We start from the raw sequence: 72,089 nt of genomic DNA, 5'->3' as shown, positions 1-72,089 counted from the left end.
AATGATCAGTGGAGGGTAAGTGGCACTCTACCAGGGGTTGTAGACTAAAGGCACCTGCTTTATATCTTCAATCGTAGATGCTTCTTATCTTTCAATCAAGACCCCTGTTGAGCAGGGTCTCTAGGGAGTTATGTTTCTTACCCCCTCCCATCCCCCAATCACATCCAGAATTGTTTCCTACTGTGAGGCATGTCATTGCCTGTCCAGCATTTGTTTTCCCTCCTTTGGGTAACACAATGCTGATTTTCTTTGGGTAGCCACCCTTCTATTCTCAGCCATGTGGTTTTGGCGGCCTTGATCCCTTCCCTAGCCCAAGGGCTGGGCCCTGATTGGCTTAAACCAATTAGAATGCCCGAACCCTGGTCAAAATGATCGGTTTGGAATTGGGCACTGAAGACAATCATAGTCCAGGAGATCCTGCTGGGGTGTACATGAAACAGAATCTTCCTCTTCTTTCCTCGATTGTGGGGTAAGAATAAGTGAGCTGTGGAACGTTTATAGCCATGTTGCTACCATAAGGCAAGATCATGGGGCTCATGGTAGCCACCAGGGAAACGATTTAAATTGCTGAAAGAAACCTAACCTCTTCCCCCCGCCCCAGCTTTAGTGTGGTTTTCATTGGCAACTGAAGATCTCCTGATCCACCCACATTTTATTTTGTTAACATCTTAATCTTAATCGTTTACTATAGAATGTATACTATGCCTTGCATTGTGGTTATTTATGTACATTTCTGCACTAAGTTCAGGGGTGAATGTCGGTAGGAAAAATAATCTAGAGGACTTTCTTTTTTATTCCCTCTTGGGATGTGGTAATATTTTTACATGTAGTCGGTCCTCAGTAGGGATAATTGTTGAATGCATGAATGAATATACAGCTATAACAATATAGCTGCATTTAAACACAGCGTTAAATCTCAGTATTGGCAAGGAACTATTATTTGTAATTTATTTTCAAATGCCCAAACAACTAATGAGTGAGTTGAGTATTATTTAATTAATTAATTTCCATTTTTAACCAAAGACAAGTAAAGGGAAGGTAAAGGATTCTGAACCACTGCTCTGATCCTGGATCACAGAAAATTGTGTCGACTCAGAGTGGAAATTGGAAACTAACCCATCTGTTACTTTTAGTCATGTTTTTCTTCCTAAGGAAATACTGTGTGGTGAGGTTACAAGCACCAGTGGATGGCAGCTTCGTTGTTAGATACATGGGTAACAGGTGCCCTGAGACTTGTTTAATTCACTGGGAAAGCCAAGAATAACAGCCAAGCAGCCACAGAACAGCAGGTGGATGTCTTGAAGGGCATGGGAATTGTGAACTCCGGAGCACCTTACAGGTATTTATTGCCCTCCACTACTTTTTTGTTTAGTTCAGCTTATGTGCTCATGAGAATGATTTGGTATCTGTGTAAGAAACTAAAGAAGTGCTGCTAAAACAATAAACTGCTTTTAGAAAGATTCAATTAGAGCAATATAAGGCTGGAGTTGGTGTGCTCTCATGTCAACTCATAAGTGGTACAATTATGGATTTGGGCCGAACAATACCAGCCTCAAGTGGTAAGGGGAGTAGTGACTTATTTATTTGGACAGCATGTATATTGGGGGGGGGGGGGACAGTGCCAGGGCAAGAACCTCTTCATAAATATGCTTAGGGTGGCTCTGGCTTAAAGGAAAGAACAATAGCAGCCCTAGTTGGTGTTATGTGGAGGTTACGTGGAGGTTATGTGTTTCCCCCATAAAGGGAAAGGCCCTGGTCGCAACCACAGTAGGTGCAGCTGATGTGACTGCAGCAGAGCTCAAGTGTTGTCTGGGACCAGCTGCTGCTTTGTGAAGACTGAGCTAAAGTTTCTCACTGTATCAGAGCTCAGCTTCCCTTTGATTGCAGAGCACCTGGTCCTTCCTTGTTATTTTTCAGCATGGTCATTAGTTGATGTTTGTTTAATACCATGAGACTGGTTGGTATGATTCCCAAATCTTTTCTAAAGAGAGAACCTAATCCCTTAAGAAAATGTGTACCATCTCTTCAAATAGATTGCAGTCATGGGCATGGGGCCATGAGTGACATCTTTGGAAGTACAGGGTAGTTGACTTCCAGGTTATATCCCCCTTGGCTGTGAGCTTGGCTTTGTCACTTAGTAGGTCTGTAACCCTGGACAAGTTACTTTTTTCCTCCACATCTCAGTTCCTCATCTGAAAAATGGGATAAGACTAGCACCTCCTTTATAGAGTTGAACAGATTAAGAGATCTGCTTGTGACCTAATTAGCACAGTACCAACTGGCAGGTAGCAAGAGCACAGAACATCTTAGCTCTTACTGTGCAAATTTCATGTTCACCACATTGAATTTGTAAAAGTACAGAACCAAGAAAAAGATAAATCAATGCGCATATTTATGGGTGGAAGGCTCTTTGCAGTGAAATTGAATTTCTAACTTCACCTATCAACTGACCTAGGACTCTCAGCCACTCTCAAGACAAAAAATCATCAACAAATCCAAATCATTAAATTTCTAACCGGTGGGTTGGCACATAGATTTCTACTCTGAAAAAATAACAGAAGTTTACCAAGACTTCACACTTCAGCCCTTTAGAGACACAACTGCAGTAAAACCCTCTCTTATATGACCTAGAGGACCCATTCAGGAGGTTATTTTATTTTCTGCTAATCTTTCTCACTCTGTTGCTTTTCATATAAATAAGTGAAACTTTTTTCTTAATTAAAAAAATCTGAGGTCAGCTAGGAATGTCCTTGTTACTCTTTTGTGGAGTATAAAATAGACCATCTGGGGAAATGAATCATACTAATTTCTGGTTAGCTGGCTCGTGCTAGGGAAGATACAATAAAAATACTGACTTTCAAGTAATTCCCCCACACCCTTCTTGCTCTCCTCCTCTCCACATTACTGCCAGAGCTCGTAGTTACTAGCTCACTATCAGCCCTCTCTGCCAGTTTATCAGCTCTAGGAACATACGGTCTGTCTCTCTTGTCTCCACATTTTATCCTCAGGGACTAGTATGGTGCCTGATTCATAATATTATATTCATTAAATATTTGGTAAATTGATAAATGATTATTTAAATGTTATTTAGAAAAATAAAACATGGTGAATGCCAACATCAGATGACTTGGAGATAGTGAGTCAACTATTACTAGAGAATTTGCAACTACTACCCAAAGAACCTATTTGTGAGCTTTTTAGCTAGTTTAAATGTGGTTGAATGAAAATTAATGAATTATATTTTGGGGTACCAAATGATATCAATTTTTAATTAGAATTCATACAGAGCTAGAGCTGGAATTGAACTAAACATACACAAAATCTCCCCCTTCAGAAATGCTATCAGAAGAATGGTTCAGCCCGGCGAGCGTGGCTCAGCGGTTGAGCATTAACCTAGGATCCAGGAGATAGTGGTTCAATTCCCAGTCAGGGCACATGCCCAGGTTGGGGGCTCAGTCCCCAGCAGGGGACGTGCAGGAGATCAGCTGATCAATGACTTTCATCATTGATGTTTCTATCTCTCTCTCCCTCTCCCTTCCTTTCTCTGTGAAATCAATAAAAACATTTTTTAAAAAAAGAGTGGTTCAAGTAAATGGAAGTAGATGGTCATGTTAATCCAACTTGGTAATGGTCTTTACATTGCTCTTCATTAGTTTTGTGAAGGATAATTTTTTTATCTTATTATACATGTAATACATACCCATTGATCATGAAATATGAGAAATACAAATACTCTTCTCTGCAAAAAAGGAAAGAAATACTTTTACTTATTTTCAACCAGAGGTAACTTTAATAAAATTAAGAATATATCATCCCAGTCATATATATACATGTATATACTAAGTTTTTTTTACTGATATTAATATTGCTTTTTATCTTTTCTTTATTATAGAAATAAAAATCTACATTAAAACCTAACTATATAAGTATTAAGAAAGAAAATGAAAGTTTCATGTAATCTTATGCCCTAGAGCCATTCTACTCAAAATGTACCCATAGACCTGTGATGGTCTGTGTCAGACTGTTACTGATCTGTTATGAGATCTGTAAAGAGATAATAAACAAACTTTAATAGCAATTTGACATTTTAATTGTATTTTACAAAATTTTTGGTCCCCAAAGGATTAGAAATAATAACAATAATAATAATAAATCATAAAAACTCTGGTTCTTTACTACAGATAAATTAGAAAGCACTGTACTTGAGAAAGTTTGGTTTATATTAGTTCAGATCATTTTTTATACATATGCTACTATATCTATGTCTCTATGTATTATCTACCTATCTATACACAAGCAGACACACATTTATTCACAACGGCTATATATGTAGCTATATATATATAGAATACACAAAGATATACAGATATGTATACCAAAACTGGAATTTTAACAAAAATAATATTCCATTAATAAAACACACCTATGAAGTATATGTTCTCTTGTTTAATCCTCAAAAAAGCGGCAGGAATTTGCTACAATGATTATTCCTATTTCATAAACAGATGTCTGTTCTATAAACTCAGTAAATTTTCAGCAGAAGCTACCCTAAGAAATTTCAGATTGAAATTTCAGATTCAAATTTAGAACCTCTAAAAAGATCAAAAAATACTTTGAAATAATTCAGAATTAGAGCTGGGATTCCAGGGAGTATACTCTAAGAGTCAACAAAATCTCAGTCCTTTGAGTTGGTCAAGTAGCTCACTTGGTTAGAGTGTTGTCCCAATACGTCAAGGTTTTTGGTTTGATCCCTGGTCAGGGCACATACAAGAAGCAACCAATAAATGCATAAATAAGTGGAACAACAGATCTATGTTTCTTTCTCTCTCTCCCACTCTGTCCCTTCCCCTCTCTCTTTCAAATCAATTTTTTAAAAAAATCACTGCTTTATTTTACAGGTGAAGACACTGAGATCTATGGCATATAATGTGTAGGTTGTGTAAATTGACATTGCGTAAACTTGCCAACTTATGTGTTGACATTGTTAGATCTGTCACTAGATTCCAAGTCTCCAGATTTATTTTCCTATATTCTATGAAGGAACTCACAGTGGAATATCTGTTAATTGTAGATAGTGCTTCATGGCTCCCTCCTCCTTGTAAAAGAAGGTGTTGATTCCAAAGATGGAAGCCAGGGATAAAGTCAAAGGTAGGTTATTTTAGGGCAATCACAAGAGATTATCTATGTTGACTGTTCTATTTTGACCAGAACCACTGAGTAAAAATTCTCAGGAAATCTGAATTAAGTCTTCATGACCAAATAAGAAATACAGACATAGAAGGACCTTTTGCCTATAATATATTTGGCACTTTGTTTTGCTTTATGTGAACACATCCCTAAATTCTGCATTTGAACCAATATATGGATCATTGATTTTGCTCACTATAGGCTTATTCTGTAGAAGAAAAAAAGGCTTTACCTGTAAAAAGTTGACATGCATGCTTCTCTCAGAAGTTGCATGTTCATGACAAATTATACTTTTTTCTCTATTTTCACCCTCCTCTGAAAGAATACCTAATATCAACTTTATATATTTGTTGACAATTCTGGTAGAAGAATGTGACATGTGTTCTCACCAAAGAAGTCATTGCTTTATTTTTAATATGCACTAAGAACAGTTTTTGTTTTTGTTTTGTTTTTTCGTGTATACTGACTGCTCTATGTGACAGTGACTCATAATGTTGACACCAAGCCAGTTTATCTCAATTCGGAGGAGTTTTTTGTCAACCACACCTGTATCGTCTGTAGCCATGGGAAATACTTCATGCTACCATAGGGTCCGCTATCTGATATAGATAATTAATGCCACACTTCAAAGAAGTGAGGATTTCAGTGGGAACCCTTCACATCTGGTATTCTAATTGCTGATTTTTGCAGTCTAAATCCTGATAATTGATTGCCAAATCTCTATCATCACATACTAGACCCAACACAAAGAAAAGAAAGTATGATGGGGGAAAGAGGGGGCATCTGTAGTACTTTCAACAATAAAGATAAATTTTAAAAAATAAAAGAAAAAGTGTGTTTTTTTAAGTCACTTTGCATTCAAAAAGACATAGTATACTAATTCTATTTTTTTTTAAAAAAAAAGCAATGTAGACTTAGTTATATAAAAAGTAAGAAGTGTATATAAACTAAGTGACAAAAGGAAATGATCTATGAAAGAAAGGATTATAAGGTTTTTGTTTTAAACTTTTTCTGCAATAACTATTGCTCATTTAAAAGTAAGTTTTTAGGTATAGAGTACCATACCTGATTTCAGTTATTTAAATGATAAAATTGTAATGAGAAGACTTTTTATTAAAGAATAAAATTATTGTGCTTCATGATTGCCAAGCATGTGGTAATTATAACAGGAAAAGAGTAAAATACACTTGAGCTTTGTATCCAACAAAGCTGGGTTTAAAATCCTGGATGGATATCATTGGTAGAGTTGTTGGATAAAATAAAGGATACCAAGTTAAATTTGAATTTCAAATCTCAATGCACAATTTTTAATATAAGTATGTTCCAAATATTTTATGGAGCACACTTAGGTATTATTTGTTGTACATATGAAATTTAAATTTAACAAGTATTTTTACTTATAAAATCTGGCAACCCAATAATTGAGTAGGTTAATCTCTGTCTGAATTTTAGTTTTGTCATATGTCAGATGAAAGTTATGTTATTGGTTGCTCTGAGAACTACAAGAGAAAACATCAGAGAGATTTTCCATGAAATTAATGAAGTTTATGCTCCACCTCCCTGGCATGGGCTACATGCACAGTCCTATACTTAATTTTATATTCATAATCTTCTTAGAGTATCCTCCCATTATATAAACCTTGGAGCTCTCAAAATTTCCATCTCCCTTGGTAAACATACTAGTATTTACTTAGCAGCTTGCACTGAGAGGGCATTCAATAGGAGTAAGTTCCTTTTTCTAATAATAGGCATGTCATAAAATCGAGTCCTCTGCCGTATTGTAAGTAGGGTAGGTGACAGCCAAATGACTGTACCCGAATCTGCCTTCTGTACCTCTCTAAGTTTCAAAGTCCCATTCTCTAGAATGCAGGACAAGTCTCCCCTATGTCCCCAGATGCCTGATCCCTTCTCCTTCTCTATGTATTGAGAATGGGGGAACATGGAAATTTCCAGAAATCCAGGGATTTGGGGCTCCTATTTGATTAAAAGCTCCAGAAGGTTTGTAAATAATGAGTAGTGAGCCTGATTGCTTGGTACACGTGGGCTAACTCTGATGAATTTGTAATAAAGGCTGCCCAGGGCTCTAGGCAGAAAACTCCATCCCCATTAGTTTAGCTCCTGTATAAATTGCTGGACTCCAGCTCTCCTGGAATCAAGCACACATACCCAAACCTGGCACTCAAACTCGGTAATTACAAGGTCACATTCAATATAATAAAGACACCCCCCCCGTCACACACACCCCCTTCAACATTATCACTCATTTCACCTCCAAAAGCCTGATTCCCACTAACAGTTTCTCAGCACTCAATACCTGCTTTATGAGGAGCCGTGGAAAAAATTCCTTACATATTATAGGATCAGGAACAATTGTACTTTCTTTCAAGAGGGTTCGATTTTGGCCAGCAACATGGTTAGTCTCATGCCTGATTGTGCTTCTGAGCTGTTTGTCTGGATTGTTAAGACAATCTGTTTCAAAATTGCCACACACGTAGCACATCTAGAAGGACCCTGGGACCAGCATTGTGGGCACCAATCTATCTTTTTCATTGTCTTAGTTCCACCAAATTGGTCTCCTTTTCTTCCATTGTTATGTATATATTCCTGGAAACTACCTCAGGTTCTCTTTTCAAAGGAGAAGGGTTACATAAATGCATAAATAAATAAACACTTATTTCGTAGCACTGAGGAGACATTGTGGTTAAACCTTTGGTCAGGGCTTATTTGAATCAAGGGCATTGAGGATCTGACTGACTTAATTTCCCCCTCCCCCCAGCATTCTGTGGGGGTGCAAATGGTAAGTGACATAGTATTTGCTAAAATTTCAATATGAGAAGAATACTATTTGCAGCTGTATAAGAGGTAAACAAGAAAGTAAAATTAGACTTGATTCAGTTTGGCACTGTAGAACCAGATGGAATTTGAGTGTTGTTTAAAGGGATAAAGTCTGATTTATGAGCTATGAAATAGGTCAAAAAATGTTTTCTTTTCAGTTCTCGCCGCCCACCAGCCTAGAAACGGGGTGTGCAAGGATAGAGCGGATGGCTCCTTACAAGTGCCCACAGGAATATAATTATATGGATTCCAAGAGAATAGTAACCCTTCTCTGTGGGCAGCCAGATAAGTCAACAGAGGCTCAGGAGAGAGTCTTCTCTTGGTTTGGAAAATAACTTAGACCAAGAAATGAATCAGTAAAGAGAAGACTGGAGAGAGTTATTTACCTTTCCCTCAGCAAAGAGAATGAGTTGTCAGTACCTAGTTGGGAAAAACCTGGATCCTTTGCATTTGTACGTGCATTTCTACCCCTCCCTTCCTCCGGTCAGTAACTCTGGATATCTCTACAGAAGAAAACTTACAAGGCACACTTGCTATCAATTTTATTTAATAATGATGCCTTAGTACTTAAAAACAAATTTCCTACTATTTTTAATGCAAAATAAATAAGGATGTGCACACTAGTCTCGGGGCAATGAACTAAGAATAAAACTTGCAGAAAAGAAAAGTAGGTTAGCATCTTTGAACCCGAACATGTAAGCTCTCTGAGCATTATATTCTTCTACTGCATGCAAAGGATCGTTTTTTAATGGACTAATATTTGAAACTGCATTGAGAGGAAAGGAAATTCAGAAGAAAACATTCCTTAAACCAGCAGACTATTCATCTTCAAAGGATGTTTGCTCAAAAAGGTGACAAAAATCAACATGAGTTTTGGTAGCCAAGACCTTTTTTCAGATTTTCACAGCAGGTACTTTCAGGCCCTGGGTGAAGTTTGATAGAGGGACCCAGGCTGCAGCCCTGCACCCAGGTGTTTGTGTAAACTCTGCATCGGTGCCGGGGCCCAGCTTGCTCTGCTATGGAGTGGCCTCGAAGGTGCGCCTTCCCTGCTCTTCCAGGGTTATTTAGAAAATAGAAATGAGCATTGCCATATACCTTGCCAGAACTGACATGCCACTGTATTTTTCATTACAGAGACCAAAAAGAGACATAATATGAAAGCACGGAAACTTACTATATTTTTCTAGTAGTTGTAAGAAAAAGAAGGAAAATAGAAAGGTCCATTTCATAGCTCATTAACTTTAGAGTCATTATTACTAGGTTGAGGCTGAAGATTAAGGGTCTAAAAGTGGCATCTGACTGCGTGAAGTCTGAATAGCAAGGTAATTTTATGAATTAATATCTGTGACCTCACAGTCTGCTTTCAGTTCATGTGTTCTTGGACCCCTTCCTTCAATTTTCAAGCCAAAACTGAGGCTTGAAAATTGCTGTTAGAGTATCACAATCTCCATTTTAAGGAAAGCAGGAATGCTCCAGAACTTTCTTCTTCATGTAGACGAATAAAGCATGCTTTCGTTTTAATTATTCAGACTCATTAGTGTAATGCAGGTGCTCTGCTGAGATAAAATATACCACCTTTTAAGACAAAATATATTTATCAGCACACAAATATTTATCAATATATTTTGTTGTAATTAGATCTTCACAACTCTATAATGTAGAAAGGCCTGGATTGTTATGTTACCATAGATATGAGGAAATTGAGTTAATTTAAGTGACTTGCCTTGGTTACATCAGTTGAAAGACTCAAGCCCTGCTGGGTGTTCCACCTTCAGGTACTAAACTCTTTCATCTGTAAGATGCAACCCCCTCTTCATTGAAAAACAGAACAGTCAGGAAACAGTGTACATGCTAGGTTCTGCCGCTTTGCCCATTCTAAATCTTCACCACAGCTTACATTTTCTCAAGTAACTAAACAAAAGTCTGTGAGAGCTGTTGAAAAGTGTTCACATTGGATATATATCTTCTGAGAGGATCCTTCACCATTTGTTACCCTGCATTGGTTTAACTTTCTACATTTTCCTCATGTTTTACTTTAACATCAGAAGCCCACAGGGATGGTCAGAGGATTAGCATAATAAATTATTTAAACATATCTTAAGGACTATTAAAGAAGCCTCCTTGTTTTATGATAATTATCAGAGTTCTGGGAAGTTGTCTCAGTGTTGGTGGTGTCAGAGCCAGTGTTTGCAGGCTGGAGTTATCAGAATTCCTGAAACTTGCAGATCAGAGCATTCTGGGAGGGAGTCTTACTCTAATCTTGACTGGTCCTAAGGATACTAGAATCTTTTCCTATAGAAAGTGGTTTTAGGAAAATGAGACAAATCATATTAAAATTACCCTTAGTTCACACCCATTTTTATGAACTCTTTGGCATAAGGAGCATATTTAATACCACTTTAAAAACCATAGATGTGAATAAGTGAAGTAAAACCACATTTGAAAATAGGATTCCAGGCTTTACTATTGTAGTAATTACTTTTCATTGAGAATACAGTCAGTTTTCATTTCTATAAACTGCTCTCCATAGCAAGAGACCTGGACTAAGACAAGATTGGTCATTGTACCATTAGAATTTGAAAGTATATTTTCTTCATTTTCATAAAAGATAAAGCCTGCCACCTAGAATAAAACCTTATCTTTCTTATAAGTTAAGACCATAGTGTCCTAAACCATAAGGTTTGGACATTTAATTTCATGCTTTCAGGTTGACTGACTAATATGAAAGACATGATTACTAAACAGTGTGAAGTCAATGACATTCTGTAAATAATTTCTATTCTCTCATGTCTCAATATCTTCAAATAAAAAAATGTCATTTTGGATTTTGGCCAATGGAGCTAAAATGTGCTTCAGGGCAAGGAAATTTACTTAATGAACAAGTAAAATCATGAAATGTCTTACTTAAAATTTTTTTTGTTTAGAGAGATTAATGATGAACTCTTCTATTTAGTATATCCACAAATGAAATGAGATTTGTAGTCTAAATTTTCACACCTTCAAAAATACTAATTTCCTTTTGCTTTCTGTTTGAGGCTGTAGGCATTATGGTGCCATGGATTTTAAAATCATTTTATCTTTGTAATTTGATGTTTAATCTGATCTCAAAAGACTGGTTGTTAAGGATGCACACGACTCTTTACATTGATATTCAAAATAAGAATTATAATGGGAATAGAGTAGTTGTGAAGAACATAAAAATAAAATACAGATTTTTCTCTTATAGAGCAAAATAAAACAAAAGTCTTATTCTTAACCACCCCATCCTGAAAAAGTATATAATTCCACCATTTGTTCTCCTCAAAAGAAAGATTTGGGCTGGAGAGAGAGAGCTTAAACTAGTCTCATTTGCGTGTTCAGCTCTCCAAGTAGGTAATTGCAGAAAGAAAAGACAATTCTTTGATCTCAGTGAGGTGCTAATTTGTAAGATTTTTGAGCTGTTTGGGCCTTAGGAAGCAGGGATCAGTACGTAAACAATGGCATTTATCTGGCAGCCTATTACTGACACATTACTATCTTAGTACTTATTCATTTACTCTAGTGTTTGAAGACAGAGCTATGTGTCAATAAAGGAATTAGACCAGACACCTCAGTCCATCAGGTTTATCTCAGTTTGCTGACAGGAACAGTAGGTGACATTAAGCAACAGAAAACACTTCAAAGTTTCCTAGTCTTGGTTTTGCAACTAAGACAAACAACGTTTACTGCTTTAGCAGCAACAAACAATGAGCGTAAGACTGCAGAGGGAAGATGAAAGAGCATGCCAAGTTATCAAACGCAAAGCCTGTCCATACCCCACTTCTAGTTGGTCTCTGAATTTCACTAGATGGATTTTTGAAAAAGAGAGATTTCAATGATAAGTGGTGTTCTTTCAGCTTCTTAAAAGGAAACCCTTTTGAGAAGGATGGTAGGAAATTAGGGATGAGAAAATGTTCTTGATTACTCTTTTATTTTTACCATCTACTCGTAATTAAATATTTCAATATTAATTTATTCATTTCAACACCTTTTCAATAAACAATCAAGGTAGTCTACTATATGCTAAGACCTGGATAAAGATAATGCCATTATTATTATAGGTGCCTGGAGATTTGAACAGTAACGTGAGGCGATAGTATATTTTTAGCATCAAGTAAATTGAAGAAAACTTGAAAAATACTGTATAGCATCATGAAATAAAAATATATCTCAAATTTTTTCCTCTGGACTTCTAAATTTGGAATTATTTACCAGAGTGTTTTATACACCATTTTGTTAATTTATCAAAATATAGGTTGATTTGTTTAATCAGCAAATATTTATTAAACACTCCCGATATCAGTCCTTGTTCTAGCCTGGGATAAAGCAGAGGGCAAGACAGATTACATCTTTGCTCTGTGTTGGGAGATAAATAATATCAAATATTATATAATGTGGCCAGAACAAAGTGGTGAAAAGAGTAAATGGAAGGAGATGGGAAGAAAATTGGTGATCTCCATAGTCTATAGTGGGCGGTCATGACAGGTAACTGAAATGATACGTGACATCGAGGAGAAAGAGCATTCTAGGCAGCGGGAACATCAAATAGGACGAACAATGGACATGCTGGAAAAACAGCAAGATGACAGTGAGATAGTCGAGTACAGTGAATGCGGGAGAGAGACATTGGAGAGGTAGGCAGAGGCCAGGGCATATTGAAGAAGGGAAGAAATCACAGGAGATGAAGTCAGAGAGTAATGGAGATTTGAGTCCATGGGTGCTGTCCAGTCCTGGCGAGAATTGTAGAAGATGCGCTACTTAGCATGGATCCTAATTTTACTCAACCCTTATGCAGAATTTAACATAGCTAACTTCTCCTTCCTTCTGGAAACCCTTTCCTCGCTTGGCTTTCAGACACCACATTCTCCTGGCTTACACCTGCCTACACTGGCTGCACCTTTCTCAGTCTCCTTTGCCAGCTCCTCCTCACCTTCTAGTTTCCATTGGACTCACTCTATATACACTCACTCTGATGATCTCACTCACTCATGGCTTCAAGTAATATCTGCACATGAATGACCACCCAAGTTCTATCTCTAGCTTGTACCTCTTCTTTGCATTCTGAACTTAAACATCCAAGTACCTAATTGACATCTGTGCTTGGCTGTCTAATACTATATAAGTCAAGCGCATCCCGTGCAAAACTAAGTTGCTCACATGGCTCCCCCACACACACATTTTCCCCCTCAGAATTCCTGGCCTTAGATCATGGCAACTCAACTCTGGCCTGCAAGTTGATCAGACTAAAATCTTTGATGTCATCCTTGACTCTTCTCGGACCTACTTCCCAGAACCTGAGCACACCCTGGCTCACCTAATTCCAACATTGTCCCTAACATAGTGCAATAGAACACTAACTGGACTCTTCGCCTCAGCCCTTGTCCCCCTTCAGATGATCTTCATCGCAGTAGCCTGTGTCCCTCTTAGATCCTAAGTCAGGACATGTCTCTTCACTGCTCAGCACATCACTAAGTCTGCAAAGTCCTCCATAACCTGGCCTCTGTCATCCCTCTGACTCCTATGATTTCTCTCCTCTTTCCCACTCTGCTTCCCTGCTGTTCCTCTGCACTTGCTCTGTTTTCTTCTTAGAGTGCTCTTCCCCACAGACTCAACCTGCCTGATGCCTCACCTCCTTCGGGTCCTTACTCAAAAGGCACCTGCTCAGTGGACCCCTTCCCGACCACCGTATTTAAAGTTGCAACCCCTACTACCAACCTCCTTTTTCACCTCCCTGGGTTGTTGTTTTTTGTTTGTTTGTTTTTTTTTGGTCTTAGCATTTATCGCTGTCCAATATGCTACATAATTTACTTTTTCTCTCTTTTTTGGTTTGTATTTTATCTGTTTACCCTCATTATCATGCAAGTTATGTTTGGCAGGAATTTTTGCCCATCTTGTTTTCTACCATAGTCCCAGCAATGTGAATAGTGCCAGGAAAATAGTGAGTAGATAATAATATATGTCAACTTACTTAATAAGTGGGAAGCTATGGAAAACCTTAAGCAGGGAGTGGCACAATATGACTTGTGTTTCAAGATGATCATTTTCTCCACTCTGTAGAGAACAGGTTGGAGAGATGCAATTGGAGTTGAAAATGGAAAGAGAGTCACTAGTTAGGAAGCAAGAGTAGTAGCTCTGGTAAGAGACAATGATGGCTTAGGCTAAGGGTAAAGCAGTGACGATGCAGAGAAGCGGATGTGTTCAAGGTTGGTGGGTGGGACTGACTTGACAATATTTAAATTTATTTTTATAACCAGAATACGTCTGACTATTTCTGTCTTGAACACAGGTATATAGACTTTCAACTCTGATGTTAACAAATGCTGAGGGATGAGGTGGTGTGAGGAAGGTTGAGGGAATGATAGAGGGTGGCACTTGGATTTTTGGCTGGAAAAACCAGGTGAATGAAGGTGTCATTTACTGAGACAAGGGGATCAGGGTGGAGGAAAATTTCAGGAATTGACTTATTTGAGATATCTCTTAGCAAAGGGTATATGATAAGAAAAAAATTGGTTATATAAATATATCCTGTAGTGGAGGGATCAACAATAAAGATAAAAATTCAGAAGAGATCCCATGTAGATGGTTTTTAAAACCATTGGGCTAAGTAGGTTTATGCAAGAAAAATATATAGTTAGAAGGGAAGTGAGGACCCAGGGACATGCCTATATTTAAAAATTGAGCAGAGGAGTTAAATATAGCAGAAGAGATTGAGAAGGAACGTTCCAGAAGCATGGCATTTATGGTGAGAAAAGACTTTTGAGATTATCTAGATTTTAGACCACGAGTGAGCAATCTCCAGGAATAAAGCAAACCTGGCCTGATCCTGGTTTTTGTAAGGCCCATGGACTAAAGATGATTTTTACAAATGAACATCTGCAACTGATTTGATAAGGAACACTAACTTTGAACTTCAATTTAGCAAAATGCTCCCCCCAAAAAGGGAATTCAATTTTCCTCAATAGTATGACTGTATACTATATATATATATTCCCAATTATTATTATATTTTGAATTTTATCAGTAAAACTACTTTTGAAGATTTTTCTCTTTTGTTATCCTTGATTATTTTACCTCTTATCCCACAAAGCTTAAAAGATTGAAATACTTACATTTATTTGGTCCTCATAGAAAAAATTTGCTGAGCCCTACTTATGACTAATTCTTTTATGTTGATGAAAAATAAGCTGAGACATTCAGATTTTAAGTTATTTTTCAGGGTTACCCAAAGGGAGAGTAAAACTCAAATTCATGCTTGAATTTCTGGCTGCATTCCTGTATTAATGTACTATTCAATTCCTCTGTTGTATACACAACAAACTAACAAAAAGTAGGAAAGAAACTTGATTACATCATGGAAATATCTTTTCAATAAAAAGTGAAATAAATGAGACAAATTACCAATAGCTTAATACATTCAATTATGAAGATAGTGTTAATTTAAAGAAAATCATTCTACCCGTTTAATAAAATTGAAGTGAGAGAAAGCCATATATCTGACCACGTTTTAAGTTCTTTAAAATAGTGTGAAGGATTGTGGGAATTACCCAAGTAATGTATGTATTTTTAATTTTTAATTTTTTTATTTATCTTTATTGAAAATATTACAGATGTCCCCTTTTTTTCCCCATCGTGTATTTCAAATAATGGCATAAAATCCTAAATGTTGAGGTTTGTATTTTTTTGCTTGTTCCCAAACCAGAGACTTAAGAATAGGTGCTAGGATTAAATGGGGGATCATTTTGGGCTTGGGAATTAGCAGTTCGTGTCCTACAAACTCTAAATGTCCTACATACTCTAAATGTCTTCTGTTGTCCTACATACTCTAAATGTCTTCATCCCTCATGTACTGAAATCTTAGACATTTAGTAACATCGCATTTCTCATACATTTACCATCACTTTTTAAAATTATGGTAAAATACACATAACATAAAGTTTACCATCTTAACCATTTCTAAGTGTACAGTTCAGTAGTGTTAAGTATATTCACATTCTTGAGGAACCAATCTTTGGAAATTTTTTATCTCGTAAAACCAAAACTCTCTACCTGTTACCCGACAACCCCCCGATTTTCACTTCCCTAAGCTCCTGGCAACCACCATTTTATTTTCTATTTCTATGAATTTGACTATTCTAGATACTTCATGTAAGTGAATCAGATAGTATTTGTCTTTTTGTAACTGGCTTATTTCATTAGCATAATGGCCTCCAGGTTTATCTGTGGTGTAGCACGTGTCAGAATTTCCTTCATTTTTAAGGCTGAATAATATTCCATTGTATATATGTAGCACATTTAGTTTACCCATTCATTTGTTAATAGGCACTTGGGTTGCTTCTACCTCTTGGCTATCAGGAACGATGCTGCTGTGAACCCTGGGTGTACAACCATTGCTTTTATAACCTGAGTGGCAACTCCTCAACTCTGACTGCTTTCCTCCTTACAAAGGAACTTTTAAACTATTTTTCTTGAGATAAGTGACACATGAGAGGAATCTTGGAACAAATGAAATGGTACCTCTCCATCAGAAAACCTGGGAAAGTCTATGAAACCCTCCTAGAAAATGACTCCTCTCATCTTTTTACTAAGGTTGAGGGGTCCATCCCTGAACCAATCATTCTGAGCATATATTATTGAAGAAAGTGGGGCAAGAGAAAGTATGGGACTAGGAAACAAGTGTTGAGGTTCATTGGACATGTTTACATCCAGGCCTGCAGGAGGGGATTGCTGAGGATGCCACTAGTAAATATTTCCTGCATAGAGCAGTTGGCCAGAGGCAGGGCACAGTCCTGAGCACACGGCAGGTGGATAAAAGGTGGACTAAAGAGCATGGAGGGGAACAAAGGCTTAAACCTTTATAAGTACAATAAACTTTATAAGCAAAACTTATAAAGCTTTGTAAGCCTAGACTTCTGAACTCATACTAAGTCAAGGGGCTTTGTAATTAGGCAGATGTGAATTTCAGTCTTGGTTCAGCTACTAAACAATGACATGACTGACAACCATTGAGCTTCTCTGAACCTCCAGTTCCTCACCTCTCAAACAGTAATAATAATATGTATCTTGCAGGGTTATTTTGAGCATTATAATACCGATCATGTAGTGCCCACCCAACAAATGGAAGCTGTTTTTCTGCTATGATTGTTAATGATAGAAGCTGAAGGCCTAGCTAAGGAAACTTTTTCTTCACATGGATACACAAAAATTATCAATGTGAAAGAACAATTTTAGAATTTTAGTAAAAATCAAAGTCTAGCTTAACACACATATACGTGGAATCACAGATTTGACAAACTGTGTGCATCATAAATGTCCTTTCTTAAGGAACTTTGGATGCTAAACATAGGTACTCCTGAAAAAATACACATATTCCAGGTTGATGAGTAATTTTGTATTTATAAAGCTGGTGTTTAGACATGAGTGCCATTTGGAGAAATCGTACTTTTCATTCTGTCTGTGCCTGGATTAATGTTACACATCAGAGTCTAAGAATCCCCTAAATAAATACCACATGCCTCTGACTGTTGACTTTCTGATTCTGTAGCCAGTCCTTTTAATGAATTTCAATGCACAACCCAGTCAGCATCTTATTCCCTTAAAGGCACACAGTCCAGTGATGGACAAAGAAGTTCCTCAAAGTGTTGAGTATCTTAGTTAGGCATATACATGGTCTGTTCATTCCTAATTTCTCCCACTCAGAAATTCTTATCACTCAGAGAATATTTTTAAGAAAAATGTAAACACAGCTGTGGGATGCGATTTCCCTGGACCGACTGACCTGTCTCCTCTCCTATGTCTCCTTGCCACCGATGCTGCTGATCCTTTGGAGAACCAGAATGAGCAAGAATGACCCTCCTCACCTTCATCTAGAATGGAAAGTCTTTTTATGGGGACACTGGATTATACGCTTCAAATCCCATTAATTATTTTCATCTGCATCATAAGGGGGTGCTGGAAGGCTGCTGAGATCATCAATAAACAATGGTCTTTGATAACATTTGAATGCTCTCTGAGACACTGGAAGGCACAGGATGGGACTCTGCCTTCAGTGTTTATTTAACAGACACGTGTTGAACACTGGTGTGTGCTCTGTCACTTTGGTGGGACACAATGATGAAAAACTTAAAGTTCCATGCCAATGTACCACTGGAGAGAGAAGAGGTACACAGTAATAGCTTAATTTTACATTGTGCACTTACTAGGGACACTTACACCTACTAATTTATAATCTTCACAATAATCCTGTGAGGTTGGTACTATTAGTCTTCTCTTTTCCTATTATATTGGGACAGCAAGAATTAGTCCTTCCCCAGGGTCACAAAGTAGCCAGGAATTAAACCTCAGGAAGGTTGACCCCTGAGACGATAGTGAACCTCTTGCACTTGTGTACGCACACACACACACACACACACACACACACACACACACACACACAGGCACACACAACACTGATGTAAAAGGTGACGGGTATTATAGAACATGGGTCCATATAATGAAATGGGGATCCAGAAAAGGCATCAAGAAGGCTAATATTTATATGGAGCTCTGAGAATTGGATAATATTTGGATGTGAGAAGAGGAAATTGTGGAAACTGAGAAAGGCTGGTGATTGGGGTCTGTGCTCTCTGCTGTTGGAGTAAAGTATGCATAAGAGATTGATGATGAAGAAGAAACAAGCAGGTCCTAGAAGACTGTAAAATACAAGATTCAATAAATATTGCTTTATTAGGTTGTCAATAAGCATCCAGTGAAAAAAATCTGAAGAGAAAACATGTTCTTAGTGGTTCTTTAGGAAGATGAGCTGTAGATATTGGCAAATGGGATTGGTGGTGAAAGAGATTGATGGCAAGGAGATGTTAGGATGCTATTGGTATAGTCTCAGCAAAGAGTAATAAAATTCAGGCAAGAACCTTGTCAGTAGAAACAAAGAAAAGGGATGGATTTGGAAAAATTGCAGATACAGAATCAACAAGACTGAACAAAGGAGTAGATTTCAGAGGAAGATGGCGGTTCTTAAAGAATTTTGAAATGAGCCTTGATACAGAAAACAGACAGCTGTCAGAGGGGAGGGGGGTTGGGGGGCTGGGTGAAAAAGGTGAAGGGATTAAGCAAAAAAACCCCACAAAACCTCATAGACACAGACAACAGTGTGGTGATTACTGAGGGAAAGGGGAGTGGGAGGAGGTAGAAGAGAATATAGAAGGATAAATGGTGACGGAAGGAGACTTGACTTTGGATGGTGAACACACAATATACAGATGATGTGTTATTGCACTGTACACTTGAAACCTGTAAAATCTTATTAACCAATGTCACCCCAATAAATTTAATAACAATTTAAAAAATGAGCCTCGAAAGGTGCTCTTGCTTTGTATTTGGTAGAAAACAGAGAGGAAATAATCTTGGTGAGGAAAATAGGCAAACATTTAATTCCTGTCTCGAGCTATTCTGAGAATTCCCAGGCTTCAAAATTGTACCCTGGCACTGACTTCCATTTCTGCCATATAGGTCTTGACCTTCCCCCAAATATAAAACTATGAATATATAGTGGGCAACCATTAAATTTGTAAAGACTTCCAAATAAAGGACTGTGAATTATTGGAAATTAAGCTTTCATGTTTTCAACGTCATTGGAAACATTTTCCAACAGTGAATTGATGTTGGTGCTCCCCTCTTTTTCTATTTTATTAAAATCAGAAAAGTCTTTCAAAATGACTACTGATTCAAAAACTTTAAAGGATTAAAAATCTCAAGTATTTTTTTCTCAGATTAACACTGTTCTACTGTTAGAAGGTAAAAGAAATCATGTAATTACGCATGAGATTTATCCAACACAGATCGCCATTATGAAATCATCTTTGTATATATAAAACTTCTCATAATTGGGAAAACACTTACACGGTAGCCACCTGGTTAGTGTCCAGAATATACATGCATATAAAAGCTATTTTATGTATTTTACATTTTTCAAATAACATCTATTACTTGTGGTTAGTGATCTTTCATTGCCTTTAATTTGTGGACACTTTCTAACCACCACTTGTGGGTCTTCAGGGAGCAAACTCCTTCACAGAAACATTTATTTGCCACCACGAAGACCATGAGGATACAGAAACAATTCAATATTTATTCTGTGTTTAACAGCACCCTTTGAGAGTTGGAGGAAGGCTTTCAAAATGTTAAACCAAAGGAGAAAATAATCCCCCAATCCAACAAACCCCCTGGAGTTCTGCGGAGAATGCAACAGTGGGGCTGTTTCTAATATGTACAGTCTGGGAGGTACTTCATAGTATATTTGACAAAATAACAGCACTGGAAATATGTAATACAAGAAAAGTAAAGCAAAGCTTTAAAGTGAAATATAAAGACCATTGGGGTCTCTTCTTATGTGCTATAGAGTTATTTACCTGATCTTTCTGTGTCCCTGCCAGGCGAAGTTACTGACAGGCCTGGCCAAGCTCGCTCTTTCATTTCCTAATCCCAGAACACAAGCACATACTCCACCATTCTGAATGCTAGTCTTGCCATATATAAATGGAAGAAAATGATGCCTGACTGACTTACATATACCCCAGGGCACTGGGATGGTCAGAACCCAAATGAAATCGTGTCTGCGAAAGTGCTTTCTCATCTGTAACACATTGCACATAAGCAAGATATTATCTTGAAATAGAGACACTAATACTCTTCCTTTTTCTACTTTGTAAGGATGATGCTGTAAAGAGAAATAAAGTAACATATATTAGGGACCGAGGGCTCGGAAAGAAAGATATGTAAATGAAAGACATTATTCTCTCTTATTACCTTACCATTAATTATATTAACTGCGTAATAATAATTCAGGAAACACAGTAGCTTAGGCTCTGAATCTATGGGAAGAACATTTCCAAGAGCTGAAGTGCTGGATTGACTTTCTTTTGAATCAAATAGATCACTAAAATCTGGGAAAGACACCTTAGCAAATTGAAGTCAACCTGAATTATGGCTAGAATGGCTCAGTCCATAAAGCAGGGCTTTTAACTGTACGGGGTGGGCAAAAGCAAGTACCCTGGGCCATCGTGGCATTGTTTTGAGTTAATAAAGCTATTGTACTAATCATAGCCTGCATGTCTTTTTCCATACAAACAACTGGAAACCTACTTTCACCCACCCCTGTATATCCCTTGGGTATCCTCACGCCTTGAAAAACTGAAGATGTCTTTTTTTCTTTCAATGAAAGGCCAGAACTCAGCCCTCCATCCCTGAATGTGTTAAAGACATGCTTCTTGAAACCATAGCGCTTTGCTGAACCTGAAGGACATTCAAACATTTAACAATGGGGAAAAGTTCGTTCTTAGGATGTGCCATTTAGAATTTTCTACCATACTCTGTCCCAACAGAAACACATTCAATGCCAAGTAAGAGACTCAGGACAAAGCAATTTTAACAATTACATTTTTTATCTTTTTATTTGTTCCTTCTTCAGTTAAAGGAAAATAGCTGGGTTATGTGCTGTCAAATAGGACACCACTGCTGATTTTTCAGATCAAGCAAAGCACAATGTTGTGGTCAGAAATATTGTTTGTTTCTTTTTTACCTTCTAAGTTGAGTTACCTTGAAAAAACATTTGGCATAATGTAGATGTTCAAAGACTCCTGGGATTCTTAAGGAAAATAAAATTGGCTCAAAACAAAAATAATGTATTTTTTCTAACACATAGGGTCTATGTAAGCCATCCTGTTGCCTGAGTCTTTATGATGGTACCAGGAGGCGCACAGGGAGTTCATTGTACATATTTTAGAGTTATAAAAGCGTGTCACAAAAACATTTTGGTCTAACAATGCAATATTTATTGTGTCTTACATGTATAAAGTCTTTCTAATTTTCTAAAATATTAACAAAAGTAAATAAAACTTTGGATGCTTGCTTGTGATATCACTAAGTTTGCCCAGAGATCAGAAATTAATAGTGGGACAATATTTTAGAATAGTAATTCTGTCATTCCCCCATCAAGGCAGCTGCTAGTCTATTTGAAACTCACAAAAGAATTCAGACAACAAAGTCATAAAATTCTGACTTTGGAATCCAAAAGCCTAGCCACAGCCATGGCCGTAAGGCAAAACCTGGAAAGAACAAAGAGGTGTAGTGAAGACTCATGTGCTCTGGCCCCCTGATTGCTCCACAGACGACAGTATCTTGAGCTGGGGAAGAGAGGCAGGGGAGAAGCCAGGTGGCTCCGAAGGGGCCGCGTGCTCTGCCTCTGTCTCACAGTTCAGTACCTAGGGGCGGGCTCAACAGAAAGGCATGGGAGACCTGAGAGCAGAAAAGGCTGTGTCTTCTTTACCAAGAGAGCCTAGAGGTGACTGTGGGCTGCATCTGGGAAGAATGGCTGCACTCCCCTAGAGTTCCCTGCATCTAGGCTTGGGATGGAAGTAGTAGAATGATTCCCTTGTACCCAAGAGCAGCAAGGAATTATGAAGGGTCTTAGAGACAGACTCAGAAAATACATGTGGCCTCAGGTGAAAGAGAAGTAGCAGAAAATCCCAGTGTCAATGAGAGTGACGCTAAATTCTCAAGAGAGCTGCTGGGTGTAAATATACTTTTCTATTAGAAACGGGATAGGGTAACTCCTTGCTCTCCTCAAAATCCTTTGGTGCTATGTAAATCTACTCTACATACAAGCTAGTGAGTAGAAATGGACTGAGATGAAGTTTCCATCAGCAGGCAGTAAAAGAGCTTGCAATGTTCACAGAGAGGAAAATAAAGATAATTTTTATTCCTGCTCCTTACTCCAAATTTACACAAAGCAAATTAGATTTCTCACAGTGAACTAGGGAATGTGTGAGCCCTTTTCTGGAAATTCTCCCCAGGTGCCCTTCCCAAGTCTTAGCTCTCGTTGGGTTTGGTTCTGTGTAGCTCTCTGCCAGGTCACTTTCCCTCTCCTGTTGTCCAGAGGCCTATTTAGCTCAAGCGAGAGCATACTCAACACTGAACTCCATTCCCTCCATGATGGATTCCCTTTGATCACATCTACTCAGGTACAACTAACAATTTTTTTTCCCTCCCATTTATTTTATTTTAATTTTTTTCAATTACAGTTCACTCAGTTTGACAGTTTGACGCTTTTTCCAAGGCACCATATAACCTTCACCAAATAGAGGAACCAAATACAAGCATGGAAACTGTCATCAAACGATTATTTAAATAGTTTGCACCCCCTGCCCTCAGTCCTTTCTCTCCGTGGGTTGGCTGGGTTTGTGACCAAGCATGAGTAGTTAGTTACCTTCAACATACTAACATGTCTTTAAGGTTATGTGGCAAACTTTCTATAGGCCTTTTTCTTGATTAACATAATATTCGTTTTTAAACTGCTCATTCCAGCTGTCTGCCTTGAAGGGTTCTTTGGCTTAGGAGAATTCTAAGAGTAAAAATAAAGTCCTACTCTTATAGGATGAGTGAGGTACAGTGTTTCCTTGAGCTACCAAATTGTACTAGTTAACCAAAAATGACCTCTTCAGTTTTTAAGCGGTCAATTGAAACCACACCCTGTAAAGGCTTCCCCACTCTATAGCTTGCCTGAACTTTGAGAGTGGCATCTGTAATTAGAGTGCTGCACTGAGATGGCTTGCTGGTATGTTGTCATTCTGTGCACGCTGAATACATTTCCATAAAAGTGTTTCAGTTAATTCTCTTTCGGGATCCATCGTGGGGGGTCTGCAATTCACTGCTCTTGTATTTCTTCCATGACCACTGAGTCCCTGTGAACACAAGCACGTTGCTGAATTTTTTGAGAAACACGAGAGGTCTGCCCATGGCTTTTTCCAGTGTGTGTGTGTATGTGTGCATGTGTGTGTGTGTGTGTGTGTGTGTGTGCAAGAAAGAGAGAGAAAGAGACTGCAAGGACATATAGGGGGAGATGGAGTCTTAAAAAAAACAAAAAGGAAATCTAAATGTTATTTTAAGCATCAAAGCTGAGCTCCAAATATAGCTTTTCCTCAACCAAGCATGGCAGAACATTTAAAAATGCAGCTCAGAAAAAAAAAAAAATTAATGTCCTTATTTTAAAACTTTCCCACCCACTACTATTTCACCTTGCCCTTGCTCTTGGTCACAGTGGCCACTACTTTTTAGCACAGGGGTTGAAAAACTCTTTCTAAAGGGCCAGACAAATAGTAAATAGTTTAGGCTCTGTGGGCCAGAAGGACTCTGCTGCAAACACTCAACTCTGCATTTGAAGCTTGAAACCAGCCAAAGACAATATGTAAGTAAATGGGCATGGCTGGATTCCAATAAAACTTTATTTATGGGCATTAAAATGTGGCTCACAGGCTGTAGTTTGCCAACCCCTTTTTTATCACCATCTGATATAGGAAATCCTAGTCACTTTCTTGGCTCTGGAAAAACAACTACTGTCTGCTGTATAGCTTCAACTTGACTACTCCCTCTGGCCACAGCCAAACATCCTGCAGAGGAGGAGTTTTCATTCATCTCTCAAATTCTCCCATTCCTTAAGCCAGCAGCTTCTATGATGCAGCAGAAAAGGTCTAAGCTACTTACAACCTATGCACGTGTCCCTTGAGTGTCCCAGACACCAAATTTGATTTTTACCACACGGCTCCAGCGTAATTCATCCAGGCCAATTTGCTTGGCCATCTAAAAATAACTTCTGCTGCCTGTCTCTGTGAGTAAACTCAGTAGTGGAAATAGGCAGGCCTTTGCTCTCAGGAGACAAGCCCAGAGGGCACTTTGGCCTTTGGGGCTCTTGCTGCAGAGATGCCAAACCACAGCTGTGAAGGGGATGTGACGGGAGGAGTCTACAGCAGCCCAGGAAACAGCCCAGCTAGAGAGGGATGCCAAGAAGTACGACAGCTGAGGAACAGGCCAGGCCTCGGAGGATCAAGAGCAGCTGGCACAAGGACCCTCCTTTAACTTGCTAGCATCATGTGAGGCTTCATGGCTCTGTGATTTTCCCTGAACTCACTTTCCTTTCCCCGGCGGTCACTTCGACTGTCTACTCTTCCAGCATTCGCCAGTTCTGGCTAAGGAAATGGGGTGCTCTAGGTTCTGAACCATCCCGTCCGCTCTTTGGTACTGGAGAAGGGAGTGTTTCTATTGTGGAGACAAGGGAGCCTTTCATACACTTGACTCCTATATGTATCTCTAACCTGCTTTTGCATCACTCTGATTTGTAATACGTATATATTTTATGGCTGTCTTATTTAGATCTTTAAAACGAAACAGTGCTTTATAATCCTTGTATGATATAGTAGCCTGCACATTGTGGATCCTTTATTAATTAGTAGCTTTCAGTGATGAAATGGGGAGGAAAGCATTTCAGAAGATGCTTACGCAAGGCAGGCTTGTCATTGCTTTCACTCACTCATCTGCCCTCCTGCAGATAATAACCCCTCACCTCTGCTCTCTTTGTGTCATTCTTCTGGTGCGCTCTTTGTTGCCGGATGTGAGGATGACCTGGCCGCAACAATCATCACCCCTGACCTCCAGCGTCAACCGGATGGATCTGCCTGTTAGGGTTTGTCATATTTTCCCTTTCCCTTTCCCCTTTGGATTCCTCTTGTAAAGTACTCGTGAATTGTGTTCTTAGGGCATTGTAGAACAGGTGCACACTGTGCTTTCTGAAGATAATATTTAATCTTTGCTAACAGAAAAACATAATAAGCTGGGTATTACAATAATAATCAATGTGGTCTAAGTGTAGTAACTTAAACAGGTCTCTGAGGTTAGTTTTGTTTACTGATTAAACAGCTCAAGCGTGGCTCCTGGGCAATGCTGTCATGAAATTTTAAGGGTACAATTTTGGCAAGGCTTGGCTGTGGTCTAGGTCCTATGATTCTACTAGCTCTGCAATGTCTATGAAATTGTGGCTTACTAAGGTAAAGGGAAATAAAGGGACTGTTGACTGGGCTGGATTGAGGAGATAAATTGTACAGTTGGCAATCACATGATGGAGAACTACCAGCACCTACGAGGTACTTGGTCTTTTTGGGAAAATGGAAGAAGGGTAGAGAAACTGAACTCTTTAATTGGCTTTAAAATTTGTTTTTTTGTAAAATGGTAGGGACACTATGGAAAGCAGTAAGGTATTTCCTAAAAAAAAAAAAAAGAGGTAGAATTACCGTATGAGCAATTCATTTCAGTTTTATACCCAAATGAAATTAAATCAGAGACTTAAACAGGTATTTGTACACCTATGTTTGTGGCAGATTTATTCACAATAGCCAAAAGGTAGAAGCAATCCAAGTGTCCATCAATGGAAGAATGAATGAACAAAACGGGGGGGGGGGGGGTGTATGTGTGTATACACATATATAATGAAATATTACAGAGCCTTAGAAAGAAAGGACATTGTGACACCTGCTACAACGTGGAGGAACCTTGACATTACCCTAAGTGAAAGAAGCCAGCTAACGAAAGGACATATACTGTATGGTGCCACTTATATGAGGTACCCAGAGTAGTCAAATTCGTAGAATTCACAGAGACTGAAAGTAGAATGGTGGTTGCCTGGGGCTGAGGGAAAGAAGTGGGCAGTTGTTATTTGATGGGTATAAACTTTTAGTTTGGGAAGATGGAAGAAGTTCTGAAGATTGATGATGGTGATGGTTGCACAGCAGTGTGAGTGTATTTAATGGCACTAAACTATGCACTTAAAATGTGTAGTGTAAGTGATACATTTATGTTATGTGCAGATTGCTACAATTGTTTAAAAGGGGGAAATGTCTATTTCTGCCTGCCTTCTTCTGCCTACAGTAGCTCTCCTGTTCTTCATGTGTGAACACAGCCTCTGTCACTGGCCCACATTGTATGGCAGCCCAGATGCGATGCATGTGTACAATGGAGGGTCATGTTTCAGATTGTGGGGTGTTTTCTTTTTGTTTTTTGTTTTTTTATAGTAACCCCATAGCAAGCCCTTTGCTTCCGGACAGCCTTATTCCTGACGGAATTTACTTCCTTGAAATGGAAAGTTTCTCCACAGCACAAGTGTCACAGTTTGCATTTGATCCCTGAAATGTTGTAGGTCACAGTTTAACAAACAAATGATGGTGGAGTTCAATAAAATTATCCATGGACTAAAGGTCTGCTAAGTAGTGTACTCTCACCTCTGCCATCAGCGTTTCTTATGGGCCTCGGTTTCCTTCTCCATGAAAGGGGCCAAGCATTGAGTGAGGCTCAGTGTGGAAGTGAATTTATCCAAATTGGACTGTAAAGACACAAAGCAATTCCTTGGAAAGAGGGTGACATTCCCTTTACTCATAATTTGCCTTGAGGCTTACCTAGCACAAAGGAGACCAATCCTCCCGTTACCGTAACTTGCAAATGGGTGCACCACTTAATGTGGTTGTAGGCACCAGCCTGGGTCCCAGTTTTACCCCTAACTGTATGATTTTGGGCCATGTTATATAACCTCAGTTTTCTTATCTGTAAAGTAGGACAAAAATGGTATTTACTTCATAGGGCTGCGGTGAGGATTAAATGAGTTCATATTTATAAATCACACAGAGCAGAGCTTGGCATCTAGTGTGGCCTGTGTGAATATTCGTTGTTATTATTAGCTACCGCGTGCATGGATAACTCTCCCAGGCCTGATGTGATGTAGAGGGCACTTGTAAGAGTCTAAGAGTCGGACAACTGGTTTTCCAGTTCAAGTTCAGCCATTTATTCACTGTGTGCCCTTGAGCAAGTCACTTCAAACTTTGAGCTTTAGTTTCATCACTATTAGGATCAGTAATATAGAAAACTCTTTTTCAGTCTCTTAACATGTAACTATGTGCATGTAAGGTGTAAATTTAAGCTGTAATGTTTCTGTTGGAATTATTGTTACAGGTTCCAATTTTGCTCCCTTTACCTTCAAATCTGAATTAAGACAGAGAGAAAACTTTCCTATTTAAAAAATAATGGTTATTTTACATGATAGAAGTGATACATGTTCAATGTAGAAAGTATGGAGAATAAAGAAATTTATTTTAAGCAGTTGGGGTGGGGTGAAGAAAATTATTTTAAGAATCTACCATTCTACCCCTTTGAGAAAGCCTTTATTAACATTATACTTTTTCTCACTTACTATAAGTACATAGCTTTTTATCTTTTCTGGGGCAAGGTCTCAGCTAGAGAGACCTATGTATAGAATAAGTTAAACAAGCATGAATTTTGTATAAGAAAATATATTTTTTTAAAATGTTCAAACTATTGCTATATGAAGAAAATAATAATTTGGGTAAGTTTACAATGTTATTTGAGAAATTTCAAATTGGCATAATTCCCAATAAGCCATAATATCAAAAATGGCTTTAACAATGTATTTGATTTCACTAATGCTGTGTAAATCTAGGCAAGGAAGATAATGAATTATAAACTTCAACAATGTTTGAATGAATGACCTTAATAACTATAAACAATATAGGAACTTCCTCAAAGTTAGGCTATTTCTCTCTATGAGAGCAATCAGTCAAAACCAATATTTAGTTCTGGAAAACGAATCAGTTTGTGTTGTGAATGGTTGACCACAGCTGGGTAGTGACCCTGGATATGGACATGCCTTCAAGGAGTATGGCTCAATTTTTTCCATTGGCTATTTAAGTTGCTATTGGGGGGAGAAGGTCTTGGACAAAGCAGGAAGGCCTTTTCCATTTACATATTGCCTTTTCTTGGAAAAATTGACAATTCATGCTCTTTGTCCTGTATTGTCCCTCAATCTTCATTTTTCTCTTCCTTAATTGCCACACCCTGTTCTCTGAAAGTCACAGTTTCATATTATGCATGTTGATATTCACAATATGGAAGCATTAAGCATTTTTGTGAGTCAATTTTTGGTAATTATTTTTACTAGAAATTGAAAACATTTCTTTCAAATTTAACAAGAAATTATGATTTGATTCTGAGTAAGCTGTAATGTACTTCATCCCCTGCCTTATGTAATAAATTGTTTTGACTGGAGATGGTAGACGAAACACCCTCTTGACCTCCCACTATCCTTAGAAACAGAACGGCAGTATTGCAGAGATTGGAAGCACTGGGGAACCTATTTAAGGTCAGAGATGTACCTAGCACTAAATACTTTTCCCCAAACATCTACATTTTCTGGCCAGCAACAGACTGAGGAGGACTGTGAAGTAGAGGCTCTTCTAGTTTGAATGCTACATGTGCGGTTGAGGCCATGGGATATTGACAGATATCTCTGAGAACCTTAAAAATTGGCACATGAAAAACAAAGAAACCTGCTTTGCTCGCCCCAAACCATCTCCTAGAAGCCCTTGCTCAGTTCAGTTGGAGCACTTAGGTCAAACAAACACAGAATTAAGAAAACATTCAAAGAACTGGTGGGTGGCAGACTGTTGGAAGGATTGGAAAGGGCTCAGTATTTGCTTTATTTCCTCAGAGCTCATTACTTGGTCTGAGCAGGTTAGCCAGGAGGGAAGATAAACACTATTTAGTTAATAAGTCTTGTAAGAACCCCGCAGAATGTCTTTTCTGATTTACCATTGTATGGCTGGAAAATATCCTCTTTGCTTGTATTTTTCCCCCCAACCAACTTTGAAGTTGATGGGTAATTTTGAATGCAAATGAATGGCAAAAGTTTGTTTTTTCACATTTTTCTCAGGCTAATGTTAAATGTGTGTGAGACACGTTATGGGAAAAGGGAATATTAGTTGGGCTTCGTCTCTTAATGCAATTTTAGATCAAATGGAAATGTTTCCTGACTCAATATTTGCAGCTGAAAACTTATTTTTTATTTCCAGTTTGGAGAGTTACAAAGCAGGAAGGAGTGTGTCTGTATTTTTTGGTGCTGCAGTGCCCCAGATTGACCCTCATGATTCATTCACCAGCTTTTTGGTTCCTACCAAATAAATCCCTTTAAGAGCTGGTTAAATACCATGCTTGGATAAACTGATTCTCTCCACATGGCTGAGCAATGGGGCATCCTTGGTTTTTATACCTTAATAACAAATGCAAATGTTCTGATTCAATTAACCTTAAAATACGTATGTGGGAGTGGGGAAAAAGAAAGGAGGGATGGAGGAGGGAGATACTGTAGGGTTTTCATTTAAAATTAATAAACAAATTTTAAAAATAACCATGCTGTGAGAATAAACAATGACCCACAAGTAGCAAGTCTAAAATTATGTTATATTTCAAAAAGGGAATTACTATATCCATTGTCTGTGAGGCGTTATAATATGCACATTGGAAGCTTTTGTCTGAGTCATTTGCACTCCCTGGTCCCCAGGTGGTTGACTGTGGACATTGGTAAAAAGGACGGTAGAGGTTAGAGCTGACAGAGTGAAATTTATGTCTATATGAAAATGTCTCACCAATACTAAGCCTTTTTCTTTGTGAGCCAGTAAAATTTTAAAATAAGAGCTTTAGCCTAAGAATTCTGTTTTCTCCATCACTATTGGTCAGTCACTACTAAGTTCACTCTCTCTATGCTAGGACAACACCACTAGTAATTTGTAGCTGACTCTAAAGAAATCTTTATGTGTCAGTAAAAGTTTTGTGAGCATGTTTTATCAATTAGATGACTGGTATTAAAACTCTATTTCTATGAGAAGTATTGAACTTTGGGATATTAGACAAAAGTATAGAAAAAATATATGGCTGTTTCTTGTTGAATTTTCCCCCCATTTCAGTGTACTTTTCAACTACACAAAATTACTAACTGCAGAGTTGTGACAGACATTACAATGAAGGAACAAGGTTTCACAATGGGTAGAGATAGTTCTGGGAAATGATAATCGATCATTTTGTTGCTTATTTGGGGACATAAAATAACATTTTAAAGAAAGGCTTACTCATGTTAATGGAAAATATCATGGTGCCCATGTTTTTGCCTAATGGTGTACTATCCCAAACAAATAATAACCAAGAAGCAAAACTAATTTAACAACACACAGAACACTTACATGAGAGAGCAAAGCTATAGGACCCAGTAAATCAAATGAACTTTACTCTTGGAGCACCAGATAGTTAACAACAGGCACGCCTTAAAAACATTGTTGCCAACACTTTGGTACTTAAGAAGAACTTGAAGTTGAAAATATACTAGAGAACCTGCAAAAAATGTAGTAGGGGACCTAATACAATGAAATGAACAGCACCCAGGCAGGTAGAGAGAGAGTAATATAGGACAGAGAAAACGCAAGAAGGGAGCTACAGGAAAAGCAGAATGAAAGAAGTTAGATCAGAACAGACACTTTCTTTTGGTCACACCTGAGTAGTCTTCATATTTTCTTAGAAGGATAGAATAGATTAGAAATTCATATCATGAATCCACAACATAGTACCTTTTGTCCTATAGAGACGTTAGGTAATTACACAGTAAATTATGTAAGCAGCACACCATGGATGCTCACGTAGAATCTGTGCCCAAACCTTCAGGAATAGCCACAGTTTCAAGTAGAAACATATCTGTACAAGCTCCTGGCTTTTCCATGAATCTCATTAGTTAAAGAGCCGCATACTGTTTTACATGCACAAATTATCGTTTCAGTTTTCATTGTAGTTTTACTGTTCATTTTGTTAGGCCATGGGATTTTTGTGAAGGAAAGAATGGGTGATAAACATGAAGCCACCTTGAGGAGCAGGTGCTGGCCACTGCACTGAGCCTTGCGTGCTTGCTGTGCAGGGCCTGCTCTCCCGATTACCCCCCAGCAAAACCGAATGGCCGTGTCATGAAGCCTCATGCTGCTCTTGAGCAGTAAATTACCTCCATGTTCCGTTCCAAGGTTCCAAAGGCTCCTCGGGGTTTTTATATGACAGTGAGAGGTCAGTTCTCAAAAACATCATTGCGCTGTTTATATAGAGCTCTGATTTAAAGCACTCAGATTTTATTGCCTATAGATTGCAGTTTTGGCAATAGTCTCTAAACTTTAAAAATTTTCATATTATCAATTCTAATAATTTATCCTCATAGGTATGCTCAATATATAACTCTAAGAATTTTGTGATATTATTGAAAATAATATGGAAAAATCAGAAAGAAAGAACCTAAATGTCCCCCATGTTTAAATAAATTATGCTACATTGGCTTAATGGAATATGTACATTTCATAAATGAAATTTTTAATAAAACTTATTTTATCAGCCTGAAAAATGTTCATGAATGATATAGTTACCTGTGAGTGCTGGGCTTATTAGAGATCATTATTTGTTGCCTATGTGATTTTCCATATTATCTGTTATAAAAATCTATTACTATGTAGTTAAAAGGTAAACAAAGTACAATATATAATTTTGAAAATGTAGGAAAAATAAGTTACGTCAAGTACCTGGCACATAGTAAGGGCACGATAAAATTTTAGTTACTACTTTTCTAATACCTGTCCCATGATTTTTTGTGTTATTGGTATTTTATTTTGCTTCATCCTAGCTGAGACTTCCCCCAAACCACAGCAAGACTAAAAAATTTTTAACAGCCCCACCAATACTTAACCGATGTCATTCAGATTTCGTAGGTATAATCTTGTGTGTTAAAGGAACTCAAGCAGAAACTTCAGCGGATACTCTAAAAATTTAATTATCCATACAACCAGATTCTTATTTTTTTAAGAACAGTGTGGAGCCCAGCTCTCGTTTTCCAGACTCCTCAGTGTGGCCAGTTTTCTGCCACCACCCGCTGCTGCCCTTTAACATTGGCTCCAACTGTCACTGAGGCCTGACAACTCGGCCACCTACTTCATTTGGGCTTTTCTAACGGCTCTCTGACAAAGGAAAGAAAAAGGGCAATAAATATCTACTTAGAGAAGTTAAGAGAGCCCGGCAGGGCATGGCTCAGTGGTTGAGCGTCGACCGAGGATCCAGGCGATCGGGGTTCGATTCCTGATCAGGGCACATGCTCGGGTTGCGGGCTCGATCAATGGCTCTCTCATCATTGATGTTTTTCTCTCTCTCCCTCTCCTTTCCTCTCTCTGAAATCAATAAAGATATATTAAAAAAAAAAAAAAAAGAAGTTAAGAGAAAGGACATACACACACAAAAAAAGGAAAGGGGAGGAAGAAACTACAAATGGAATAATGTAAATATTATTACGTTTAAGCCTCACTACTGTCTCCATTTCACAGAAGCTGAGGACTTTTGCTCCATTTTACAGAGGCTGAAGAAACTGATCACTTTATCAGCTAATAAACGATGAAGCTGGATTAAACTCAGAGGGTTGATGTCTGGCCTGTGGAATCAACCGTCAGAGTCTACAGCCTTTTACCTGCCTGGCCCTGCCGTTATCTACAGCCTGAATTTAATCCACTTCTCTATTAGCCTGTGTGCCTGCCCTGGTTGAAATTGCTTAGCACCTAACTCAAGAAGAGTTTACTCCAAGTGGTAGAACTAATATAAACAGGGAATTACATTATTACAACTCCATGTGGTGTTATAATTACATCAGAATGCAGCCCAGTCACTGGCGCATCGTATGCGCCACACTGTCGCCATATTTGCAGATGTTCAGTCTTACTTTTATTAAGCATGACAATACCCAGAAGGATCCATTTTGTCTGATTATCCTCAAATGGAGAAGAATATTAAAAGGCAGGATAATTAAAAATATATGCCCAAACAAAGGATGTGTCTACAATTCCTTTTCTTGTGCTTTGAAATAGTTCAAATTTCTCAGCTGGCTCTCGTGCACAGAGCACTAAAAGGATGTCTTAAATTTAGACATATGTCTTCATTCTGTTTAATGTGCCAGAACAAAAACATAGCTCGAGACCACCATGAATTGAAGCCTAAGTGCTGGAACGCTAGAGAGCACTCGTATTTCCACAGGGCCAAATGTCATCACAGGGGTTGTGATTGCACTTTCCCCTATGAGAACATACCCTTCTATTTTTAAGACTTGCCTCTTCTAATTCTATGCCTGTATCCCTCCTTGAGTCCACATAAAGGTTTTCTTTTATTTGATGCAAATTCAGATAATTCAAATCATACTCCCAGTGGCAGTGATGCTTTTACTGATCGCAAGGAATAAAAAAATCCCATCACTTTCACATAAGGCGGAGGCCCTAATAAATATGTTTTATAGTTTTTAAAGGGTGAAATATTTTAGGTAAATTTATTAGAATATATCCAGGTTTGACTCTATTTGAAAACCCTTTAAGGAAAGTAGACACATAGGTTTGTATCAGACAGACAAGAGGTTTCCAATACATGGCTTGCCAAATGATTCTAGTGGATTGGTGTTTAGGGTTTTGATGAAAACAATATGGCAACAAAAATATTAGAAAAAGGAGACCACCCTTCAGTCTTATCAACTTGAGGTTGTACCAATCATCTGGTCCCTGAATGCTGGACCATAACATTCTCAAACCTTAAGAAGGTTTCTTTTAGGGGTACACTCAAACTGGAATGTCTTCAGAGGAGAAGAAACTTGAAATTATGTGATATGAGCAATTGTTGAAGCAATTAAATGAATATACCTACTTCAAAAATTAAAAAAAAAAAAAAGGTGGGGGAGAAGGGCATGCTATTTATCTTAACACATTTGAAAGAATGTCATGTAAACAAAAGATTAACTTTTGGACTGCTCCAAATTGGTGGATGATATAAAATTAATTTCCATGTAAGGGATGTCTCTCTTATGATGAAAGATGCCCAAAGGTAAAATGACCTACTGAGGTGGAAATCCTGTATCCCAGGTGAGCAGAATCCAAGACCACAAACCACTCCCTGAGTAGCAAGGTCATAGAGGAAATTAAAAGAATGAAAAGCTTATTCCCAAGATGCTAGGGATCTAAAGCTTAACACAACATTGTGGAATAGTGAGGTAAACTTGATTTGATAGGAATAGGAAGGAAATAAAAAGAAAATGAAGAAAATCTAGAAATCATCTTACTGGTCCAGCTGAGAATTCCAGAGAAAAACTGGGCAACAGCAAAAAGAAATACCACTGGGCTCAAAACAGGCCTAAAGCGAGGTGAAAGCCATCCCAAAGAGAAATTTATTTGGTGAGAGCAAAGGGAACTGACAGCTCTGAGAGCCATGCACAATTTAGAAAGAGCTTCCAATCAAATCCATGCACTCACAAATTTGCCATAAAAGCAACTGAGATGGTCCAGTTGAGCAGATGCTAAAATAAGGCCCTGACTTTCAACAGTGGATTTTTCCAGATAGTTTTCTGTCCTTAAGTGAAAATGAATGGCGATATTGTGAGGTCAGGAAATCCCAGCATGAGGCTGCAAAACTCCTTGTCCGAGATAGGCTCTCGTCATCGTCGGCTGCTTGGTGGTGTTCACTAATGGCTCAAGAAGAGCAGGTAGCCAAGACTCTCCCTGTGATGTGTCCACCCAGAGACCAAATGCAACTTTCTTAAAAACAATTTTTCTCTTAAAAGATCTTTTCTTTTCCCTTGTGGCAGGGTTGTAGAATTGAAACGCCTTAGGAACACACATGCCTCTGATTATCTAAAGAGCTTTCTATAACTCTTAATTATCATGTCCACCAAAAGTCCAATTTGATCATTCAGTTGGGTAATAAGATAACATGTTCTTTCCAAACACGAATACTATTTTCAGAACTCGGCTCTTAACCAAATTGGGGACGCCTGTATTCATGTATATGTTCTTCTGTATTTATTATTCCAATTCACATTTTAATATGAACGTCCACAAAAATGTGTGCTAACTTTGCAAGGATGACTAACTCATTACATTAGGGGTTTTCAGAGATCCCGGGTGTCTCATTGAGGTTGAACTTAGCTGTCTGGTCTGTCCAAAGTGGAGCCTCAATCCCTTGGCATTAACACAGACCTCTTATACTTCTTTTAAAGCAGCATTTCAGATTTAAATGTTGACATCAAAATCATTGAACTTCTATATTATAAGAAAGTGATAATGAAATGTAAAGAAAACCTTAAACTGTCATCTCTGAAAAGAAGCAGCATGTTGTTAAATATGCTGAAATTCTTCACTGGTTGGCTAGATTAAAATTGACAGCAACGTTGGTTGTTTCACTTCTTTGATTTAAAACAGTGAAATAGTGACAGAGATGTCAACTAATACTGGATTGTGCTTCAAAGTTATATTCAGCTGGTGTAGAGAGGTGTGTGCTAAATTTGAAGAGAGTTCAAAGAATGGTAGTGACGATGATGAAGGTTGGAAAATAAGACTGGTGATAAAGAAAGAATTGGGGGAGAATTAACTTGGGGAAACAAAAAGAATGAGAACAAGCTTAGATATTTAAAAATATTCTTAAATTGCTATATGATTACTATAGGACATTTGAGGTATCCTGAAAAGTGTAAGTGTAAAAAAAGTCACAAATCATCTAAATCAAGAGAGGTTTTTTGTTTTTTTGTTTGTTTGTTCATTTTTTGGTGTTGCTATAAAAACAAAAAGATTTAAGCCTCATATATATACATGTTTATTTTTAAATTAGAGTTTACATTCAATATTATTTTGTATTAGTTTCAGGTGTACAGCATAGTGGTTAGACAATCATATCCTTTACAAAGTGTTTCCCTCAATACTTTCAGTGCCCACCTGGCACCACATATAATTATTACAATATTATTGACTATATTCCCTGTGCTATACTTTACCATGACTATTTTGTAACTACCAACTTGTACGTCTTAATCCCTTCACCTTCTTTACCCAGTCCCCAACCCCTCTCCCCCCTTGCATTCATCATTGTATTCTCTGTCTGTGAGTCTGTTGCAATTTTGTTTGTTCATTTATTTTGTTCTTTAGATTCCACATGTAAGTGAAATCATATGGTCTTTGTTTTTCTCTGACTGACTTATTGTATGTTGCATAATACCCTCTAGGTCCATTCATGATGTTGCAAATAGTAAAATTTCATTCTTTTTTATGGCCGAGTAATATTCCATTGTTTATACGTACCATCACTTTTTTTTATCCACTTGTCTATTGATAAGCACTCGGGTTGCTTTCATATTTTTGCTATTGTAAATAATGCTGCAGTGATGATAGGGGAGCATATATTCTTTTGAATCAGTGTTTTGAATTTCTTTAGATATATACCCAGAAGTGGAATCACTGGGTCATAAGGTAGTTACGTCTTTAGCTGTTTGAGGACCCTCCATACTGTTTTCCATACCAATCTGCATCCTCACAAACAGTGTACAAGGGTTCCCTTTTCACGAGCACTTGTTTGTAGATTTATTGATGGTAGCCATTCTGACACATGTGAACTAATATCTCATTGTGGTTTTAATTTGCATTTCTCTGACAATTAGTGACTAGAGATATTGAGCATCTTTTCATATGTCTGTTGGTCATGTGTATGCCCTCTTTGGAGAAGTGTCAATTCAGGTCCTCTGCCCATTCTTAATTGAATTATTGCTCTTGTTTTTTGGTTTTGTTTTGTGTGTTTTTTGTTGTTGTTTTGGTGTTGAGTAGTATGAGTTCTTTATAAATTTTGAATATTAACTTCTTATCAGTAAATCAAGGAAGTTTTTAAACAAGGGTCCCCAGGGTGTGTGTAGTATGATGCGAAAGGACAAAAAACACCCGAGTTGACTAGCAGGATACAGATTAGTTATAAAGACAAAAACAATTTTGTTATAATGAATGGTTTTTGTTTGCTTGCTTTTGGTTTTTGACATTGAGGGCTAAAATTTATAAAATTATTTTGAAAAGAAGGTGATAAATTAAAGTGTTTTATCAGCCTCAGGATTGAAGAAAGACCTGAATAATTTCAAAAGTGACCCATTTGAAATCCTCATTATTAGCAATCTGGTTCTAGTTTGATTACCTATATATCTATAAAAAGACCATGTGCCTGAGTTAGTTTGGATTCTTTTCACCACATCTTGCTATTTCAATCGGGTTTGGGGGATGGGATGGATAAGCTTACAATTCCAATTTTTTTGAGGTGTGATCCAAAAGTTCCTTGGCTTAAGTGCTTCTAGTAAAGTTTTAAGGGAATTTACAGAGGTTTTCCCTTTGAATGCTTTGCAACTGTTTTCACTTTAACACGTGACTCTATTAAATATAACACAGTATTCTAGCCCTCAGCAGATCTGTCTGATGCCAAGTAAAGAGGGCAGTAATGTGTTAATAATTAGACTGCCAAACACATGTGTTTTCTAGAAAGTCCTTTTATAAATATAGTCATTTTCAAATGCTATACTTTATATCTAAGTTCAAAAGAGGTGATATGTAGTCCTTAAAATGCTTAGTCTATTGTCCTACAGGACAAATTTTGTGAATTGTATACATTCCTATAATTTCAAAATATATATCAATTTTAGACTTTTTTTTCATCAATAGCAGTGGTTTAAAATGAGGGGAATGGCACAGATCATTACATTAACCTATACCTAAGATATGTTTGGATACTGTTTAGGTATATGGTGCTTACTTCTTTTGGAAATTATTTTATAACCAATAAGTAGAAAGAAAAATACAAAATGTTAGGTGGTCCAGTTAAAACTAAGTATAGTGATCTGATGGTTAAAAAATGTGTTTTTATTTGTATAAGGTTAAAATATGTATGGGTCATCATGTATAATATAGATTTCTCAGGCAATTTTTTAAAAATGTGAGTCTAATTTAGAGTCCTGTGACAGAGAGGAGGGATCAAGATGGACTAATAGGTCCTGTGTCTTCGGGGGCCTTGAAATCAGGGAAGCAGGACAGGAAGAGAAAATGCGACCCCACTAACTAGCAGGTTTGGAGTGATGGAATGGGTATATGATCAATATATGCTGAGGACTCAGTGCTTTGGGGTACTACGTCATATTTTAAGAGGACATTGACCAGGAAAATTTACCTGTTTGTTAAGCCTCACCTGAAGATATTTTTCCCACTGATTTTTAGAGAAAGTGGAAGGTGGGGGGCAGAGAGAGAGAGAGAGAGAGAGAGAGAGACTGACTGGTTGCCTCCCTTGATTGCTTTACGGGAAGGAATCAAACCCAAGACCCTTCCCGTGCTTGAGGCCCATGTTCTAACCACTGAGGACACCAGCCAGGGCAACTAGGAAAAATATGTTTTTGGAGTGGAACAGTAATATTGAAGTTATTTTGAGAAGAAACTTACTCTACTTAACCTAGAAAAAAAAGAGGAATTAGAATGACTGTATAAATATTCATCAGATGCCTTCCCACCAGGGTTTCGCTTCTAGAGAATTATGATGCCCTTTTTTTTTTTCTTTCTTTTTTCCTGAAGGGTAGACAGAATTTGATGGCAAAGTTTCTATCATGTGACTCTTATTTGGCAAACCACAGCTGATTGGATAATGGGTCAGCAGCTTCAAATTTATCAGGCTAGGAATAAAATATGTTCTCCAGATTGAAGTGCTGGTAACTCATTTCCAACTGCAGGGACCAAATTTACTCTCATTTTATCTCCAGTTGGCTTCCCTGACAGGCAGGGATGCATTGGGGGAGCCCTGTGCCCCAGTAGAGCTGTTCAGTTCTAGGACACCCTACCTTTCTCCTGTGTATTAGAACAGGGATTCTGTTTGCTTCCATTTGTTTAGGGTTTATTATCTTCTAAAGCGGTTGTTTACGAACCTGGGTGAACATCAGAAAAGCCTAGAGGGCTTGTTAAAACACGGATACCTGGGCCCCACATTCAGAGGTTTTACTGAATAAGTGGATGTGGGGTAGAGCTGGAAAATTTTCATTTCCAGGTGAGACTGATGCTGCTGCTCCAGAGAAATACATTTGAGAACCACTGTAATTTGCCTAGGCTATTTTTTTTTTTAATTCTCACACTAGCCCTGTGAGATAGGAATAACTATTTTCCCCATTTTACAGATGAAGAGACAGATGTTCAAATGCACAGGTTTGAGGGCACAGAGCTAAAGTCAATTCCCAGGTAATCGGACTCCAAAGATGAGATTCCTAGTGCAGCATGGGGCTCGCCTGGTAGATCTGCTTGTGCTCTGAGCACCTTCCAGAACGAGGCAGTGCCTGTCATCAGTTCACAGCTGGCACCCTTGGCCTGGTCTTGCTCTTGTTAGCTTTTTGTGTTTCAACTCATATCTTTAAATCCTTATTTTAAAATTCTAGTACCTGAGCCATGTTTATTTCTGCTACAATCCTGAAACACTTACTCAGGAACTTTTTGCTGGCATCACCGAGGTTGCCAGCAGCCTCATTATTTTCCTGAATCATCTATTCTTTTCTCTGGCCACACATGGCATCATGACTGTGTCAACCTACACATTGATTTTATTTCTTTGGAAAATTAAACACATTCTGTTTCCTTCACCCTATCACAGGTGAGTCTCACGATCATGAAGCAGAAAAGAAAGTGGGATTTAAAAAATATTAGTGTCTATTTAGCTTTACACAGGGAAGAGGAACTTGGCTGACCCACGGAGCTATTTTAGTCTATAAAACTGTTTTGACAAAGAAGGACCCATCAGGCTATCATGATTAGCTTGGCACCATTGTCTCTGAAGCTTAATTCCTACCCATTGTTCTGTTTCCAGATGCATCAAATTATCTGAATCTAGACCTCACTTTGGTTTATCCAGCTCCCAGTGATGCCGTTATAATTACCTGGTTATTATTTAACAGGAAAGGTGGCAAGGGAAGACCAGATAGACGCTTGCCCAGAAAGGTCTGAGTGACAGGGAAAGGTGCTTGTCTGTCAGTCACACCTGGAAGCCCAGCAGTGGCCAGAATAGGAGCGGCCACTGCAAGCCCTGGAAACCTGGATATTTAAACTTCCAGACCAGGAGTTGCTCTCTTGGTTTTTACTGTCTTCTCGCTCTGGCGCACCAGTTTCTGGCTCTCCTGTGAGAGGGCGATGACTCCCCTGTGCCCACGTGGCTCAGGGCCGTGTGGGACTCCACACAATAGATGAGTGGACTTTAGTGAGCTTGGATGCTGAACTACCCCTGGCTGCAACATGCAACAGAAGCTCTGGACACCGGCCCTACTTCTGGTTTTGCTGAACTTTGAGCTGCAGCTTTTCCAGGACTGGCTTAAGGGAGAGGGGACGTTGGAACCTGAGGAATGTAACTTCACACAAATAAAGCCTTTTTCCACATCCCATCTTCCCATGGGGGCTTCTGAAAATTCTTATTTCAGCGGTCTCCCAGGAACCCCACTCCCACTCATGTCTGGGAAATTTGGCCCATTAATTCCTCATGCAACACTAGCATTTTTGGTGCTTCTAAATTGTGAATGAATGAATGTCCTATTTCCCCTGGGCAGATTTATTTGGCTGATGTAATTAGTGCGGCCCACTTAGGAGTTTCTTCCCCCAGAATAAATTAATACAGCGGTGGGCAAAGGTGGGTTTATGGTCATTCATATGGAAAAATTGCTGGCCTTCATTCTTTACACATTCTTGTAGTCTACAATGTCTTTCGCATACTCACAAGTGTAACCTACTTTTGCCTACCCCTGTATATTGACTTCCTAGCTTATAAATGAAAATCTTGTGATTTTGTTGGTATAAATCAGTTTTCTATGGCCTGATTTAAATTATTATTATAAATCTACTGAGTTGAGGGACAGAGTCTGTTCTCAGTGATAACACCTTCCAGCAAATTGCAAAACCATCTAACTCAGACAGTGAGCCTTGACCCTAGCTCTGCATGAGAATTATCTGGGAAGATTTTTTAAAAATATTGATGCCTGTGCCTCATTCTAGAAAATTCTGACTCAGTTGGTCTGGACATTGACAAAGCTCCCCAGGTGACTTGAATGTGCGTTCGGGGTTGAGAAACACCCCTATAGAAGATAACTCTGGCCTTGTTTGAAAATAGTAATTATTCTTAGTACTGCTGCTGATAAATTTTTGGTTAGAGAAGACGTAAGTAGTTTTTTTGTTTTCTGTTTTGTTTTTGTTTTTCTGAAGAGGGCCTGATTAATGCTTGCTTTTCATGATAAAATAACTCAGTAGTTTTATGATAATTGAAAAAAAATTTAATTCCTACCCAAGGGCCTGGAAAAACTGACAAGCAACTGTGACTCTCTCGCCACCTGGTGGACAAAAGTATTATAGTCTAGAGAAAAGATACAGGAAGAGACTATTTTAAGTCTCAAAAACCCAAAGTAAGATGTTGGCCACAGACCTGACAACTGTTAACATGTGTCCTCTGGCAAGATCTACAAGCCAGGCAGAATATTGATCAGTTTCTTTTATTATCTTGTTCTAAGACACTAATTTTTGTTTTACTTTTGAACTTAAAGCTGTCAACTAGGTAACATAGGAAATGATCTTTTCTTCCCCTTTGTACTTCCTTTCTGCATCAATAGTTGTTGAAGTTTGGCTAATGTCAGTTGGCAGTTCTCTGGAGGGATTCGTATTGGGTAAGAATAACTGTTCTTTTGGTTATTAAAAAGTAAGTGCTCTAACCAAATGATAAAACATGCATTAACTATGATTAACTTCAAAATTACTTGTTTCCAATTATCACTTACCTCTTACCAGTTACCAACTTAAGCGGTAATGGTTGCTTCATAATTATACAGCAGGGGGACAGTATTGGAAAGGCAAAAAAATGATCATTTTTGAATGCTTATTCAATTCACCAGCTTTGTGGCATTAATAAAATAATTTAACTTTTCTGAATCTCAGTTTCTCTGAATGTAAATTGGGAAGAATACTAATGTGAATTGCATAGCCAATGCTTAGCCCATGGTAAGTGGTCAATGAATTAATTACTAATATAGGCTAAGGAGGTTGCCCATATTTGAGGTGTGAATGGGGCAAGTAACATGAGCTTCTAAACAATTTATGTTTTGCTTGGTTTTATTGTATATTGGTTACCTCAAAGCATGGACTCTGAAGCTACACTGCTGTGTTCAGATGCACCCCGCTAATTAGCCTGGTTATCTTGGTTGCTTAAGTTCTCTGTGCCTCAATTTTTCCATCTATAAAATGGGAATACTGATGACACCTACCTTATTGTGTAATTACGACTATTATGTGTGTTATTATGTAAAAAGTTGTTTGGAACAGTGCCTAACACATGGAATATTTTCCATAAATATTAGTTGTTGTGGTTATTTGTGCTATTGTTGTTACTATTATTTACCAAGTACTGTGATAGGTTCCAAGATACTAATATTGTCTGAAATTACTAAATAACTTAGTAATATAGTAAAAAGGGAACATGCTAAAAATGTTAAATTGCATTTAAATGTACCAACAAAAATAAGCAAAAATTTTAACTGGCCCTGGCCAGTTTGGGTCAGTGGGTTGGAGCATTGTCCCATGAACTGAAAGATTGGGGATTGTGGGTTCAGTCCCCTGTTGGGGTGCATACAGGAGGCAACCACCCCCCCCCCCGTCTCTAAAACCAATAAGAATATCCTCAGGTGAGGGTTAAAAAAAAATTAACTGCATGGCAATCAGTACTGTATAACTTTTTGACAAATTAGTTCAGACAATCTTCATTAGTTTGCTGTCCCAAGTTTTGATACAATATATATTAGTTACAATTCCTTAAATTGAAGTGAGTTTTGGAGTGTGAATCTGCCTCTTTTTATTTCCTGCTGTCCCCTCCTTGTCCCCCATTACCTGCTGATAAATGATTTTAAGTATAATGGATGGAAGATAGGACTGATAGCATTCTGGAGGAAATAGAGGGATAGTAAGGCCAGGAGAAACTCATAATTATGCTTCAGGAGTCTCTTCCTCCTTCTCAAAGTTGACATTTATTCCACCATAGCTGATAATCTAGGAAAACATTCAATATTTAATTTTTAATTCAATACTTAAATTATATTTAAAATCAAACTCAATTGTTGTTTGTTGTTGATACACCCATAACAGTTTACCTAATGGGATCTATTTCAAATATGTGACCTTTAAATTTGTATATTTACCTAATTAAAACAAAGCATGCATATAATTATCTGTCTACAGATTCCAATTTAAAAATCTGGACTGAGTAAATAAAGGCAGGAGTTTCACGTAAGTTTGTTAGTAAAACATTTTGCAATAATCTCCCCATGTTCTAGAACACAGAAAACCCAAATCAAAAAACAAGTAACTTAAAAGGAAATGTTTTTGTTTGATGCATTCCATTACCTTTGATCAAAATATCACTCACAGTTTCCAGATTCAACTGTTTTTTTTCTACTGAGAACTTTTAGGAATCATCCCAGAAGTTTGGCAAGTTCAGGACCTTGAGGATTCAGTTACCATTCCCAAGAATTCACTTTTATTAACTCTTCTTGGTCTGAAGTAATGATTGTTCCTCTTGTCTTTTCTTGTACAATTCAAGGAAAGAGGAAGGTAGCCACTTATGAATGAAGAAAATAATCTTTTATTTTCTTACCGTGCACAGAAAGATATTAAAATGTAGACAACTATATGCTCCCATTATGAGCTAAAATCTCTAAATGGCATTTTTACATAACTGAACTATATGAAGGAAGGTAATTGAGAATTACATTCCAATAGTAATAGCTACTGTTACAAAGTACCTTTATACCTATATGCTTTCCTATTTTTCTTTGTTTTATACCTATATGCTTTTATCCTGACAAACAAATGTGAGCAAAGGGGTATTTCAACTCAAACTCTATACATTTTCCCTGTAAAATATTCAAAAAACAATGTGACAATTACAGTTCCTCTATAAGAAATAATAGTATATAAAATATGTTAGTTATAAATTCATTTTTAAAGGTATTTTAAAGTTTACAGTTAGTATGTTGTACAAATATCCTTTCCAAATGACCCTGAGATAAGTTGCTTACCTCTAATCACTTGATTAACCATGATATTTTATTATTTCAGATATTATGCTTATATCATCCTGATGACCAGATAGTCAGAGCTAAATATTACTCTCACAGTACTGCTCATATTAGCCTAGATATTTGCTTCTGGTTTATTTAAGAACATTTTAAATTTTAATTTCTGTTTTAACAGTCTTACTCATATTTCTTTTTAAAAAATCCTCTAATTCTTCCTTAAAGCACACACACACACACACACGTATATGTATATGTATATATATAGAGAGAGACAGAGAGAGAGAATTAATTCTTAGAGTGGTTACAGTGGTGCTTTCTATAAGATCCCAAACATCTTGGAAAGGTTTACACAGTGCATACTGACACGTGAAATAACCTCTTGCCAAAGGACTGAACTGTATTAGAAAAACATGTGCTTTCAACAAATTTTCCTACTCCAACCAGGAACATGAATTAACTTGTGACCAATCAAAAGAACTGAAAGAAAGAGTGAGTCTCACTTCTTATTTTTACGTTGGTCTCGGGACTGACACATATAGTATGAGACTAATTATCTGCCCTTTGAAATGAGTCACGTATAATGAGCGTAAGAACCATTTGTCCTATGAAGAAACACACTAAAAACTGGATAAATTCTAAAAGGGGGAAGTAGATAGTCATTCATTATAGAAGTGTTTGAATATATGTACCTAGTTATTATTGAATTTTGGCTGCATAAACGATTTCAGCAATATTCTTGTCTGGTAGATACTTAGAGGGTGAGGTAACTTGCTTATAGTTCTTCAAGTTCATAAACCAGGCACCCTTGAGGCTAGGAATTTGAATTTCCAGGACAATAGCCTGGTATGCCACAGTAGTTAAGTGGACTCCAGGGTGTATTATGTAATAGAGCTTGGCCTCAGTATCCTCACCTGTAAAACGGAAGCCTAATATCAGCATAATGGAGCTATACTGAGATAATGTATGGAAAGTGCTTTACATAAATGGCGTATGGTACACTTGAAGTACGTTTCTGATACCTTAAAAACATGTCTTTAATTTTTCTTCTAAAATCAGAAATTTGGAAGGCTCTTCATTCTCTGTATTCAGATTTGTGTAGATCCCTTGGGTGTAGATTCTTTGTACTGGATCGATAAATATGATATCTTGAAGACAGTGTTTTTCTATTTTTTATGAACTATTTTGATAATAAGGAAAGATGAAATATCTTCAATATATTACCTTGATTTCTCAGGTACACTCCATATGGGTTAAGCAAAATCTGGACAAAATCCACCCAAATATTTTGATATAAAATTAAGTCATTATTATTCCTAATCTTGATATCATTTTTCCTGGCATATGTGATGTTGCTGGGTCTTGGTTTCTTTAACTATAAAATAGAGAATTTGACTGGTCAGACCAAGGTCTCTTACAGCTCTCAGACTAAGGTGTTCTTGCCCAGTGGTTGAATAAGAATAATTTCTCCCAGGAATCTATTCTCACATCAATCAGTATTTTCACATCTCCTCTTTCAGGTCAATAGCAGTAATACATTTCAGGACTCAACAGCGGTTGGGTCAGGTTTTCCAAGTCATTCAGCTGAAGTAGAATTTGAACCTTAGCAATAATTTGGGGAGAAGAGAGTCATTTGATGGCATGATCAGAGTACGAGAGGCATCGGGGGCCTCCTGAGAGCTGAGAGCAGCTGGTGATCTGGTGCGACAGAGACCTTCCTTTGGCTACTGATTTCTCTTCCCCTCCACCTCCGTTTTCTCTTTGGAAGAACAAAAAGTAAATATTTTTTCTTGTTAATGTAACATACATTCAAATATTTTTAAAAAGTCCCATCTAGATAATTTCCTCTGAATGTAAAATCTCAGTTACTTCAACTCTCCATCTTTAAAACTCTCTCCAGAACCTTTACCTGTCTGTCGATCATCCTCTAACTCACTTTAGTTTATCAGTGTCTTTTTTTTTAAGTGTTTTTTTTCCAAGTAGAAACAACTAGAAACAACTAGGGGAAAACAACTAGAAAACCCACTTAGGGTTGGTGTGGTAAAAGAAAGAGCCCTGGTATATCCTCACCTCATCTACCGTGTGTAACAAGACACTGTTTCATTTTTTGAAATTGTTATTTGCTGAATTTGAATGAACTGAGGATACCTCCCATCATGGCTCCTGACTGACTATAAGATGAAACATTATTTTAGACAGAAATTTTTAATGAGCCTATGCTACGTTCTAATCAAATTTATTTTTCTTTTTTAGAAGGGATCATTGACTATCCATATAACAGTCAGATCTAGCTTTTTTTTTTCTTTTTTCTGTCAATTACTTAGTTTTCACTTCTCCATAATTTCTGTAATTTATTTAGTTCCCTTTTTAGAAGATCAAAACTCTCTCCTCCAATTCTCTCTATTTCTCAAGGATTTCTCCAAGATTAGCAAGTATAGATCAAAGGTCACATTGGCAAGTCTTTTCAGTACCCTGAGATGTACTAAGCTGGATCTCAACTTGAAATATTGTGGAGTGATTAGGCACCCTCTTACTATCTTCTCTGCTAATTGGGCTTTTAATTCCCCTTGAAAGATATTTTCTAGGTACTTTGAACTTATGGGTCCTTCTTTTGAGACTTTGAATTATGTAACGTTGTTGGTTTCCCCCCCTCTTTTGTATACTAATATGCACGGTCTTCTAGAGAGGTGTTCACTCCTATAATTATAGGTTTCATCTTAATTTTTAAAATTCTGCTTTTATACAATCTAGGAATTTATAGAATCATGGTGTTGCTTTCATCAAGAATATTACCCATTCTTAATAGGAAACATCTAATAAAATCAGAGATACCTGTGATAAATTTCTACATTTCTGATTTTTCAGATGGGTCAGCAGGACATTATGGTTTCCAAGGTGTCAGAGTTGTTGGGTGCCTTCCATTCGATCTGTGATTTTTTTAGGAAAAAGTACTGGAAACACAGTTCTGGTATTTAAGTAACAAGGCTCATTTTCCTCATGTCCCAGGAGAGCACAATTATGGCAGTGCAAAGGGTATTCCTCTATTTTTACTCCTTTGATTGCAAATAACTAGAGATTCTAGAAATAAAAGGAGAAAAAAAATCAATGATTTAAGAAAATGCAATGAGTAAAGTAAAACCACAGGAAACTTAGAGACAGTGGTATGTTATAGGTGTTGGGGGACTTTTCACATCTGTTGTGTGACCTTGTAAATCCCTGACAGAACTTCAAACTTTACCACCAAAGTCTGCTCACTTCAGAGGAGAGTGAAACTCCCTAGATTCTGGGGTATCTTAGAGTTAGCTGGACCTACCCCACTGGAAGCACTGAATTTTGACATCCAGGATTTTATCTTGAGAAGTGATTCCATTTTACTTTATACATTATAGTACTTCGTTGTTTAAATATTAGAAAAAAAATGTCTAGTTAAATACTCGAGTTTTCCTTTCAAACCTCCGGGTACAGGTCAGACTCCAGGAAGATGTTTCAGATTATTGAAACAGATTTATTGATAAATACCTGGCAAAAAATTAACTGCCCATATCAGAAGTATACAATTTGATGTTCTGACTCACATATACACTTGCAAAACCATCCCCACAATGAAGATAATGAGCGTCCCCATTGCTCTAAAGTGTCCCTCTGTATAGCCTCCTTCCTACCCTTCTCCATGCCTCTCCCCGCAAGCAACCACTGACCTGCTCTCTTCCACTACAGATTAGCCAGTATTTCTAGAATCAAACAGCATGTGACCTTTTCTGCCTTTTTCAGTTACATAATTGAGATTTATCCATGTTATGGCTAGTACAGCTTATTCCTTTTTTATTGCTAAGTATTATTCCATTACATTGATATACCATGCAACAGAACGCTAGACATTCTAATGATAGAAATTTGGGTTGTGCTTTTGGGATATTACAGATAAAGCTTCCATAAACACTCACATGCAAGCCTTTGTATGAACATAGGTTCCATATTTATACTCTGGCTTTGAAGCAATTAAGGGACACATACCCTTGATGAGAAACATGGCCTTAGGATACTGCCCAGAGTGTACTTCCTGGAGTATAAGATTTGCATATAGCTTCTGTTCAGTAAAAAAGTTTTTAGAATGAGGAATTTTGAAAAATAGAAACGTACATCGTATAATGGACCCTCAACAAGTCAGGAAACCTCAACTTAAACTTCTATCTCACCAAATAGCATTAAGCAAGTTCCTTAATCTCTTACACCTTAGCCCCCTTGCCTGGACAAAGGAAATAATATAGATATATGACCTTTTTGCCATAATACTGCAATCTTCAAATCTCTAAAAGTCAAAAGACTTTTGATACTGGTGGTAACACTTGACCAGATCTGTACTGATTTATTGGCAAAAATCAAACATGAACTGATGAGAAGCTATTTATAGTTTTACATATCCCACTAAGTGTAAGTTTTGTAATATGTCACTGCAAAAATATTAATAAATTTGATTATGGGTTGATGCTTTATATTCCATTGATCTGTTACATCATGTACATTTTATACATTGTATTATCCTGCTAAAAATCTCCAAATTTTCCTTTCTGAAACTTATCTGTTCCCTTAGTATGGATTGTAAGCTCTCTAGCTACCTATATGAGAATTTTGTGTATGAGAAAACATACACAAAAATTGCTCAAATAAGAAGTGTATTTCTCTCTTGTGCAAAAGCCCAGCAGTTCCAAGCCTTTACGATCGTTGCATGATGATCGGTGTCAAAGCTTTTCTGTCTGGTGACTCTGTCTTGCATGATTTTTGACACTAAGGTCATTTCGTCGGTGAGATGGCTGTTTGAGTACCAAGCATTTCATTTGTTTTCAGCCAGCAGGAAGAAGGAAGGGGAGGGGAAGGGCTAGATCACATCTTTTAAGGATACTTCCCAGAAGCTGTACACACTACATTAGTCAGATCTTAGTTACGGGCACATATTTGGCTCAAGAGGACACAGGAAATGTGATCATTTATTTTTGGCTGCTGTAAGTCCAGTGGAAAACGGAGGGTCCCGTTACTATAGGAGAAGAGAATAGATATTGAGAAAAACTTCAATCTTTACCTCACTGCCCTCCTATCTTACTGGGTAGTTGTGGTAATAAAGAAAAATAATAGTAACAGACATGAAAACAACTTGAATCAAAAGCTCTGCATAACTATAAGTTTGATGACAATAAGGATCTTAAATTGGGTACTTTGCTTTAACAAACATCCTTACAGGGTTTTGATGCATCACTTTGGTGGCTTCTCAGCATATCATTAGGATTATGTTGTAAATGGTGGGTGAGTGCCAATTTCTACCGCTACCAGGAAATCCAGGTTTTTTTTTAAAAAAGACACTTGAACATTTGGCATGTTTCCAGAAAGTCGTAACACAAACTTGAAACAACTTAAGCTTCAAACATACTTTTGTTCACTCCCCCTCCCACCCACTTTTCTGGGTCTTTTCTTAGAAATGTGAACCTCATAACAGCTCTGTGGCTAATAAATCTTAATCTCACCTCCTTGTGCAAATGCTAATATAATTTTCTAAATATCCTCTATATTTTAGTAGGATCACTCTTTAATATTTGTTGTTATGGTTTAAAACAATAAAAGACACAAGGCAATTTAATCTAAAGAACAATACAAGAGGAAGGATTAAATTCTGTGGTGGTGTTTTTTTTGTTTGTTTTGGGTTTTTTTGTAGGTATTTTCTTGAGAGGGTACATTTGTACAAGTGTAACTGTGATAAATAGCTAAACAGTCCAGACACGACTGACATTTCTCCCCATGCAATAGAGAAATAGAATTTGGAATCTCTGCCTGTAACTGGTTGAGTTCAATTTAAGAGGCAAGGATTAAAATATTTAATTTCTTGGGTTCAAATCATATTTTTTTTCAGTTCTATCTGGCCTCCAATAAAGATAACATATTTTACTCCCCATTGATTGTTGTACCTGTTTATAAACCAGCTTAAAATTTGAAGAGGGAATGGGATGATTTCCCAAGTCCCCAGCAATACTCAGTGGACCATTATTTAATAAATGGAAGGACAGTTAGCCAAGTAAATAAGTGAGCTAGAGGCTTCCCAATGATAGGTAAGTTACACTGTAGATATGTGATATGTGATGGGTGTTTGTATGTTCCAAAAAATAATGTTTGAGATATGTATAGGAAAAAAAGGGCATTTCTATTCTAGTGATGGAAGAGTCAGAATTTGGCTTTGAGTGTAAATGGGGAAATTGAATACTGTGTGCCCATGTGTCCGTTTTAGGAGAGGATAGGCTGGTGCCCGGTGCCTTACCAGAAGCTCATCATTTGATGAGGAGGGTTCCCAGGATCTCAGAATCTCTAGGTATAGCCACAGCCACACACTTATCAACCCTCTAGGCTCCACAGTAAACCTGAATCTTGTTTTATAAAAATGTTGGTAAATGTTCATTTTGGTCTAAAAAATTAGGAGATAAATGCAAGCTGGGGTTGATTCCATACAATAAACATATCATTAGCAGAGTCTAAACAAGGACAGATTCTGGATGGGTACTTAGGAAGTGTAATCGGCCATGGGATTTGTCCAAAGGCTGTAAAAGATCGTATATGTCTGTTTTCAGCACAATTTACCCCCTTATGTCAGTCATTCTTTTCTACTTGGTGCTTTATCACTCGGAATAAAATGAGCGTTTTCCTAATGGATTTGGAGAATTCAGTCTTGATGGCTCCAAAATGTCCACACAGATGCTCTAGTTAAAAAAGAAGAAAGCCTCTGGGTTGGTGCCTTTATTTTATTCTATGTATTATTAGTTTCCATCCAATGAAAACGAAATATAACATTTCATTTTTCCCTTTGGTTTTCATCATGAACAGACACATTCAGAACTTTTACCAAGGCCAGTCCTTGAGAGTATTGTGCTACAGCTGTTTTTTATTCTTGCTCCTAGGTGGCCCTGCTGAAATACAAGTTTTCTCTTTAGATGCATAGATCTTTGGTTGGAAAGTGTAAGTAAGTTGAGTGGCGTCTAGTTTGTCCAAGTAAATCTGTATTAATTTAAAATGCTAGAAATTTACAACTCCATTAGAACAAAGAAAGAAATTAGGCTCAATGTATTTTAAAGCTAAATTTTCTTACTTTTAGAGGCTTTGGAGATAATCTAATGGAAGGTCTTAATCTTACAAGGAAACTAGGGTGCAGCAATGTTAAGCAATATTCCTGATGTCGTACAGCTAGCCAGTATCAGAGCTAGGACTGGAACATAGTCTCCCAGAGTCCAGTTCAAGGTTCCTTTCTTCATGCCAATTTGTCCATTTCTTAAAAAAAGAAACAAACACACACAACTGTGATTGCTTCATGAAATCAACTGGCTGGTGCAAATCAGAAAGTCTATTACGGTAATGTCAACACATGTTGTGTTGTTGAATATAAAGGGATGTTCCTCAACGTGTAACTCTGTAGGGTTCAGAAGGTTTCTCTCTCCCTCTCCATCATCTCTTGGTATGAATACCTCTCCTATCCGGTGGGCTCCCAGCTTCTCCAGTCAAGACTTTACTCCACAAAAGAGATCGTCATAAAGATGTTAGTAAATGAATCTAGCCAAAGTTGCTGAATGTTTGTGAATCTTACTTTTATCAGCAACAATAAATTTGTCTTGCAAAGGGTCTCAAGGACCTACCTCATTTTCTCTGATCTCAGAACTGATACAAGCTTAAGTTGCTTGTGGAGACCTGTGTCCTTTCTTCCAAACATAATAAGTAACAGACCCTCTGAGTGTCTGCTGAAAAGAGGAGAAAAGCTGCTGTCTGCCTTTATATTCCCCAGGGAGCGAGAGCTATTGTGGGGAAGCAGACAGGCCTTCTGCTGCAGCCTGGTTCACAATAGCACATGTTAGTGACAAGAGACATAACATCGGAGTTGTGGCTCCTGCGTGGCTGCAACTATTGATACAAGTTGTGTAGACTTGTAGTTATTACTACTTCAATCAGGACTCTGCATTCCAAATAGTAATCAGTACCATACAAACCTTTCCAATGTGCACTCCTCACCCTAATTAAACACAATGTAAAGGAATGGAAGCAGACATTTGAAAGCAAGTGGTTGTCCTTTCTATGGAATAAATTATCTTCTTCTTAAGGTTAGTTTAACACTTCACCCAAGTCAACGGAAGGAAAAGCAATATCTACTTTATTACAGATGGGAGGCAAGAACTTTAACATCCACAGATAAATTTAATGAGGATCATCTTTCATGTGTTTGGAGGAGTATAATATATATATACCAGTGCTTTCAGTCTAGCATGTTTTAATTCTCTGTGTGTGCTTCCACATGGACAACACAAAAACCTAGTGAAATTAGAGTTTTAGAATTAGAGGGAAACTTAAATATACCCTAATTCATAGTTATAGGAATTGAGACCCGTGGGAGATTAAGGATTTGTCTGTTAATGGCAGAATAAGAACACTAATTCGTAATCTGTTGATTTTTAATTCTAGTGTGTTGTCCTAGATTTCAAATTATCAGAAGATTTCTGAAATAGAAATTTAAAATGCAAAGATAGCGAAATAATTTATTAGCACCCAGAAAATAGCTTGACTTATACACTGAATCACTAAGATTCATTGGATTTTAATACAACATTAAAGTGAAGTGTTTTTTTATGGCATTTAAAATTATGATGTTTTAAGTATTTCTCTAGCTTGATGAGAATTTTAATCAACTAAAACACTTTATTCAGTGAATTTTTTGGTTAGCAGAGAACTCTGAAATTTAATCCCATTGTAACTCTGTTTATAATAAAATTGAACAATGTATGTTATATTCTGGTTAATTTAGTCATTTTTATTTCTCATCAAGGAAGAAAAAACAGTATGTTTTTTACTATCACACAAAACTGAACAATGTATGTTATATTCTGGTTAATTGAGTCATTTTTATTTCTCATCAAGGAAGAAGAAAAAGCATGTTTTTTACTATCACACAAAAAAGCCTAGATTTTTGAATGGATAAAATCTCTTATCTCTCCCCTTTATTGGTATGGACATCCATGGTATTGTTTTTCATTAGCAGGAAAGTTTTACATAAAGTTTCTAGCAAATTCTACATTCAAAAGGCTCCATATCACCAGAAATGAATTAGCAACAAACTGGAGATGGAAAATATAAAGAAGGAATCTCTTGCCAGATGCTAATATAAAAGCACAGGGTCGCAGGTAGCCTGTAAAAATCAGGTTTTGGAAAAAGGAAGAGACTTCATATCAGTTCCCAAACGAATATAAAAGTTTACAGGTGATGACAGATGGTGAGAGGACATGGACTTAAATCTTCAGTTCTCATACTTTAACCTGATAATTGGTCACTTGCTTAAAAGTAGATTTCTGGGCTCCATTGCAGAAATTCTTTAGCTCTGAGTTAAAGCACAAAAATCTGCAATTTTAACAAGAAGCTACAGGATGCTGATACAGGTAATCGGATGCCCTAATCTAAGTTATAACATGAGGAATTAAAGTTATATAAAAGGAAAAAATACAGTTTGATTAGCACTATAATGAATTCCCATGTGAAAAAAATGGAGTTTGTATTTTACAACAATATTTTACAATAGTGATAAGTTACTTCTCACAAAAAGGCTCTTCTATTCAAACAATCCTGGAAAATCTGTATAATATAATCAAAATGTAGACATTCATGGGGTATGTTTATGTACAAAAGGTGCTGCAGTACATAAAAGTCTCTCTCACTTTGTTTAAACCAGTTTTCTAAATTTACCTAATCATGAATCCATTTTTATTTAAACAAAATTCTTGCTTATATCCCACTGAGTCTATTCTCAGAAAAAAACACTTAGAGAAATAGTAGAATAATAGAAAAAATTTGACCACTTGGGTTGATATGCAAGCACATCCATAATCAAATGCCCAATATGGCCAAGATGAAATCCCTTTACCTGTGAAGGAGGATGTTCTGGCTTTTTGGGCTTTGTACAGGAACATTTTGTTGTTGTTGTTGCTGTGGTTGAGCATTGCTTGGAAGATTCTCTTCCATTGCTAGGGAGCCCTATTTGTACTCACTTATTTTATCTCTCTATGATGAGAAGTCCTCTTGCTACAGCAGCTGGTGTTGAGTTATCCAATTTCACTATTTTATGCCACTTTATATACTTAGTCACAGTCACTTAGTTACCACTTTTGGACAGCGACAGTGACAGTAGATAGAACAGAGCTTTTTGAATAATTACAAAAGAAATTGGAAATATGTCTTTTTATTATGGTGTGTGCCCCAAGTGCAACCCTGGAATGAGCAAACCATCTCTCTGTACCGCCTTACACAGGTCCAAGTTCTGTTGGAGAAAGTCACGGAAGTGGAGATGAGTTCCACTATGAGTTCATGACCACCAACCTCAAAGAGGCCTTCGCCATGACCAGTCAATTCTACTGTGTACCTCTTGCACACTCGCTAATGACATTTATGGAAATCCTCTCCTTTTATCTAACTCCCTCTCCTTTTCCTTCACCTGAATGTGAACCCCAACCTTATCATCTACTTTATAAGAAAACAGAAGCCATGAAAAGAAACTTCTCAAAGCATGGAAATATTCCTAGATCTGCCCCCATATTGTAATCTTTCCTCTTTATTATAATAGAAAACTTTTCCTCTTCCTCTGTAGGCTAATCCTTTTGAATGTGCTTTGGATTCCTTCCTATCTCAGCTCCTAAGGAACCTTACAGATTTGTGTCTTTCTCTCACGACATATTTATTGAGTATTCACTATTAACCAGGTAATATTCTGGGTTCTAGAGATAAATCTGTGAACAGATTAGATAAAGAACCCCTGACTTCTGTAAAGTTGTAGTCTAATGAAATACTCTTAGATTATAGATTATCCCTTCTTTCATTTGTACATGCAATCTCTCCTCTCATCTGGATCATTTCTGTTGGTTTTTCTCATTACAAAAAGCAAAATCAATCAAACAAACAAAATCTGTCTCTCTCACCACCTCTGGGCCTATCTCATTCCTCCATGTCATAGCCATACTTCTTAAAAGAGTTTCCTATACCAGCTATTTCATTTGCTCATGCTCTAGTCACTACTATTCACTAAAATATCACTTTTGCCTCCATCATTTCACCCCAATAGCTCTTATTTAAGACAAGAATGAGTTCCAATGTTGCTGTGTTCCAATAACATTTTTGTCTTTTTTTTTTTACTTCCCAATAGCATTTTACTCTGTCAACTACCCTTTGAAACACTCATTTTCCATTGGTTGCTATGATAACATTCTTTCCTGTTTTTGTTTGTTTGTTGGTTTCTTTTCTAGACACTTATTTTCTCTCTTTTTAGGCTCACTCACTTCTACCCAGTCATTATATTAGAGTTCTTCATGTTTGGTGTAGGCTCTCTCCTTTCACTCCATAGTCTCTCCTAGAGAATTTCATTAATTGAAGTACCACTTATATGCCAGTGGCTCACAAATTTATATCTTTAATTTTATATATCTCTTATCTTGAAAGCCTCAAAAGCACCTCCAACTGAGCATGTTTAAATCCAAATTCATGACCCTTTAAACTTCTTAATCTTGTTTTTGTCTCTCTCCAATCTGTTCTCACTCTGTAGCAGGAATACTCTTTTGAAAAAAAAAGCTGATTACATCACCTTATTGAAAACCATCAACTGCTTCCACTGTTCTTACTATGAGAGTAAAACTAAACTCTCTATGTGCCTGCAAGGCTGCCTGCCTGGCTGCTCATTCCATTTCCCCTGTTCTCTCTTCTCCAGCTGTGCTGCCTCTTTCTGTCCCCGATAAACTTGCTTCTCCTTGCCATTGGGCCTTTGCCTATGCTACTTGCATCATCTGGAATTCCTTTCTCATCTCTCTTTGTTTAATGAATGCCTCTTAGTTTTCCCTGTATTAGCTCAATTTTCAGTTCTCTTAATGAAGCATTCTCTAGGCCCTGAGTTAGGTCAAATCTCTTTACTGAACCATGTACTACTCTTTTAATAAATACAATTGTATACTTATTCAAATGATTACTTGATTCATGCCTTTCTCTCAATCATAAGCTCTATGAGGTCAAGAGATATAAATGTTTTACTCACTTATTGTCATCAACAGTTAGTACATATTTGACACATTGTAGAATATATAAAATAATTTTCAATACTCTGACTTATGCAAGATATTTTGTCAGAAAAGTAAGATACCAAAACATGTCAAGTGTTCTAAGGATTCAATATTCATTGGCTCAAATTTATGCCAACACAGTTTCCATGGTATCTGTTAGGAGATGATGCAGAACAATATTTTAATCTCCACATACAGCTCCCCTCCGCCACTTGAAAATTTCTATTTTACAGTCTTTGAACTATTTCTGTAGTCTAGTATTTTTAAAAACATTTTGGATGTTACCTGTGACAAATACTTTTTTCAAACTGAATCTAAGGGAAGTATTCTCCAGACAGGCAAATATGGCATTGTCAGAGAAAGTCCCCAAGGCTCTGAAGGGTCCAGGTATACAATAATAGTGCTAAGCATTTCTTTTCTTTGGATCCTCATGATTTAATATTTTTTACTCCATGTTGTTGAAATTATATATTTTACCTGGGGTAAAGAGCTGTCTTGAAAAGACTTGCTGTATTGCAATATGATATGTGATATATTTACAAATACATGGCATATATTTATGTACTTAATAATTATGTGAATGAATTAGTAATAGACAGGGGTTGGTAAAGTGGGAGGTTAACCAGAAAGCAGGGAACTTTGAGCTGTAATTTCTAGCTGAAATTTTAGTACTCTTTTTGGCTTTCAGGGTAGGAACAGCATATACAAAGCATTCTTCATTCTTCTTACTATTTTTAGAGTTAAACATATATACAAAGTAATCATAAAGCAAGTCAGTATACATGCCACAGTTATACTAGAAGCAGTAGGTGCTATAGTATGGGTTAAAAAGGGATCTCAGCTACCTGACAAAGAGCTAGTAAAAGCAGTGGAACTGATTTTAATATTGAAGATTTCTCATTATATGTATTTATAATATCTTTTTTATTTATATATATATATATATATTATATATCTTTTTTTGTCACGGAAACAATATAAACTCTGTAGAAAATTTCAGGCAAAAACAAATACACGTGCAATTCAACTAGATAAAAGCAACCAACATTAACATTTTTGTATATTTCTTTTCCAAAAGAGGTATTGGAGAATATTTTTTTTGTTACTTGAAAGCACAGTGTAAAACATCTTCCATGTCAATAGATATTGTTCTATAACATACATATTAGGGCCATATATATATGTACATATATACATATATATGTGTATATATATATATATGATGAACTATGGCTTATTTAAATAATCATATAATCAATTACATTATAAACAGTGACTATGGTGAGATAGATGGTCAAACATTTATTTAGTGAGGATAGCAGGGGATGAAGGCAGGGATAATCAAAATGTTTAGGCATGAGCTGGGCTGTGAAACTTAGATAACTGTATCTTGGGAGACTTTGCAAAGGTGAATGAAATACCTTGTGGCAGAGTAAAAACCATACACTTTTTTTTTCAGATTGAATTAAATACAGGGTGAATACGCTGTGCTAACAGAAGCCTAAAATTTAAGTAGGCAGTACAGAAATATTCAGGTCAGCAGTACAGAAATTAAGAGCAATAGCTATAGATTCAGATTCTACAGATACAACTCCTAACTTTGCCACTTATTCCCCTGAGCCTCAGTACCTCAGAAACAAAATGGGAATAATTATACCTAGCTAATAAAGTTGTTGTACAGATTGAAATGATGCATCTGAAATGCTTAGTATGGTGCTTAGGACACATGTCTAGCAAATGTTATCTATTGTTGGCATCATTTTGAGACTCTTTGAAAAAAATACAAAACAAAAATTTCGGAACACAAATACTGAAATGGTAGTAAACATGAGTCTGTACAAACTCTCCCTAAGAGGATGACTTTTGTACCTTTAAACACTTAAGGTGATTGATTTTTATCCTCGCTGACAATGTTTTTTTTTCCTTCAAAGGCTGTTAAAGTCATCTCTGCTCTGTTGCTTATCTGCAAACTCAAAGGCTTAACTTTTTAGGCAGCGCCCACTCCACCCTCTACAAGTATTTAATGAAAATCAAAAACACATAGCACTTGGCTAGCCATCCCTTCTTTTTCTTTCAAAGACAAACAAATTAAGAGAGTTTTGGTTAAATTGCAAAGTTTTCTTTTTTCCAAATTATTCATCTTTTTTTTAGATTTTGTTTCTAATGAGAAAGATACTTATACCTTTTGAATATATGTTCAATATATATAGATATATTAAATGGAGATATAATGGACATATCACATTTGTTAATTTTAGGTATACAATGTAATGATTTGATATATGTATATTTTGCCAAATGATTACTACGTAACTTTTGTTAATACACATCACCACATATAATTACAATTTTTTGGCTTATGATGAACTTTTAAGATTGACTGTCTTAGCGACTTGCTAATATATAATACAGTATTCTTAATTATAGTTGCCATGCTGTACATTACATCCTCAGGACTTATTTATCTTATAACTGGAAGTGAATACCATTTTACACTAAAAGCTACAAAAGGAAATGCTCACAAACAGAAATCTACCTTTAAAATTTTTTGAACTTTAATAAAAAACCACTTTTACTTTCCTAGGGTTACTACCGTAAAGGATAAATCTGCATCAAAAGCAGAATAAAAGGTTCTAAATCCTTCCACATTAAAAATATACTCATAAAAGCTACACACACACACACACACACACACATCCAGAGCTCTAATTGCTGCATAAGGAATCTCTATAAGAATTTACAGTTCAGACGGGATCAAAACTTTAAGTCATTATATGCATCAGAATAAAACTACTTCCGATCTCATCCAAAATTCTGCTAAGAATATTGACAATGTAATTGGAAGTCAAAGCAGAATCTTTTAGTGCACAAAGCACTTGCTATTGCTACCCCTAATATCTTGGATATTCCTTAGCTTCTCTGAACTTTAATTTTCTCACCTGTAGAAAGAAAATAGTGTAAGTAAACTCTGAGGGGTTTTTTTTGAGGATTAAATGAATAATGTGTATGGAACCCTTAAAGTAATTCCCTTACAGTACATTTTCATCCATTTCGACTTACTCCCATTATCAAAGCTAATACTAGGGGTAGTGTTTATAGCAGTAATCTGCCTGCCTTGCCCCTTTTGGGGCACTTGGCTAAAGCTGAGTTCCACACATGTACAAGTGGAACACAGGCACTAAGTGTTTAGTCTGGATCCCTTGAACAGGGAGAGCAGAGATCATGGAGCATGGGGTTAGACCATGTTCAAGTAAATGAAGGTGGCCCATCATTTCATTTGAAAACAATGAAGCAGTTTTAGACAGAAGCTGAGAGGAAGAAAAACCATGAGGTTCTTGACAGATTGAATGGAGGAAGTTTATGGTTTTTCTTTGGCATATCTGAATTGTCAGCACCACTACTCTTGTGCTTTGGGGCCACTGTTAAGTAAAATAAAAGTTATTTGAACACAAACGCTGCAATACCTGGACAATCAATCTGATAACCAAGACAGCTACTAAGTGACTAATGGGCAGGGAGTGAATAGAGTGTTTATGCTGGTCAAAGGGATGCTTCACAGAAATGAACAGAACTGGACTGCTTAAGATTTCATTACGCTACTCAGAATGGCATGCCATTGAAAACATGATTGTTTATTTCTGGAATTTTTCATTTGATGTTTTTGGACTATAGTTGACCAAGGGTAACTAAAACCATGGAAAATAAAGCTGCAGATAAAGGGGGGACTACTGCACTTCTTTAGCCAGCCCTCTAAGCCACTACATATATTCACTCTGATTCAAAGATGGAAAGAAAACACAGAAGACTAAAAGGGAGGCATTGAGATCTAAAGTTTGCTGTTTAATATTGTAGTCACTCACCACATGGGGCTGCTGGAATTTAAATTTAAATTAATTAAAACTAGGTACAGTTAAAATTATTAGTTCTTCAGTTGCACTAGCTACATTTCAAGTGCTCACTAACATGCATGGCTACCGCATAGAACAGCGTAGATTATAGAACATTTCTGTCATTGCTCAATGTTCTATCAGACACTGCTGATATAGAGAGAGTATAATAAATGCCATCTTTCTTTTACACTTGTGTTCTGATTCATTTGAGGACTACTGCAACATAGAAAATGGAGTATCAAACTATTGCTATTATTACAGATAAAGGTGAGATTAGAAGGCATGGCTTATATCTGTGGGCAAGTGTGTTTGTCTACCCAAACTTACCCATGCAAATATGGAAGAGCTGGACTGGGGCAGAAACAGCTGAGACTCTGTGAAAGGTATATCCAATGAGGAAGAAAGGTCAGCTGGTTTGTCCTACCCAGGTTCACCAATCACACAGTTCCCTCCACCTCCCCTCGAGCGAATGAGCCAAGAACAGAGCCAGAGTGTTGTAGTCACTGATCTCGTTTCCTGTGGAAAACAGGTATAGAGAAATCATTTCCTTTAAATAGAAGGTAAAATAATATCCCCAAACTTTCATTATCTACTATGAATTGTAAGGTCTCTTGGTCTCTAGGACTAGAGCTCCCCAAGCTGTGTGTCTTGAGATAATGATACCTTTAGTTTTCAGAGTGGTGCATGCAGAAGCCAGAGCTCCTTACTGTCACCTGCCTCCAAGGTGCTTCATCTAGGGCTTCAAATCCTCCATAATCTATTCCACTTTGCCTCCCCCAAAATTGGTAGGTCATGAAAATGCATGCCAGAATGAGAAAGGCCGCTAAGATGGCACCTAATTTCTTCCATTGAATCTGAGGACCCTTTGTACTCTATGTCTCTCTCTATGGGACCTTTTAAAAGAACCCAGTCTTTTGTGCATATAGTTTCTGCTTCAAAGTAAAAGTAGTTTCTGAGAATTGGTTATCTTGTATTGGGCCACTTTTTAGAGTTGACATGTTTTGGTTGTATCTTTATCATTCTGAGCCAACAAAAAGTGAGTTTCAGTGTTTCTTTCTTGGTCCCGCACAATAGCTTACAGCAGATATTGCCACATATGTCTTCTTCTGCAAATAACTTCCTCTTCTAGACAGCTGCCAACTTCTAAAAACCTGTGATTTGAATGACTTACCCTAGATGAATCCCTAGATTGTAAATTTAATTCAGAAGCATTCACTAATCATACTATGTGGTACTTTTCAATTTTTTCATCTCATCTTTCTATTTTTATTCTAAATTACAACCTTCTTCAGGGCAACTACATTCTTTTATCAATATATCCCCAGAGTTCTAACATGAAGGGATACCCATTAATTAAATGATGAATTAAATTAAATAAATTGGGTGGCTCTAGACCATTTAAGACACTAGGGCAGTGATATATTTTGGGTCTAGGAAGGACCTTAATATGCTCTTGTTAAAAATTACTTCTGGAAAATTACTAAAATTCTGGCTCCCTCATCTACTAGATATATAATCCTGGATGACTTATTTAAGCTCTCATTTTCTTCACTCTAATATAGGGGGAAACATTCTCTTTTACCTCAAACAGTTATTATTAAATTTAGTTGAACATGTCATGGGGAGTATGATTCAAGGCACATTAGAAGTGCTGGAACAATACTATTTTATTTCTTTGAGCAATTTAAATATGTTTATTTAGTCATTTTATGATTCCTTCATTATCTCTAGTTCCCAGGTATGAATTCTTCCTCTTGTTGGGTCTATGGATTATATTCCTTGGTGATAGACTTTTTTTTATGTGTGTTATAACTTTTTCCTTTAGCTCATCTATGAAAGTTATTTCTACATACCTTGAGATATGAATCCCAGCACTACCTTGAATGTGGACGCTCTCCTGAAGATGGGTTTTTTAGTTGTTGCTGCCAAGCCTCTATGTTAGTCTTTTAGTTCAGGTTTCTATACCTTACTACTCACCCTTACTCAGGACAGGCTAAGGATTCTGATATTTTTTCTTGGTGGAGTTGGTGGTGCAAATGAATCTGTTTCTGATTATAGTTCCATGCAGGGCAAATGTTTCTTGCTGTCCCCCTAGACTAGTGAGGTAGAGAATTTTGAGTTCTTGTTCACAGATTAGACAGATTTTCTTATTTCCTTTTCTACCACTTATCATTTCTGTAATCTTAGGCAAATTAACTTGCTTTTCTCTAATGTTGTTTCTTCAAAAATGAGGCATAATAATAATACGGACCTCATAACTTTGTGTGAGGATGAAATAATTTGATGTATGTCAAGGTGCTTAGAACAGTGTCTGTACTATAATACATGTTACTTAATTGTTAATTATTATTATTATTTCTTATGTGAGCATTAAACCTCAGTCCAGTCATATTGAGAGCATATATGCTCTTGGACCTCTTAAATTCATTGGTATGACTATGTTTTCTACATCTCTTCTCCTAACTTGAAATTTCCCTATTTTATTTTTTGATCTTGAGTTTACATATGTATATTAAAATTTAAAGGCAATTTGACAAGTGTTTCTTTATATTTGGAGAGTGTGAGTGCATGTTGAGTGTTGGTCAGGTAGGTAGGCACAGCTCTTACGTCAACGTAGTCTATCATCTTCACCAAAAGCCTTATATGCCTATTATTATTGTAGATACTCCTTTTAAAAATTATTACTGGACTTATCCCACTTTTAAACTGCAAAGGATGTTCTGTCAGCTAGGATTCTTTAGATTGTGAGTCATATACAAACACACACACACACACACACACACTCACTTCAAAGCAAACCGCCTTATTCAAAAAGGGAATTTATTAGTTCACATAACAAAAACACCCAAAAGGAGATTGTAAATTCCACTTGATTGGGACCCAAAGGATGTACCAAGATCCAGATTTTTCTCAGTCTCTAAGATCTGTCTGCTTCTGTGTATTGGTTTTGTGACAGCATACACTTTTGCATATGCTGACAAGGTGGTGGAAACAGCCTCAGCCTACATCAGTGCGGTGGCAGAATTCTCATCATGTTTCATTGACCTCATTTGGTCAGGTGCTCATCACTCAGGAAATCACTGTGAGCTGTGTGAAAGTAATCAGAACGAAACAGAGAAAATCAGTGAAACTATAAATGGATTCTTTGAAAAGATGAAAGATCTATAAAATATCAAAGCCTTAGCCAAACCAATAAGGACAAGAAAAGAAGATACAAGTGACCAACATCAGATGTGTGTGTGTGTGTGTGTGTGTGTGTGTGTGTGTGTGTGTGTATGACAATATGTGTATGACAATTTGTGAGTTCAGTATTAGGTCATTTGACAAATGCATAATTTTAACTCACATCATATATATGTATATATATGTATGACAATTTGTGAGTTCAGTATTAGGTCCTTTGACAAATGCATAATTTTAACTCACATCTTCCCCTTCTTCCATGGATTATTTTTCACCAATATATATTTTGTGAAAGGAAATTAGCCTCGTGTTCACTAATATCTGCCCTTATCATTCTCTTATTTTTTTCAGAGATGTATCAATAGGCTGGTATTCTTTACCAGAAGGTTTGTAGTAGCTAAGGAAGGATACCACATGGCATATCATTAAGCGTTATTGTTCTGAAGTTGTAAAAGATTCATTTTCCAAAACTTATAACAGGAAATGTAGATGAGCTAAATTTTTCTTCTGTCCCTGAATGCCACTATCATTCTCATTTCCTTCCAGGTTCTCCTGTTCTTTCCAACAGCTGCCAGCAGTTCATGGAAGCCTTCTTCCTGTTTTCTCTTGCAAAGCAAGCCAACTATTTTTAGTTCATATGATTCCTATTAAGTTATCTGTATCATGGGGAAGATAAAATATATACTATTAATTAATCATATGTATACTATTAAAAAAGTGGTTCTTTGCCTAAAAAAAATTCTGCCTTTCTCCTAATACAACTAGCTCAACTTTGCCTCCTTTCAAGAAAAATTTCCCTCACTTTCTACATTATCATTGTTATTAACTGAGTTCTACTTAATGTACTAAATATTTAATTACCCTATGATATAGGTGCCATTACTATCCCCATCTTACTGATGAGAAACAAATAATATTTCAAACAATTTCCAATATTTTTGACTAATTTCCCCAGGTTCGTGTAGTAGTTAGGGACAATCACTGCCTATGGTAGAATGTGTTCTTGACTGCAAATTTCTAGGTCCTACCATGAGATTATAGACTAGGGGTAAGCAAACTATATTTCACTTATTTGTATCTCTGTTATTTTGCACAGGATTTGGGACATAGTCACTGTTCTGTAAATATTTGTTGTTCAGTTATGAAAATCTACCACTATAAACATACTTTTATTGATTGAAACAAAGGACACAAATGAAGAAATAATACTACTAATCAATAAGACAGTGTGCTTTATTTTAGCTAGGTGATTCGAAGTTAAACACAAGTTACACAGACATGTGAAGTTTATTTATAGTTCCTTGTTTTCCAAGTAATTTTACAGACAGAGTAACTTTGGGAAAGGAACATTCAAATTGAAATGGTCCACTTAGTTTTCGTTTACATTACAGAAAATGAATCAGATTAAATCAACAATTTGGCTCTTTTTATTGAGTAATTAGAAAAAGCAGTTTTATAATGAACTCTAATTAAAAATGTTTTCAAAAATCCCAAACTCTCCCTTTTAGTAGTCAGATGTTTTACACCTTGTTTTATCACATGGGATGCTACAGAATTATCTCCTTAAAGTTAATATGTCAAGATAGCTTCTGACCAAGATTCCAAAGGCCCTTATAACATTGTTCACAGTGTCCTCGTTTCATTCTTTTGAAAACCTCAGATATATTTTTTCTAGAAAAAAACTACATTATTACCTTAAAGATAAACTCTTAATTAAATTTTTAAAAAATTTATCCATAAACTAAACATATTTTTTCAAGGAGGATCACTCAAAAGCCATGATATCTTTTGATGAGAATTTTGGGATATTTTCTCTGTCTCCCTGTCTCTCTGTCTCTGTGTGTGTGTGTGTGTGTGTGTGTGTGTGTGTGTGTGTGTGTGTGTACAATTTGCTAACAAGCAAACAGAATTTGAGTTAGAGATTAGCTACTTACTTCAGATAGAATGATCCAAAATATTCTCTTTCAAATGTTGAATCATGAGTTAGAATCTGAAATATGAGAAGGACCCCATCTTGTGAAGTGCTAGGAGAACATCCCAGGCAGAAGGATTAACAAGTACAAAAGGACCTGAGGTGGGAAAGACCTTGGTATGTTGGAGGAATGGGTAAGTCCCAAGAGTGGTTAAAGAGAAAAGTCAGAGTTCATACTGATCAGGTAGCTAGGGGGGTCAAACAGGATATTGTAGGTACTGGTAAATTTTGATAACCCCACTCAGGGGTTTTAGTAAATGAGTGACATGATATACTATTATGTTCATTTAAAAGAACATACAGTTGATACCAGTATAGAAAATAGATTTTTCAAGGGTCAAGAATGGTGATTGTGAAACCAGTTGGAGGCTACGTTACTGTTCAGGCCACTAGTGGTGATGGTATGGACTAGTATGGGATCAGGGGAACAGGGGTGGATTCAAGAAAGCATTTATAAGAACTGACAGTGTTTCCTAATGGGTTGTATATGGTAGTGAGGAAAAGAGCTGGGAATGGGTAAAGAATTGGGACCTGGGCAACTGGGTAGATGACCTTTACTTAAATGGAGAAGACTGAAGGAGGAGTCACCTGGCTTTAGGTGTTTGAGTAATCCTATAGTTTTGCTTTTCACACACACACAAAAAAGGCAAGGGGCCTTGGTTTTGGCTCCATTCTGCTTCTAAATAGCTCTTTGGCTTGGCAAAAGAATTTAGTTGATTCTCAGTGTTTGTATCTATAAATTATAGTATGTTGCCAGAGTGACTTTTACAAAGCCAAAATTCAATAATATCACTATTTACTTAGAAATCTTTAAAGCTTTCCCTTGCTCCCACAGTCAAGGCAACACTTCTTAGTAGGTCTTCTACAACTCAGCATGTTCTGGCTCTTGCCTTTCTACCTTCATCTCCTGCCACGCCCACTCTCACCCTCTCTGCCTCAGCCATCCTGGCTTCCCCCAGTCCCTTGTTCTCACCAAGCTCCTCTCTGCCAGGATGTTTACTCATGCCTTTCCTTCACTGGAAAACTGAATTTTCCTTTCTTGACTAGTGAATTTTCTTTTAGCTTCAGATGTGGATCAAACTTGCTTTCTCAGGAAAACATTGTTGCCTTGACTAGATTAAATAGGGCTTGTAGATAGCAGCTATATATGAGATAGCAGTATGCATTTTTCTACCCCAACATTTGTCAACAAGTTTTACATTTGTTCCTGTGGTCACTCCATTAACTCTTTCCTCCATGAGGACAAAAGCTCTGCCTGTTCTAACACAGTATTATATCTCCTGCACTTAAGCAGGTATCTAGCACTCGATAATGCAATTGAACGAATGAATGGTTTAATGAAAAGACTGAGTGGAGGGGCTAGATCACATTATTATTAATATTCTTTTGAGTACTGGAAACTCTGATTCTAAGCGAGGAAGTGATTCTTTTAAATGCATGTGATTTCTGTCACCATGTCACTTTTCATACTTGATTCATCTGACCTGGAATGCTCTTTGCTGATAAGTTCATTCTGGTCTCTAGCTTAAGTCTCACTTATTTTAAGAAGCCATTTCCACGACTAGCAACTCTAATTGCCTTTTTCAGGGATTCTGAACTATATCATTGTAACGAGTTGAATTATATCTTCCCAAAAGATATGTTGAAGTCCTAACTCCCAGTACCTGTGAATGTGACCTTATTTGGAAATAGGTTCTTGCAGATTTAATCAAATTAAGATGTGGTCATTAGGTTGGCTTTAATCCAATATGAGTGGTATCTATAAAATGAGGGACATTTAGACACAGACACAGACATGTGAAGACAGAGGCAGAGATTGGAAAGATGCAATCACTCCAAAAAATGCCCGGGTCACCAGAAGCTAGGAGAGGCATGAAACAGATTCTCCCTTGGAGCCCTCAGAGGGACCAACCTTGCCATCACCTTGACTCTGGATTCTAGCCTCCAGAACTGTGTGACCACAAACTTGAGTTCTTCTAAGCTAGTTTGTCCTACTTTGTTATGGCACCCTAGGGAAAGAATATAATCACCATATAGTTACTTTTATTTTAAATTAAACAAACATAAATTTATCCACCGTTTCTTAATGGTTTGTAATTTTTGCACCTTGTTTTAGAAATTCTTTCTTATCTGAAGGTTATAAAGTTATTTCCTATGCTTTTTTCTAACTTCCTTTAGTTACATTCTTTTCTCATCATCGAAGAAAAAGCTTCCACGTATATAGTATTTATTTATTTTTTCTTACTAAGTCTTGGTCCATTTTTTCCGCTTTCTCTCAAGATTTTGCCTACATACTAAATATTAAGAAAACACTTAGCATGTTTCTGTCAAAAACAAATACTTTTTTTCCACTTGAAAACAGTAGGAGAAATTTCTTAAACATGTTCCAAGTCTGATTGTCCTAATATATTTTGTAATTTCTTTTTTAAAAAACTAGGAGGTGTAATATTTTGTCTTTTTATTTTATTTTATTTTATTTTATTTTATCTTATTTTATTTTATTTTATTTTTTTAGAATTTTAGTGGCTCAGTGGGATACTATAAACTACTGGATGCCTCACCTCTACCCTCTGCTCTGCTGTATCATCTGCCAGATGGTAGCAAAGCCCAACCTCTTCATAGCTATAAATACTACTTTTACCTCGAAGACAGACTAGCTTCCTTTGGTTGACTTGCCTGAAGTTTCCCAGGCTGCCATATGGGGCAGATAGTTGTTTGATGGAGTCATGTATCAGAATGACCAATACCAAGAAATAGGCTGGTTCCAAACCATTAAGAAGAAAAAGGTGTTAGAAGTTCTTTCCCAACCTTGATGAGCGGCTCCACAGATTACAGGAGTCACACATTTCCCTTTGCTGCACTTGCTGTTTTGATGCCCTAACACTGTGATTTTCAACATTTTCATCTCATGGCACACATTGGCTAATTACTAAAACTCAGCAGCACACCAAAAATAATAATAATAATTATATATATATATTTGCTTATCCGACAGAAAAATAGGTATAATTTTGATTCATTCACACCATATAGCTATTGTTGTGTTGGCTGTTGTCATTTTTTTATTTGACAGTCTAAGGGAGAAGAGGTCAGTGCCCCTGACTAAATAGTCAGGTACTGCATGTTTCACTGGTTGAAAATCACTTCTCTAAAACAACTTATACTTATGCAATAGCTATTTCTTTTCTTTGATATTTTCTATACCTCCCTCTATTTTATATATGACAGAGTTCCCCTTCAAAGGCATTTGAAATACTTTTACAATAGTTGTAAATATGAGTTCTCAATCCTAAGTGTATTAACAACTTGTTTTTCTGTGTCGCCACCTAATTTTGGCGTCAAAATTTCATTCTGCAGGAGTTCCAGGGGCTCCTGTGGTACTAAGATGCTGTAACATACCTGGCCCTTAGGGATCCTTAGAGACCTACATTTCCCTACTTAGTTCTTGGTCATTCAGCCACACAGATCCCTCTCCAGATGAGCCATGTCCCTGTCCCCAAAGCTCCTTCTAGTCCGTTGGCATTTCTCTTCTAGATCAGAGCCAGACTTAAAGCACGGACATGGTCCTGCGGCTTCTGCTCCACCGTGGAGCCATGGACACTGTGCATGTCTGTCCAGCACTCTGTCTGCCCGGGTCCATTTCAGAGGTGTTCTTTCCCCACTGGTGGTTTGTTGCCTTCCCCAAGCCCACTATGAGCATTCCCCTGTGGAATCAGGGCACAGGGCCCCTCTCTCAAAAACTACGGCGTCCCTTTGGTATTCATTTCTTACCATCTTTTCTCTTCTCCCCTCCACTCAGGACATTATTTTTCCAGTCTGAGTGGGAATGGGCATGAAGCATCCCTTTTTCCCTTTGCTTTTCCTGTACATTTTATTCTAAATCCTTAAAATTTCTTCACAAGAATTTAAGCGTTTGGAGCACTAAACTGTCACATCCCGTTGCTGAAGAGACGAATGCAGGGTCAAGTGTTCGCCTGTGAGAGGCAACAGATAGGGGGAAATGCCTTGGAACAATTTTTTTTTTTTCAAAAGATCATTTAACTTCTTTAAAATATTATCCTGCCATGTTTGCACTTTATAAGTTTAGTCTTAATAGCTTTGATTTCTATACTTTTAAATTAGTATTATAATTTGGTATCTTTATGATTGCCTCTGATGATTCAGTTTAGTAGGAGTCATACTAAAAGTTCTCATTTCTTTTCAATCAGTCTAAGTTCTTGCCAGCTGCTGGCTGCCGGCTGCCAGAGCCGTACCTATTAAAATCCATGCTTATTAATGCTCATGGCTCATGGTTTGCTTGGAGTCTTTCTAATCACACTGTCCTTCCTGTCTTAGTTTTCTTTTAAATCAGACTTTAAAACATGTCTCCATTTCCTACCATCAATCATTAGTTAAGCCTTGATTTGTTAAAACCTCTGTCTCAAGCATTATGTTAGTAAAATGATTAGACTTCAAGTCCATGTCTCTTATCATTAGCTAGAGTTTTCGCATCTGATCCCCACGGTGATTCAAGTGAAGAATTGTTTTCCATGAGCTGTCAAGGAGTAGGAGGTCATTATGACAAAAGACTCCTGCCTAATTTATATAGTGAGGCATGCCCACTCATTCTGGCGTCAGAGCTCTGACCAGTTACCAATTGATTTCTATCAGTGTTGTGTGAGATGATAAATTTTAATCAGAGCTTTTTGGTCTCTATTAGTCTGGCTTTCTTTTTATAATGGATTTCTCTCATTCATGCTTTCCCTAGTCTGCATTTTTATGACTGTGATGGGCTTTGATTTACTTCATTCAAAGTACAATGCTCTGGCTTCAATTACTCCATTTAACTTTAAATAGACATTGCTACAAGTCTTACTGATATAAAGAACATCTGGTGTCAATAAATTGCAGCAGGAGGTGCCATACGGGAAGGAACCCAAGAACTAAACACGTCTCTGGGCACATCCATCAGGACATGAGCATACATGTCCTGGCATCCTGCCACTTATCTTCTTAAATGCTGTCAGAGTGCAGCTAGTTCTAGGAGTTTAAGCCAGCATGGCATCGTTTTGATTTTCATGTAGCAATTCTTGACTTACTGACCTAAAGTTCTAGACAGAAAAACATTTTGTTCAGTTGATAACATCTCTGAGGAAAACTTTTGCTAAACAGAAACGGCACAGATAGCAAGGGGACACTTTCTTCTATGTCTAGCACACACTATTCAAAGAAGGATGTTGTAAAGAAGTCAGAAAAAGAGTTCTGTTTTTTACACCCCCTCTATTCCTCACACCCCCTCCCCTCCAACATGGACCAGAATGCAAAATGCTGAAGTTTCCACACGGAAAAACGTATTTACTCCCTGCTATTTCTGGGTGCTTTCCAACCACAAATTTTAACAATTTCCTAAGACTACCAAATCCAGATAATCCAGTGTACAAATGATTAAATAAAGAGAAAACATTGCCGACATTTAAGCCTTGAAAAATAAACTCTTTTCAATTGCTAAGGTAAGTATAATACAGAAATGAGTTACCATAGATGTAATTTGCATTTAAATGCTATTCTGGTTACAGGATCTCTGAATCAACATTATGCACGATAATCTGATTCTTTTGAAGAAGGGTACTCCTAATCGTAAATTTTGTTTAAATGATCTTAACTGAAATAATTCATGGATCACGAACTGGGAGGCGCATTTCTGTTTTCCACAGTATCAAAGTGTTTTGAAACTCAGGTCCTCAGGCATGAGAACCAGGAGCCCGACTTCGCCAGACTCTCCTTGTCTACACTCTCGTTTCTGCCAGGTCATGACGAGCCACAGACAGTACATTCCCCCAGTTCCATGAGCGATGCCCTAAGAGCGTTGCTCTGCCCCAGGCCCACATGTTAATCTCTCAGAAGGACGCTGACTGGCCCTGTTTTGTGATGTGCTCATCCTTGGATTCATCGCAGCCACCGGGAAGAGAGAGGACATGATGACCCAAGAACTGAATCTACAGTGGAGGAGGGAAGTTTCTGTTCCCAGGAGGAGGGACATGAGAACACTCACTGGGCAAAAAACCAAAAGAACAAACCAAGCAAACAATAGTTACCACCACCCATGACACTTAGCAAACCAATTCTGGGTAGGGACTTGGAGAAAGGCATGCGTTTCAGACCGGGGACACTTTCTTTGCTCCGTCTATCCAGAGCTGAAATGTTCTCATGAGACAGTCTGTCATGTCCTACAACAGCAGTAAGATAACATTGTCTGAGATGCAAATATCAGAGAAGGGTTAGACGAGGCCAGCACT

The sequence above is a fragment of the Miniopterus natalensis genome, chromosome 14 (assembly GCF_054644295.1).
Source record: "Miniopterus natalensis isolate mMinNat1 chromosome 14, mMinNat1.hap1, whole genome shotgun sequence".
NCBI classification, from domain to species: Eukaryota; Metazoa; Chordata; class Mammalia; order Chiroptera; family Miniopteridae; genus Miniopterus; species Miniopterus natalensis.
The sequence above is the reverse complement of the archived record's forward strand: the minus strand, read 5'-3'. Positions refer to the sequence as shown.